This window comes from Callorhinus ursinus, unplaced genomic scaffold (assembly GCF_003265705.2).
Source record: "Callorhinus ursinus isolate GAN/ISIS: 27379988/994484 unplaced genomic scaffold, GSC_fseal_2.0 scaffold69, whole genome shotgun sequence".
In the NCBI taxonomy this organism is placed as follows: domain Eukaryota; kingdom Metazoa; phylum Chordata; class Mammalia; order Carnivora; family Otariidae; genus Callorhinus; species Callorhinus ursinus.
In genome coordinates this window covers 5,696,760-5,768,848 of record NW_027397131.1, presented here as the reverse complement: position 1 = coordinate 5,768,848, position 72,089 = coordinate 5,696,760, and positions in this window count along the sequence as shown.

The window sequence follows — 72,089 nt, the reverse complement described above, 5'->3', positions numbered from 1 at the left end:
ACATTGTTAGTGTATAGAAAAGCAACTGATTTCTGTGCATTGATTTTTATCCTGACACATTGCTGAACTATTGTATGAGTTTTAGTAATTTGGGGATGGAGTCTTATGGGTTTTCCACATATAGTATGTCATGTGTGAAGAGAGAGAGTTTGACTTCTTTGCCAGTTTGGATATCTCTTATTTCTTTTTGTTGTCTGATTGCTGACGCTAGGACTTCTAGCACTATGTTGAACAATAGTAGTGAGACCGGGCATAACAGTCATGTTTCTGACCTTAAGGGAAAAGCTAAAAGCTTTTTCCTGACAAATCAGGAAAAAATATCCAATGGAAAAAAAGACAGTCTCTTCAATAAGTGGTGCTGGGAAAATTGGACAGTCACAAGCAGAAGAATGAAACTGGACCATTCTCTTACACCATACACAAAGATAAACTGAAAATGGATAAAAGACTTAAATGTGAGACAGGAATCCACCACAATCCTAGAAGAGAACACAGGCAGTAACCTCTTTGACCTCAGCCACAGCAACTTCTTGTGAGACATCTTGAAAGGCAAGGGAAAGAAAAACAAAAATGAACTATTGGGAGTACATCAAGATAAAAAGCTTCTGCACAGCAAAGGAAACAGTCAACAAAACTAAGAGGCAACCCACAGAATGGGAGAAGATATTTGCAAATGACATTACAGATAAAGGGCTGATATCAAAAACCTATGAAGAACTTCTCAAACTCAACACTCAAAAAACAAATAACCCAGTTAAAAAATGGGCAAAAGACATGAACAGACACTTCTTCAAAGAAGACATACAAATGGCTAACAGACACATGAAAAAATGCTCCACATCACTAGTCATCAGGGAAATACAAATCAAAACCACAATGAGATACCATCTCACACCAGTTAGAATGGCAAAAATTAACAAAACAGGAAACAATAAATGTTGGTGAGGATGTGGATAAAGGGGAACCCTCTTACACTGTTGGTGGGAATGCAACTTGGTACAGCCACTCTGGAAAACAGTATGGAGGTTCCTCAAGAAGTTAAAAGTAGAGCTACCTTATGACCCAGCAATTGCACTCCTGGGTATTTACCCCAAAGATACAGATGTGGTGAAAAGAAGGGGCACATGCCCCCAATGTTCATAGCAGCAATGTCCACAATAGCCAAACTGTGGAAGGAGCCGAGATACCCTTCAACAGATGAATGGATAAAGATGATGTGGTTCATACATACAACGGAATATTACTCAGCCATCAGAAAGGATGAATACCCACCATTTGCATTGACATGGATGGAGTTGGAAGGGATTATGCTAAGTGAAAGAAGTCAAGCAGAGAAAAACAATTATCATATGGTTTCATTCATATGTGGAACATAAGGAATAGCACGGAGGACATTAGGGGAAGGAAGGGAAAACTGAGGGGGGGGCGAAAATCAGAGGGGGAGATGAGCCATGAGAGACTATGGACTCCAGGAGACAATCTGAGCGTTTCAGAGGGGAGGAGGGTGGGGGGATGGGAAGATGGGGTAGCCCAGGGATGGGTATTAAGGAGGGCACATGTTGTAATGAGCACTGGGTGTTATACACAAATAACGAATCATGGAACACTACATCAAAAACTAATGATGTACTGTATGGTGACTAATATAACACAAAAAAAGAAAAAAAAACCTGGGAATTTGTGCTTTTAACAATAACCCAGATGATGTTGACCAAAGCTTGAGAAACACTGTTCAAGGGTATAAAGCTAAATGTGAAATTGCTAGATCACAGTGTATGTGAATTATCTATTTTAGCGAAATTATTCTTTAAAGTGACCATATCAATTTAACCTACACCAGCAGTATACAATTAATTTCCCCTTCAATCTGACCAAATACTTGATAGTTAAACTTTTCCATTTTTACTAATGGATAAAAATAAAATTTTTAAAGTAACATTTAACTGATTTCCAGTGAAGGTGAACATACTTTCATATATTTGTCATTCCAATATCCCTCCCTTTTTGAATTTATGTTCTTTGCTCATTTTTCTACTATATTATTTTTCTTGTCTTTATTAATGGGTCAGAATTTTTATATTCTTATATATATAACCCTATGTCTAATATATACTGCAAACACCTTTTCCTAGTCTGTGGCTTATTTTTTTCATTCTCTTTGTCTTTTGCCATACAGGATTTGAATATTTTTATGTAATAAAATGCTTAATCTTTCTAAAAACTTATATCCTTTAGAACTTGCTATGACTTCTATCTACAGTTCATTCATGTGTTCCACTACTTTATTATACTAATTTCATAGTTTTGTTTTTCATGCTTAATATATCTGGTATTTGGAATTTTTTCCAAACATAAGAACATACTAAAATTCATATAAAATTATGCTGAATTACACTATAGATAAAATAGCATTCCTTGGATTTAAGATTTATTTAAAGGATTTAACATTTTTCTCAGGGTCAGCATGAACAAATTATTAGACAGTAGATGTTTGAAAATACCAATTAAGAGAATTTTGAAAGAAAGGAGATATTCAGCTTTGGCAGTCTTTAGTTAAAATAAAGAGTATTGCACTAAAATCAAAGAAAGTAAAAGCAAATTAATCTTGTTACTACTAATGGAAAAATATTTCTCAGTGTAATATTATCATGTATTATAAGAACAATCTAATACTTAAGACGTTCAGTCATTTGACTAATAGCTTGTTATTTCTGTTAAAATTATGGAAAGGGGGAAGGGGATACTTTTGAGAGATGGAAAATGATAGTAAGATGATTTTGGAATCTTGCCAAAATGGTGGCCAGAACACATACATCTACCTCAGACACCCCCAAATTTCTACTGAAATAGGAGAATAAATTAATTGAAAATACATATAACAAGAGGGTTATGTATACATAACCTGGAAGACAAAAAAACAGCAGTAGTCCAGAGCATTTTGAGGAAATCCTGGAAAATATAAAGTAGATGAAATTAGATTCACGGAGGAAAAGGAAAAAGATCAGTGATGCCACAGTTTCCCCCAAACAGAGGCATAAATACTCTTTCTCTGGGGAACACCGTTATAGCTCCAAGCTCAAAGTCAGGAAAACGCTGGGTAATTATTTAAAGACCCACTGTCTTAGTCCATTTGGTCTGCTACAACACAAATACTACAGACTGGGTGACTCAAACAATACTTATTTTACACAGTTCTAGAGGCCGAGGAGTCTAAGATCAAGGCACCAGCAGATTCTGTGTCTGGTGAGAGCCCACTTTCCTGTTAATGGCGGAAGGGATGAGAGAGCTGAGGCCTTCATTAATCCCATTCATGAGTTCCACCCTCAAGACCTAATCAGTTCCCAAAGACCCCACCTCCAAATCCCAGAACAGTGGAGATTAGGTCTCAGCATATGAATTCTGACTAGACACAAATGTTCAGTCTATAGGACTCCACCCACCCTGAAAAGCCATGCCAGAGAAGCCTTTCACTTACCACTAGCACAGGCCTTTGGGACAAGGCCTCATTGATTTAGTAAGCAAAAAGTTAAAGCCGAAGGATTATTCTCTTAAAAAATTTTGATTAATCAGCTGGAAGAGAATTTCTAGATTAGATGCCTTGGCCTGAGAGAAAAACAGCAAAACCTGAGGTAATTCAGGACCTATGTATCCGAAACTATCTTTTATAAAGTCAGTTCTTTGAAGAGTGAGATACTTTTGGAGCACCTGGGTAACTCAATCAGTTGAGTGTCCTGCTCTTGGTTTTGGCCCAGGTCATGATCTCAGTGTCTTGGGATTGAGCCCCGTGTCAGGCTGAGTAAAATGAAAACGGTAATTCATTAATATATATGCACCTCTATGTTTATTGCAAAATTATTTATAGTAGTCAAGATATGGGAGCAACCTAAGTGTCCATCAATAGATGAGTGGATAAAGAAGATGTGATATATGTATACAATGGAATATTACTTAACAATAAAGAAGAATGAAATCTTGTTATTTCCTGCAACATGAATGGACCTAGAGTTCTGTCACTTATGCTAAATGAAATAAGCCAGACAGAGAAAGACTAATACCATATGATTTCTCTTATATGTGGAATATAAAAAACAAAACAAATAAACAAAAAGCGATAAAAAAGAAAGAAACAGACTCATAAATATAGAGGACAAACTGCTGGTTGCCAAAGGGAAGGGGTGGGGAAATGGGTGAAATGGGTGAAGGGAATTTAAGAGGTACAAACTTACAGTTATAAAATAAATATTTCATGCAGATTAAAGCACAGCATAAGAAATATAGTCGGTAATATTGTAATACACTTGTGAGCATTTCATAATGTGTACATTTCATAATGTATACAATCATTGAATTACTGTGATAATTTAATATTATATATTAACTATACTTCAATTAAAAATAGAACATAGACATGTTGGAATTGTGCAAGTGATAAGAACAATTCTACTAACCTTGACCAGTCTCTTACATTTTAGAGTAAGTATACCACTTTTGGAGATCGCTGCTCTTTTACATAAATCTGTGAGAGCTTGTGAAATTGTTTATTTTCTGAGCCCCTGTTTCTTAATGTGTGAAATAGTAGCTACTTCACAGAGTAGTCATTTGAATAAGAATAATATCTGTATAGCTCTGGGTATACAGTTGATCCTCATGATGGTTGATTTTTCCCTTTTCATTTTTCACAATTAAATGGCTGATTGTTGAAGTGACAATTTCTCTCTATTGGAAATGTTCCTACCTGAGAGGCTGGAATGAGTAGTAATTGACAGAGATGACATAGAGACAAATCATTGATCAAGAAAGGCTAGAACACAGCTGAACTGTTTTCCAATTCTGAGATTCTATAAAAGCTTTGATTAGATGTTGTCATGGCATTGTGGTTTCTTCTTCCTTAATAAGCAAGTCTGGACACTCAATCTACTTTAGGTTTAGATAGGCCCAGTTGCTTATCAAGCATCTGATGTGGGTGTCACATTTCCAGGTGTTTTTAATACATGGCATTCAATCCTTCCAATACCTTGGTGGGAAAGGGATTTTAAAGATGTGACAAAAAAGGCTCAGCAAGATAAAAATTCAATGTACTTTCTTTTTCTTTTTTTTTAAATTTTATTATGTTATGTTAGTCACCATACAATACATCATAATTGTTTGATGTGGTGATCCACGATCCATTGTTTTTGTATAACATGCTGTGCTCCATGCAGTACATGCCCTCCTTAATACCCATCACCGGGCTAACCCATCCCCTCACCCCCGTCCCCTCTAAAACCCTGTTTGTTTCTCAGAGTCTGTAGTGTCTCATGGTTCATCTCTCCCTCCGATTCCCCCGCTTCATTTTTCTCTTCCTTCTCCTAATGTTCTCCATTCAATGTACTTTCAACACAATAATATTTAAAAATTCAGCATAAACTCAATAAGTGAAAGAGTGAGGGTTTGAATTCAAGACTATTAATGCACATCCACATTTTTCCTAACTCACATCCTAACTCAGGTTAGGATGCAGTTAAGTTGGAACTTGATTTATTTGGCAGAAGGGACCATAGGTAGTGGGTACTTTTTAACTTTTGGCCCCTGGTAACCAATCTCTGCATATATATCCTCTGCTAATTTCATGTTAACAAGGGTCACCTATGTTTCTCCTTATTGCTGAAGCTACTTGGACAGCATTTTACCATGAGGGTTCTGGGAGCACAGGTGTGGGAACTAGAGTGAAAGCCAAAAATCTAATGCTTTTGAACTCCCAAAGCATGGGGCTCTGGGTTCCCAAGCCCTCAACTGAAGACACAATGGATAAAATGAAAAGCAGCTGCATTATTTTCATCTTTTTTAGATTTTAGAAGGGTGCAGGGCAAATGAGGTCATTGTAAGTCATGTTTTTGTAAGTCACTGGTGTATTAGAAATGGCTTTTAAATATTTTGTCATGTCATGGTTGAATATGGAATGTGAATTGCATTTAAAATTTCTCATCAAGCCTGCAGAAAACTATTTTACCCAGAGGCATCAATTTGCAAGTTTAGCAAACCAGGCACCAGTTATATTTCATAACAGGCTGAAGAGATACTCCAAAAAACAAGGGTGCTCTGGAAGAAGTGCTAATTCTCATTAGGTCAGTTGTGGATGGTAAGAATTCTTCTTTGAGGCTTTGCAGCCCATTTATGCATGAAGGAAGCTCGGCCTAAAGTTCTCCTTTCCTAAGTGACAAACAGAGTCTGAGAGAGTTGAAAACAGAGGAAACCAGCTTTCTCTTCAAAGGTCTGCTGGGCTCTGGTAGTTATACCACAACATCTAGCAGATTATTTAGACACTATTTTGCATAGTGAACTCAAACTTTGCATTAAATATTTGCAACATGGAAGGCATTATACATAGAAGATAAAACCCCCAAACAAAAAATTTACTGCCATCTGTCTAAGAAGTAAACAAATTCTACTCTAGTATTTGCTATAATCTGTGTGTTGTTGGGATCTTGTGCAGTTACTATGGAAACACCAGGTCTGGAGAAAAAAAGTGCTATAATTTCTCTTAGAACCACAAAAATGACCCCACTTAGCACTGTGAATTGATTGAACCCTGCCCTGTAATTTGGTAAAAGTCACAAAGGCCTCAAATGTCTTTCACTGCTCTTCTTATGAAAAGCAGTTGGCTCAAATAGCTTGTGTTAGAGAGTATTCAAGAAATGCAGTGGTTTAGCTAAAAGCATATATTTAAGGCAGCATATTTCTTTAGAATTATATCAAATAATGATTCATTTATATTGGAAGTTTAGGAATGTGAAATGGTTAGTCAGCCTCAACTGCTAGTGTGCCATTTAATTTTATTTCTCAATGAAAAATTATCATTTGTTATCCACAGCAAAGTTATTCTTAGGCTCCAAGGCAAGGAGAGGAAAAAAAAAATGTTTAGCAGCTGGGTCACATATGAATTGGCTAGGAAATTACAGAAGCAAAATAGATGAGTCATCAGATTTGATATTTTCATCATTTGAAATGTATCTAAACTTGTTATTTTCTTACTGCATTTTTCATCAAAGGAATTGACATGTAAATTATACAACACATTGATCTGAATATTAGGGTTGAGATCCACTCTTCCCTATTTGCTGATGGGCAGTGTGCCATCAGGGAGGCAAAGAACCTTGCTAGGGAATAAGGCAGGGTAATATTTTGTTTTGAGTTGTTTGTTTGCTTCTATACCTGGGCTCTCTGATGTCTTGGGCAGTTTCCCTAATTACTTTAAAAATGTGATATTTCTGGGGCGCCTGGGTGGTGCAGTTGGTTAAGTGTCTGACTCTTGGTTTAGGCTCAGGTCATGATCTCATGGATCATGAGATCAAGCCCCACATCAGGCTCTGCACTCAGCAGAGGAGTCTGCTTGTAGATTCTCTCCCTCCGCCCTCCCCCCATTCACTCCCTCTCTCTCAAAAACAAATAAATCTTAAAAAAAAATGTGATCTTTCGTGACCTGTCATTTCATCACAATCCCTCATCCCCACCCACCTAACACACACCTATTCAAATTCTACCCTTTCTATAAATCCCAAATCCAATTGCAAATTCTTTTTGATGCTATCTCAACTAGTCCAGGCAGCATCATTGAAACTTCTACAAATAAAACTTTTTTTCCAAACTACTAAGCCACTAAGTACTCTATGGAATTCATCTGGTTTTCCCCAATGAATCCAATAGACTCTTTTTAGCATTCAGTCTCATCAGTATCTCTGCATCATTTAACATTGTTCCCCAGAACTTTCTGCCCATGTCTGCTGTGATTCTGTCCTCTCTTAGGTTGCCTCTTAATCTGTCTTAATGCTCCTTCTCAGGCCCCTTGCTGTCTTCCCTTCCTTTACACACACCATTTGTTCATTCACTCATTAAACATTTATGGGGCACTTATCCTGTGCTAAGCTAGGTGCTGAGGATGTGCAAATACAGTGATGAATAAGGTGGGTTTCTCTACATTAAGATGTTTACAACCTCAGGGAGAAGAAAAGTCAGAAACCAGCAATTGTAGTTTGATGATTCCTTTTTGTAGACATGTGTAAAGTCCACTGTTTATGAGAATATAGAAGAAGAACTTCTAAAATCCAGGTAGGAGAAGGAATTAATGATGGCTTCCTGGGGGAGGTGACACTTGAGCTGAGTCTTGATGAAGAGGTAAAACTTATTCAGGTGAAGGAGAGGATGAGTTTTTCAGGCAGAAGGAAGAGCATTTCTGGAGAAAAAAGAAGCTTGCAGTTTGGGAGGCAGTGTGGTACAGTGGGGGAAGACTATATATATATAGTCCCTGGAACTGGATATGGGATTGCATCCTGCCATGTGACCATGGACAAATTGCTTAATCTCTGAGAGCTTCAGTTCTGTCATCTATACCATGCGAATAATACCTACCTTGTGGCATTTTGGGGAGTAGTTTAATAATAAATAACATAGGGTATCTGCATCATAACTGGGTAGTAGACATCCAGTAAATTGTAACTATGGTTGTAATGGTGATGATGCTGTGATGATTAATTTTATGTGTCAGCTTGGCTGGGCCACAGTGCCCAGATATTTGATCAATATTATTCTGGGTGTTTTCTGTGAAAGTATTTTTGGATGAGATTAACATTTAAATTGGCAGAGAAAGGAAGATTACCCTTTATAATGTGGGTGGGCTTCATCCAATCAGTTGAAGACTGTAAGAGAAAAAGACTGATTTCCTCTGAGCAAGAAGGAGTTCTGGCAGTAGACTACCTTTGGACTTGAACAAAGGTTCAAGGATACTTCCTTGAGTATCTAGCCTTCTGGCTTACTCCAGCAGATTTTGGACTCAAGTCTCCACAATTGTATGAACCAATTCCTAAAAATAAGTATCTCCCCACCCTTCTCTACACACACACACACACACACACACACACACACACACACACCACACATATACACAGAGTTGGTTCTGTTTCTCTGGAGAACCTTAATACAGATGGCTTACTGGAACCCATATCAAACTGCCTACTCAAAATCTCCACTTGGATATCAAGTAGGTGTTTTTAATTTAATATGTCCTAAACTGAGCTTCAGATTTACCCTCCCCCCTCAAAACCTACTCTACCTGCAATCTTCCCTATCTCAGTAAATATCACCTCCATTCTTATAGTTGTTTGGGCCTCAAACCTTGATGTCATTCTGAACTCTTCTTTGTCTCATACTCTACGTCTGATTAATTGCAAAATCCTGTTAGCTCTATATTTAAAACACATCCAGAATTCAACCACTTTTTACCACCTCCACCACTATCCCCATGGTCCAAACCACCTGGATTATTGGAATACCTCCTGAAATGGTCTTTGTGCACCTCCTCTCGGAAGCCAGAGTGATCCTGCCATTCTTGGCTCCAAACCTTCCAGGGTCTCCCTGAGATTAAAAAAGCTGAAGTCTTTACCTGGCCCACAAGACCATATGCAGTCTGATGCCCTCCCCTCTGGCCTCATCTCCTCTTGCTCATTGTTCTCCTCCATGTTGTTCCTCAAACTCACCACATTGTAAATGTCTGAGGGCCCTTCCATTTGCTATTCTCTCTGCCTGGAAGGCCTTCCCCCAGATTTCCACATGGCTGTCCCCTTGTTTCCTTCAGGTCTTGGCTTAAGGCAGTGAGGCCTTCTCTGAAAAAATTTTATCTAAAATTGCAACTCCCTTCTCTTAATACCCTCACCACACACAATTCCTTTCCTCCCTCTTTGCTTTATTCTTCTCACTATCTAACCTGCTAGATTTTACTTATTACCTCTTTTACTCTCTGTCTCTCCCCATTGGAATTAGGCTATATGAAAGCAGGGGTTTTAGTGTCTTTCATTCAACACTGCATCCTCAGTCCTAGAACAAAACCTGGCATATAATAGGAGCTCAATAAATATTGGCTAAATGATCAAGATAATGATGATGATGAGGAGGAGGAATACCTAAAATAGAGGCTAGAGAGCTCATCAGTGTCCTAATGTGTTATTTGTGCTATGGAAGCATGTCCATTTCTTAGATCTCCCAGTCTCAGAAGATCCAATACCTCAATGTTGGGCCATGCTCCCCTTCCACTTCCACCATGAACGTTTACTTAAAAGTACTGATCACTAGGTCTTAATTCTAGAGGTTTGGATTTAGTAGGTTTGGGATAGGTATGTAAATCTCCAGTTTAAAAAATGACACTGATGTTGGTGGTCCTTGGACCATACCTTGGGAAACATTGACTAGGACTGAGTCCCAAATTATATAAACCACATCTAGCTCACAGATGTATTTGATTTGGTCCAGAAATTGCTGGCTTGTGAAGTGTTTAAGAAAAAGTACATTACTTAACAACACTTAAAAATTAAAATACTGCCTACATCATCCTCTCTTCCAGATTTCTATTTTAATTTGATGACCTGGCAACATTGGACCTATATTGCTAAATGACAATAATTGGCTAAAGCTGGGTGGCATCTGCATATTTCTTTTATTTCTTTTTATTTTTTTAAAAGATTTTTTATTTTATTTATTTGTCAAAGGGAGAGAGAGTACACAAGCAGGGGGAGCAGCAGGCAGAGGGAGAAACAGGCTTCCTGCTGAGCAAGGAGCCCAATGCAGGACTCAAACCCAGGATACTGGGATCATGACCTGAACCAAAGGCAGATGCTTAACTGATCCACCCAGGTGCCCCTGAATATTTCTTTTAAAAAGGACATGTGAAATCCAAGTTACCACAGATGACACTCCTCCTTAATATGCCTTATACACTGCATTCATCCAAATTACTCACAAAACCTTAGAAGGCATTTGAGTCTGGGACCCCTCACCTAACCAAACCAAGCCCAGGATAGGAGTAGTCTCATGTTGGCACAATTCTATATATATCCTGAAACTCAAAAAGGCTGCTGGTCACTGCCTGAAACCAGGAATCCCAGAACAGGAAACACAAAGACTATTTCTGTGAGGGGCATGAAGAAAATTATCTTTTTATTATTTTGCTCATGATTCCATTCTAGAGGAAAAATAAACTACTGTGCAGTTTCTATATCAATCACTTAATACATTAGTCAGTAGTTTTATCGGTAAAAAGCAATTAGTTTTACCTAAATGTGTAAAAGATGTACCTAAAGATGTAAATTGAGTTTTTCATTTTTTATCCATAAAAAAATGAATGATCAGTTCTGGATCCTCAGAAGGACCCTGCTCAGGTAACCAGAACAATGCCAGATACACTTTGAGAATCATACTCCAGAAGGAATATTCTGATTGAATCAGGCACCTGCTTTGAAGTACCAGAGTTCTCTCCCAGGACACTCTCTTATGGTCAGGTTGTTAGTACAGTTTTGGTTGTCATCTGAGCTGTGCCACTCGAATATAATCTAACCCAACCCAGTCCTAAATAAACTTGTCCCAAATGCCTCAAGAGTGAATTAAAATATACAGGCAACCGTCCTTTGAAGAGTCCTGGGAGTCCTAGCCTTCAAGGGAGTAGCAGTCCTATGACAGTAGGAGCCACACCTGTGACACTGAAGGACCATTATTGGTACAACTGGTGGCTTAAAAATCAGGCTGACAGGCACCTTGGTGAGATGTAACTTTGAAGTTGACAGTAAACAAAGGTAATGGGCTGTGAAGGGGCATATTGAGGCATTTGGGACCATGCTAAAGGATGAGTGGATTCTCCAGCTTCTAGTGACTATAACTGGTGGAGACTTAGTCAAAGATGTTTTCCATTGTCATTGTCATCCCTCATCTTGACTACCTCCCCTGGCTTCCAAGGCCTAGGATACAGCAGCTAAATAGACAGTAGAGTCAATCTTAAATAGAGGTTCAAGTATCACTCTTTCCCTATTCAAAAGCACTGAAGATCTTTGTTCCTTCATTTTCATAGGAGTTTTTGAAAAGTTATCAGTCCATGCCAAACCCACTGTATTAAAATGGATACTTACTTTTTTCACCATCCAAGTGTCCATTGTAGGATTCTCTAAGACTACTTAGTGAATTAGATGAGTGTCCAGCCTCATGTGATCCTTGGCCATAGCTGGCAGCCCCACTCCAGTCAACTGATTTGCAGATGAGTACCATTTTTACATTATTATTGGTCACAAAAGGAATTCAACAAATGGATTTAGATCAATGAGAGGACAGACACTCAACTCCTGGAAAACCATCTGAGGATGAATGATTCATTTTCTGTTTCCACACAGAAAAGCAGCATATTGGAAAGAGTGTAGGCTTTGAGGTTTGAAGGACTCAGATTAGGATTCAACTTCTGCCACCTCTTAGAAGTAGAGCCTCTAGCACTTTATTTGCTCTCCTGAGCTTTAGTTTTCTCATCTGTAAAATAAAGATAATAGGGCACATTCCATAGGGTTTGGGCTGAAATAAAAAATAACACGTATAAAGAATCTAGTCTATTGCTCACCTCACCAACACTCCATAAAGGATCACTAATTTGGTTGTTGTGGTTGCTCCTACACAGAGTGTCACAGGGAATCCAAGAGCCATAGAATTGAAAGGGATGTTTTCTAATCCTACTCCCTTTAAGAGGCACAAAGCATTTCAGACAAGGGATTATCCAGCCTTTGTTTCACATTGTCATTTCCATTAACTAACATCCATAGTAATATGGTACGTTTGAGTACTGACTTTGTGTTAAGTTGTGGTATTTAATGCTGACTCTGAACATATGACATGAGTATTATTATCTCCCTGCTTTATAACTGAGGACTTGGAGATTTAGGAAAATTGCATCACTTGCCCAAGGTCACACTGCTTGCCTTTCCATTCTGTCTCCTGTATTCCCCCAAGGTCAGTCTTGCTGCCCATACAAGCCCTTCTCTTGTCTTTCTAAACAAAAAACCAGGCAAATAGAACACACACACCTTCCAGGCATATAAAGCCCCTGCTGGTACTAGAGTCACTAAAAAGTAAACACATCTGATTCAACAGCCTTCTACTTTTGTGACCTCTTTTCATCCTAGTTCTTTCCCACCTAATTCAGAAGCTAGAACAATTTTTTCCTTTAAATTTTTTTATTGTTATTTTAATCACCATACATTATGTCATTAGTTTTTGATGTAGTGTTCCATGATTCATTGTTTATGGATAACACCCAGTGCTCTACACAGAACGTGCCCTCTTTAATACCCATCACCAGGCTAACCCATCTCTCCACCCTCCTCCCCTCTAGAACCCTCAGTTTGTTTTTCAGAGTCCATCGTCTCTCATGGCTCGTCTCCCCCTCTGATTTACCCCCCTTCATTCTTCCCCTCCTGCTATCTTCTTCTTTTTTTTTTCTTAACATATATTGCATTATTTGTTTCAGAGGTACAGATCTGTGATTCAACAGCCTTGCACAGTTCACAGCACTCACTATAGCACATACCCTCCCCAATGTCTATCACCCAGCCACCCCATCCCTCCCACCCCCCACCACTCCAGCAACCCTCAGTTTGTTTCCTGAGATTAAGAATTCCTCATATCAGTGAGGTCATATGATACATGTCTTTCTCTGATTGACTTATTTCACTCAGCATAACACCCTCCAATTCCATCCACGTCGTTGCAAATGGCAAGATCTCATTCCTTTTGATGGCTGCATAATATTCCATTGTGTATATATACCACCTCTTCTTTATCCATTCATCTGTCGATGGACATCTTGGCTCTTTCCACAGTTTGGCTATTGTGGACATTGCTGCTATAAACATCAGGGTGCACGTACCCCTTCGGATCCTTACATTTTTATCTTTGGGGTAAATACCCAGTAGTGCAATTGCTGGATCATACGGTAGCTCTATTTTCAACTTTTGAAGAACCTCCATACTGTTTTCCAGAGTGGCTGCACCAGCTTGCATTCACACCAACAGTGTAGGAGGGTTCCCCTTTCTCCGCATCCCAACCAACATCTGTCGTTTCCTGACTTGTTAATTTTAGCCATTCTGACTGGCATGAGATGGTATCTCATTGAGGTTTTGATTTGGATTTCCCTGATGCCGAGCGATTTTGAGCACTTTTTCATGTGTCTGTTGGGCATTTGGGTGTCTTCTTTGGAAAAATGTTTGTTCATGTCTTCTGCCCATTTCTTGATTGGATTATTTGTTCTTTGGGTGTTGAGTTTGATAAGTTCTTTATAGATTTTGGATACTAGCCCTTTATCTAATATGTCATTTGCAAATATCTTCTCCCATTCTGTTGGTTGTCTTTTGGTTTTGTGGACTATTTCTTTTGCTGTGCAAAAGCTTTTTATCTTGATGAAATCCCAATAGTTCATTTTTGCCTTTCCTTCCCTTGCCTTTGGCGATGTTTCTAGGAAGAAGTTGCTGCAGCTGAGGTTGAAGAGGTTGCTGCCTGTGTTCTCCTTTAGGATTTTGATGGACTCCTGTCTCATATTTAGGTCTTTCAACAATTTGGAGTCTATTTCTGTGTGTGGTGTAAGGAAATGGTCCAGTTTCATTCTTCTGCATGTGGCTGTCCAATTTTCCCAACACCATTTGTTGAAGAGACTGTCTTTTTTCCATTGGACATTGTTTCCTGCTTTGTCAAAGATTAGTTGACCATAGAGTTGAGGGTCCATTTCTGGGCTCAATCGGCAAAGAGGAAGTTAAACTCTCACTCTTTGCAGATGATATGATACTTTATGTGGAAAACCCAAAAGACTCCACCCCAAAACTGCTAGAACTCATACAGGAATTCAGTAAAGTGGCAGGATATAAAATCAATGCACAGAAATCAGTGGCATTCCTATACACCAACAACAAGACAGAAGAGAGACAAATGAAGGAGTCGATCCCATTTACAATTGCACCCAAAACCATAAGATACCTAGGAATAAATCTAACCAAAGAGGCAAAGGATCTGTACTCAGATAAATATAAAATACTCATGAAAAAATTTGAGGAAGACACAAAGAAATGGAAAAAAGTTCTATGCTCATGGATTGGAAGAACAAACATTGTGAAGATGTCAATGCTACCTAGAGCAATCTACACATTCAATGCAATCCTCATCAAAATACCATCCACTTTTTTCAAAGAAATGGAACAAATAATCCTAAAATTTGTATGGGCCTAGAAAAGACCCCAAATAGCCAGAGGAATGTTGAAATAGAAAAGCAAAGCTGGCGGTATCACAATTCTGGACTTCTGGCTCTATTACAAAGCTGTCATCATCAAGACAGTATGGTACTGGCATAGAAGCTAGAACAATTTTAAATGCCCTTGACTTTTTCTGTGATGATGTACACCCTTTCTGAAATCTCTTAGACATTCTGGTCTGAGTCCACTTTATAATTTTACATGTTGAGGGGCTATCTGACTATACTCAATTGGGTTATTCCAGTCTCGGTCTAGTGGTGACACTGTTATAGGTATAGCTATGAAAAGGTGACTAGGGAATTTGAGGGACAAAGTAAAACTGGCAAAGCACTTGGGGATGGTGTCTGGTTATAGAGATGCTAGGGGTCATTTCAGTCTGTAAGGAGGTAGTGTGGTGTTTGAGGATCTCTTGCTGGTGCACAGGCAGAGTATGGGCGGTGGATGGCAGGTAGCTCTTTGGTAGGGACCTTCTGTGCCTGCACATTCAGGGGTTCAGATTATCAACAGGGGTAGTGGTCTGGCTCTTTTGAGTGAGGAGTGTCTGTCTTATACTAGCAATATGTACTCTATAACTATTTGTGAGATCATTGAATAAGAGTAGCCAAAGAAAGGAGGGAAATGTGAAGACAAGAACGGTCTTACCATCAGAGACAGCAAAAAAGGGGCGCTTTTGGGGAGCAGAGAAGGAAGTGACTTTTTAGGTCAGGTGATCAGTCATAAATTTGGTTTGAGACACCGGGTGGCTCATTCGGTTAAGCATCTGCCTTTGGCTCAGGTCATGATCCCAGGGTCCTGGGATCGAGCCCCGTATCAGGCTCCCTGCTCTTCAGGGAGCCTGCTTCTCCCTCTCCCTCTGCCTGCTGCACCCCCTGCTTGTGCTCTCTCTCTGGCCAATAAATAAATAAAATCTTAAAAAAAATAAATAAATGACAGGTTTACTACCAAAATATGACATAAATCTCCACAGTGAGTTGTGAATGGATAAATGGATGATGCATCTATACAAAGTTTATAGTGTTTATAACTGTGGGGTGGGGATTATGGACAGTTTATTTGCTTCTTTTTGTTTATCATTGTTTTATTCTTTCATTTTCTTATTCATGTTTGTTAAAGTTTACCTAAACATTTTGCTTGGGTCTATTGCATCTTGCAATTAACTCTGACAAAGGCTTTGTCCTTTTCCTTTATGGGGAACTGACTGAAATCTGTAGGTCAGTGAGCCTTAATGAGGCTTTTTCCTAAGTTAAAGTTTGCTTAACTCCATCTGCTTATCCACCTCAGCCAGCAGTTGATAAATGTGTCATTTTTAAATGAATTTTCTGTCAGTTCTTCACAGCCCTTGTTTCAGGTGATTTTCTTGGCTTTCCCAGATATCAGTTAGGAAAGGGAGATTCACACTATGTCTTTGCATGGACAATGCCCTATTTTCTTATATGCAACCGCATGGATAATAAAATCCTATTAAATTTTGGTAGCTAAAACAGATACAACAATAATTATAAGAAAAGCTGTTTCCCAGCCCAGTCACTGAAATGACTGGAGAATACTATTGGCTTTGCCAGTGGAATGTATCTAGCATGAACCTTGACTTGGGTATTTTCTTCCTTCTTTGTCTCGTCTTCCTGCTTTTAGCCTTAGAAATGGTGTCACCTGGGGTTTGGTGCCAATCTCCTGGCGCTCAGCAGTATAAAGAGGACTGGGAAGAATGTTTGACATTCAAGAATGTTTAAAGTTTATTATTTTTCAATATGCTGTTGTGCACAAAGCAATTATGCTACACCCTACCGACTCCCTTTTTGCTTGGATTATGTTGCAGCTCTGTCTTGCCTGGTGTTTATTGACATTAAAGTTCTCTCTTTCTCTCTCCCACTCTCATTGCTTCTTTTGTAAATAAAATATCTGAAGAAAACAGAGGTGAAGAATAGAGATGGGTAGGAATGTGTCCGGAGATTTTTCTGTAGTATTATAATACTTTGAAAAATAAATGTAGGAGAAGATTCCTTTGCTTTGTGTTGAATGTAAAATTCAGGCTTGTGTTAAACTTTGGAACTCATGCAATTTCTATTTTTAAAGAATAAAGTCCTGGTGTGGTAATCAGCCACAGCTTATAGTGAACTCTCTGTAATCTAGGTCAGGGGTGACCAGACACGAAAGGATGAAGTAATAGGTTTGGCATTTGCTTCCTCTTGCTTTTCCCTTGCTAAGGTGGGGATCTTTCTTTTTCCAAAGTACTCCTGCCTTCATCAAGGCCTGTCCCTTGGAAAGAATGGGTATTAGGCATTTATACTTTAATGTGAACAGAAGTTTCTGTGTTAGCATTTGTGAATCTCATCTCTCATTTCATATCTAAAGATGGTACTCTGAGAAAGCATTTAGGAAAAGATAAGAGGCACTAGTCAAGTCTGATGAAAGTTGATTGACTCCTCCAAAACCCTGTGCCTTCCTTCCTTCCTTCCTTCCTTCCTTCTTCTCCTCCCTCTTCCTTCCTTCTTCCCTCTTTCTTTCTTTCTCTTTTCTTTCTTTTTTCTTTTCTTTTTCTCTTCTCTTCTCTTCTTTTTTCTTTTCTTTTCTTTCTTTTAGAGGTCAGTGATTTATCAGTCTAAACCCTATGTCTTTTAAAGTAGCACACATCAAAGTTACCAAGGGAGGAACAAGCAGGTTCTGTTCAGGTGCAGATAAGTGAGAGCACCAAGTCTATAATATACTCTCATGTGTTTTTATATAAAATAAGAATTACATATTTAAGAAAACAATATCTGTTTATTTTTAAATTTTTATTATTTTAAAACATTTTTTATTTTATTAAATTTTCTATTTTAATTTCAGTATAGTTAATACAGTATTATATTAGTTTCAAGTGTACAGTATAGTGATTCAACAATTCTATACATTACTCAGTGCTCATCAGGACAAGTGTACTCCTCACTCCCCATCACCTATTTAACCCATCCCCCACCCACCTCCCCTCTGGTAACCATCAGTTTGTTCTCTACAGTTTAGAGTCTGTTTCTTGTTTTGTCTCTCTCTCTTTTTTTCTTTGTTTATTTCTTAAATTCCACTTATAAGTGAAATCATGTGGTATTTGTTTTTCTCTGACTGACTTATTTTGCTTAGCATTATACTCTTTAGCTCCATCCATGTCATCACAAATGTCAAGATTTCATTCTTTTTTCACAGCTGAATAATATTCATATTATTCATATATTCATAATATATATATGGATAAAGAAAACCTGGTATGTATATGTGTATATGTGTATATATGTATATACACACCACATCTTCTTTATCCTTTCATCTATTGATGGACACTGGACTTCCATATATTGTGTAAATAATGCTGCTATAAACATGGGGTGCGTGTGCATGTATCCCTTTGAATTAGTGTTTTTGTATTTTGGGGATAAATACCCAGTAGTGTGATTACTGGATCATAGGGTAGTTCCACTTTTAGCTTTTTGAGGAATCCCTATACTGTTTTCCACAGTGACTGCACCAGTTAGCATTCCCACCAATAGTGCATGACTGTTTTTTATTCTCCACATCCTCGCCAACACCTGTTGTTTCTTGTGTTTTTGATTTTAGCCATTCTGACTGGTATGAGGTGATATCTCATTCTAGTTTTGATTTGTATTTCCCTAATGGTAAGTGATGATGAGCATTTTTTCATGTATCTGTTGGCCATATGGATATCTTCTTTGGAGAAATGTCTGTTCATTTCTTCTGCCCAGTTTTTAACTGTATTATTTGGGTTTTTTGGTGTTGAGTTGTACAAGTTCTTTATATAGTTTGGATACTAACCCTTTATTAGATAATGTCATTTGCAAATATCTTCTCCCATTTTGTAGGTTGCCTTTTAGTTTTGTTGATTGTTTCCTTTTTGTGCAGAAGCTTTTGATTTTGATGTAGTTCCAATAGTTTATTTTGGCTTTTATTTTCCTTCCCTCAGGAGACATATCTAGAAAATGGCCAATGTCAGAGCTCTGTGCTCTCTTCTAGAATTTTTATGGTTTCAGGTCTCACATTTAGGTCTTTAATCCATTTTGAGTTTATTTTTGTGTGTGGTGTAAGAAAGTGGTCCAGTTTTCTTCTCTTGCATTTAGCTGATCAGTTTTCCCAACACCATTTATTGAAGAGACTATCTTTTTCCCATTGGCGATTCTTTCCTGCTTTGTCAAAGTTTCATTGACTTTATAGTCATGGGTTCATTTTTGGGTTTTCTATTCTGTTCTATTGATCTATGTGTCTATTTTTGTTCCAGTACCATACTGTCTTGATTACTACAGCTTTGTAATATAACTTGAAGTCTGGAATTGGGATACCTCCAGCTTTGCTTTTCTTTTTAAAAATTACTTAGGCTATTTAGGGTAGGATACATGTTTATTAACTTATACTTCCTGATCACAGGCCAAATGCAAGAACAAGAATTAAAGGAAATGTAAGCATAAACTGGAGTTTATTTTTGTTGTTTTGTTTTATTTTTACTACTTCCAAGTGATAAGCTCCATAAACCTAAATACTTTTTTTATTTAAATTCAATTAGCCAACATACAGTTCATCATTAGTTTTTGATGTAGTGTTCAATGATTCATTAGTTGCATATAATATTGTGCTCATCACATCATGTGCCCTCCTTAATGCCTATCACCCAATTACCCCATCCACCCGCCCACCCCACTGCTCCCGCCACCCTCAGTTTGTTTCTTGTAGTTAAGAGTCTCTCCTGGTTTTTCACCCTCTTGATGACTTCCCATTCCATTTTCCTTCCCTTCCCCATCCTCCTCTGTGCTGTTTCTTATTTTCCACATATGAGAGAAACCATATGATAGTTGTCTTTCTCTCACTGACTTATTTCGCACAACACAGTACCTTCCAGTTCCAAACATGTAGATGTAAATAGTAACTATTCATCCTTTCTGATGGCTGAAAAATATTCAATTGTATATATGAACCACATCTTCTTTATCCATTCAACTGTCAACGGACATCTTGGCTTTTTCCACAGTTTGGCTATTGTGGATATTGCTGCTATAAACACTGGGGTGCAGGTGCCCCTTCGATCATTACATTTGTATCTTTGAGGCAAATATTTAGTAGTGCAATTGCTGGGTCATAGGGTAGCTCTACTTTTAACTTCTTGAGGAGTCTCCGTACTGTTTTCCAGAGTGGCTGTACCAACTTATATTCCCACCAACAGTGTAAGAGGGTTCCCCTTTCTCCACATTCTCGCCAACACCTGTTGTTTCCTGTCTTGTTAATTTTAGCCATTCTGACTGGTGTGACGTGGTATCTCATTGTGGTTTTGATTTGTATTTCCTTGATGGCAAGTGATGTGGAGCATTTTTTCATGTGTCTGTTGGCCATTTGGATGTCTTCTTTAGAGAAATGTCTGTTCATGTCTTCTGCCCATTTCTTAAATGGATTATTTGTTTTTTGGGTGTTGAGTTTGAGAAGTTCTTTATAGATCTTGGATACCAGCCCTTTATCTGTATGTTATTTGCAAATATCTTCTACCATTCCATAGGTTGCCTTTTCATTTTTTGACTGTTTCCTTTGCTGTGCAGAAGCTTTTTATCTTGATGAAGTCCCAATAGTTCATTTTTGTTTTTCTTTCCCTTGCCTTTCAAGGTGTGTCTCACAAGAAGTTGCTGTGGCCAAGGTCAAAGAGGTTACTGCCCGTGTTCTCTTCTAGGATTTTGATGGATTCCTGTCTCACATTTAAGCCTTTTATTCATTTTGAGTTTACCTTTGTGTATGGTGTAAGAAAGTGGTCCAGTTTCATTCTCCTACGTGTGGCTGTCCAATTCTCCCAGCACCATGTATTGAAGACACTGTCCTTTTCCCACTGGATATTCTTTCCTGCTTTCTCAAAGATTAGTTGACCATAGAGTTGAGGGTCCATTTCTGGGTTCTCTGTTCTGTTCCATTGATCTATGTGTCTGTTTTTGTGCCAGTACCGTACTGTCTTGATGATTACAGCTTTGTAATATAGCTTAAAGTCTGGCATTGGGATGCCTCCAGCTTTGGTTTTCTTTTCACCATTCCTCTGGCTATTTGGGGTCTTTTGCTGATTCCATACAATTTTTAGGATTGTTTGTTCCAGCCCTGTGAAAAATATTGTTGGTGTTTTGATAGGGATTGTGCTGATTGTGTAGATTGCTCTGGGTAGCATAGACATTTTAACAATGTTTATTCTCCCAATCCATGAGCATGGAATGTTCTTCTATTTCTTTGTGTATTCCTCAATTTCTCATAAGTGTTTTGTAGTTTTTAGAGTACAAATCCTTTACTCTTTGGTTAGGTTTATTCCTCAGTATCTTATGGTTTTTGGTGCACTAGTAAATGGGATCGATTCCCTAATTTCTCTTTCTTCTGTCTCATTGTTAGTGTATAGAAATGTAACTGATTTCTGTGTATTGATTTCATATCCTGCCATGTTGCTGAATTCCTGTATGAGTTCTAGCAATTTTGGGGTGGAGTCTTTTGGTTTTCCATATAAAGTATCATGTCATCTGTGAAGAGTGAGGTTGACTCTTTCCCAATTTGAATACCTTTTATGTCTTTTTGTTGTCTGATTGCTGAGGCTAGGACTTCTAGTACTACTTTGAACAGCAGAAGTGAGAGTGGGCATCCTTGTCGTGTTCCCGACCTTAAGGGAAAAGCTCTCAGTTTTTCCCCATTAAGAATGATATTTGCTGTGGGCTTTTCATAGATAGCTTTTATGATAGTGAGGTATGTTCCCTCTACCCCTACACTGTGGAGAGTTTTAATCAAGAAAGAATGCTGTATTTTTTCAAATGCTTTTTCTACATCAATTGAGAGGATCTTGTCCTTTCTTTTATTTTGTGATGTGACACGTTGATTGATTTGTGAATGTTGAACCACCCTTGCAGCCCAGGAAAAAATCCCAAATGGTCATGGTGAATAATCCTTTTAATGTACTGTTGGATCCTATTGGCTAGGATCTTGGTGAAGTTTTCCTTCCATTTCTATTTTTTGAAGAGCTTCAGAAAAATAGATATTAGTTCTTCTTTAGAAGTTTGGTAGAATTCCCCCTGGGAAAACATCTGGCCCTGGACTATTGTTTGTTGGGAGATTTTTAATGACTGCTTCAATTTCCTTGCTGGTTATGTGTCTGTTCACGTTTTCTGTTTCTTTGTGTTTCAGTCTTAGTAGTTTATAAGTTTCCAGGAATGCATCCATTTCTTCCAGATTGCCTAATTTATTAGCATATAGTTGCTCACAATATGTTCTTTAAATTGTCTGTATTTCCTTTGTGTTGGTCGTGACCTCTCCGTTTTCACTCATGATTTTATTAATTTGGGTACTTTCTCTTTTCTTTTGGATAAGTCTGGCCAGAGCTTTAGTGATCTTATCAATTCTTTCAAAGAACCAACTTCTAGTTTCATTGGTCTGTTCTACTCTTCTTCTGGTTTCTATTTTATTGATTTCTGCTCTAATCTTTATTATTTCTCTTCTCCTGCTTGGTTTAAGATTTATTTGCTCTTCTTTCTCCAGCTCCTTTAAGTGTAAGGTTATCTTGCATATTGGGATTTTCTAATTTTTTGAGAGAGGCTTGTATTGCTATGTATTACCCTCTTAGGACCACCATTGCTGTATCCCAGAGGTTTTGAACCAATGTATTTTCATTCTCATTAGTTTCCATGAATTTTTTAAGTTCTTCTTTAATTTCCTGGTTGACCCATTCAGTCTTTAGTACGATGCTCTTTAATCTCCAAGTGTTTGAGTTCCTTTCAAATTTCTTCTTGTGATTGAGTTCCAGTTTCAAAGCATTGTGGTCTGAGAATATGCAGGGAATAATCCCAATCTTTTGGTACTGGTTGAGACCTGATTTATGACCGAATATGTGATCTATTCTGGAGAATGTTCCATATGCACTCGAGAAGAATAAGTATTCTGTTGCTTTAGAACAGAATGCTTTGTATATATCTGTGAAGTCCATCTGATCCAGTGTGTCATTCAAAGCCCTTGTTTCTTTGCTGATCATCTGCTTAGGTGGTCTGCCCATTGCTGTGAATGGGGTGTTGAAGTCCCCTACTATTATTGTTTTATTATCAGTGTGTTTCTTTATTTTGGTTATTAATTGGTTTCTATAATTGGCTGTTCCCATATTGGGGGCATAAATGTTTATAATTGTAGATCTTCTTGTTGGATAGACCCTTTAAGTGTGATATAGTGTCCCTCTGCATCGCTTACTATGGTCTTTGGTTTAAAATCTAATTTGTCTCATATGAAGATTGGTACCTCAGTTTTCTTTTGTAGTCCATTAACATGGTAAATTGTTCTCCACCCCTTCATTTTCAGCCCGGAGGTGTCTTTAGGTCTAAAATGAGTCTTTTATAGATAGCATAGGGATGGGTCTTGCTTTTTTATCCAATTTGATACCCTATGTCTTTTGGTTGGAGCATTTAGCCCGTTTACATTCAGAGTAACTATTGAAAAATATGAATTTAGTGCCATTGTATTGCCTGTAAAGTGCCTGTTTCTGTAGATTTTCTCTGTTTCTTTCTGGTCTATGTGATTCTTGGGGGTGTCTCTTCACTTGCAGTATCCCCCTTAATATTTCTTTCAGTGCTGACTTGGTGGTGACAAATTATTTCAGTTTCTGTTTGTCTTGGAAGCTCTTTATCTCTCCTTCCATTCTGAATGATGACAGCCTTGCTGGATAATGTATTCCTGGCTGAATGTCCTTCTCATTTAGTACCTTGAATATATCTTGCCAGCCCTTTCTGGCTTGCCAGGTTTCTGTGAATAGGTCTGATGTTATTCTGATGTTCCTCCCTCTGTACATAAGGAAGCTCCTCTCCCTAGCTGCTATCAGGATGGCTTCTTTTTCTCTAAGATTTGCAAGCTTCACTATTATATGTCGGGGTGTTGATGTGTTTTTATTGATTTTGGGAGGGGTCCTCTCTGTCTCTTGGACATGAATGCTTGTTTCCTTCCCCCAATTAGGGAAGTTTTCAGCTATGATTTGCTCAAATATACCTTCTGGCCCCCTCTCTCTCTCCACCCCCTTAGGCACCCTAATAATTCTGACATTGGTTCATTTCAGGACATCATTAATTTCTCAAAGCCTTTCTTCATGGGCTAGTAGTTGTCTTTCTGTCTTTTCCTCAGCTTCCTTCCTTTCCATCAGCCTGTCCCCTAGATCATTTATTCTCTCTTCTGCCTCATTACCCTAGCTGTTAGAGCATTCAATTTAGACTGCATCTCATTCATAGCATTTTTAAGTTCAGCCTAATTAGATCTCATTTCCACCTTTAGAGATCCTGTACTGTCATTTATGCTTTTTTCAAGCCCAGCTTTTAACTTCATAACTGCTATCCTGAATTCCATCTCTGACATCTTACTTACATCCATATCGATTAGCTCTATGACAGAGAACATTGTCTCTGGTTCTTTCTTTTGTTGTGAATTCCTCTTTCTAGTCATTTTGCCCAGAGAAGGATGAGTAAGTGAATGAGCAGAGTCCAAAATATCAACCATGACCCAAGCAAAATACCCCCTAGACAAATCCAATGTAGTTGGAAGGTGCAACAGAAAAGCAAAGAAAAACAAAACAAAATAAAAGGTGGGGAGGGGAAGAGAGACTATAATCTCACAGTGTGGACCAAGTAGGGTGATCCACTTGTTCTTGATTGAATTTTGGTCTCTGTGTTAGAAGACACTACATCCCAAAATTGACAAGAAAACAACTATAATACACACACACATATATGTATATATATGATTGAATAGAGTGAAAAAAGAACTAAAATGAAGCATATGTATATATAAAAAGTAGATGTAAAAAATAAAAGTTAAAAATGACTTAAAAACATGAGTTGGTAAAATAAGAATCTAGTTGAAATGGGAAAAAGGTAAAAAAAAAAACATGGAAAATTTTAGACTGAAAGATAAGCAAGTTGTGAGAAAACACCTGGAGCTCAATATACTATTTCCCCCTGGTGTTGGAGTTTTACAGTCTTGTGGGAACCATAAAGTTGTAATCCACCTGTTCTTCCAGTCTCTCTCCTGGGTGAGGGGCCTGCTGTGCTGCTTCTCAGGTGTCTTTGCCTTGGTGGAGTTGCCCCACCCCTGGTCAGGGGCTGGGCTCAGTGTAAGCTGGTCATCTGTGACCAGCTTTTGTTCCCTGGAGGCTTTCCGAGCCTCTTCAGAGGATCAGAGCAAAGATGGTGCTCAGATCTCCAGCCCAGAGCTGAAAGATCTCGGTCCCCTCTCTTCAATAAACCATCTGGCAGTTTTGTGTGTGCCAAACTCTGCCTTGCAGTACATGCCCACTGCAATCTTCCCCAGGGGGAGTCCCAGGGACCCACAAGCATCACTGCACTTTGTGCCCTTGTGACTGCCAGCGGTTGCGGGCTCACGTGTGTGCACCCTGCTCTGCTGCTCCTGGGTGATGGCTGGGTGCTGCCCTACTGTCCTTTCCGGGGCCACTACCACCCTGAGAGTTGCTGCCCAGTTTGGGCACAGATGTTTTGCCCCTCCCAGGTGATGGTAAAAAGCCTACACATTCCAGTCCTTTTCAGGGTGCTCAGGCTAAGAGCAGTCACTCAACCAGCCCAGCTCACTGTTTATGGCAACTGGAGCGGAGAGTCCCTCCTGGGCTCACTGACCATAAGCAGTTTTGCCACTCCACTCCTTGGGCACTCTACTGGTTCATGCACCCCTGTTCATTCTGTGTCTCCTGAGATACTGACACCACAGTGAACCACTTAAAATTCTGCCCTTTTCATCCCCTGAGCCCCTTTCAGAAAGGGATGTCTCACTAGAGCAGATTTCTAAAGGTTCTGATTTTGTATTCTGGTGGTATATCACTTTCCAATAACTAGCTTATGGAGGCTCCCTACTCCCTCCGTTTATCTTCTGATATCTCCCTGCAGATTCACGACTCCACACCTCCTACCTTGCAAAAAGCAATGACTTTTCTACTAGTAGAGTTCCAGAAATATTTTCTTATAACTCAGGCTGAATTTGTGGGTGTTCATAATGGTTTGATAGATATACAGCTAAATTCAAGGGACCAGATGAAATGAGGTCACCTACCACCTTCCCTTAGTGAACTGTCCAATGTAATAGAGAAACTTGATCAGGAAAAGTCTTTTATGTTTCCTATGGCAGGATTTTGAATTTGACTCAAGCTCTGTTTGCCTGAGGATATAGATGAATCTGAGTCAGAAGTGTAGCTTGGGAGGAAGGAGGATAGTGATTGCATTTCTGGAATAAAGATTTGGATTAGTTTCAATTGCTGGTGTTTTCCTTTGAATACAACATTGTAATAAGAGAGAGCCATGATAAATTTTCCTAAATATAATTCACAAATGCATGCATATATATTCTTTACTTCATATAGTCTGAAGTTCATGTAACTATCTAATCTGTGATTATTAAATTTAACAGGCACCATTATTGCATACATATTTCTCTTTCTTTAAGAAAGAGAAAAACAGGGGCTCCTGGGTGTCTAGGTTGGTTAAGCATCTGCTTTTGGCTCAGGTCATGATCCCAGGGTACTGGGAGGGAGTCCCGCATCTGGCTCCCTGCTCAGCAGGGAGTCTGCTTCTCCCTCTCCCTCTGCTCGTGCACTCTCTCTCTAAATAAATAAAAATATTTTTTTAAAAAAAGAGAAAAATACTTTGAATTATTATTTTTACCGATCATCAATTATAAGATGCATTTGTTTCAGAGATGTCAAAAATGTCAAAAAATGTTTATCAACAATAGAACATGCAAAATACTACAATAAAATACAGAGAAACATTAATAAATACACTAGATTTTGGAGTTGCAGGCTATTTTTGTTTTTTGTTTTGTTTTGTTTTTTATACTTTTATGTATTTTGCAAGTGTTTTATTCTGATCATGAGTTTCTTTTCTAATCAGAACCAAGAACATGGTTCAGGTGTAGTTTTGCCAGAGATTCACAAAGGATGAAGCCCTTCACTTTTAGGAACTTCTGTTCTCATTGGCAAAATCCTACAACAGCTACCATCATCAGATAATTCTGTTCCAAGGTCTAGCAAAAGAGTCTTTAAAATTATCACAGTTTGTTCTCTGGATTTCCCTGGACCTAGTGAGTGTCCCTGCCAATAAAAAACATAACTTTATTTAGGATAAATTATTTGTGCATCTATAAATGTAGACATATCCAAATTGACTCATGTAATAGTGGGTCAGTTTCTAAATGGTGCACTGTACAATTTCTTTTAAATGGCCAGTAACATGCTAAAGTTCACCAATGTTCCTCAAAACTCTCTGCTTCTTATGTTTTCTTTAGTTGATCTGGATTCAGTTTTGAAGACTCTGCCATGTAACCTAAGGGTTTAGCTCCAGCTCCCATCTACACTGATATATTCTCTGGAACACTGAGGTCAGGGGGTTAAAGGGTACATGTGTCACCTACCACCTTCCCTTAGTGAACTATCCAATGTAATAGAGAAACTTGATCAGGAAAAGTCTTTTATGTTCCCTATGGCAGGATTTTGAATTTGAACCAAGTTCTGTTCACCTGAGAATACAGATGAATGTGCGTCAGAAGGGTAGCTTGAGAGGAAGGAGGATATAGAGATTGCATTTCTGGAAAACTTTTCCCCAAAGCATCATCTTCTAATGATTTTTTAAGATTCTCATCAAAGAGGCTAGAAAAAAGTATGTGATATATGCAATAAAATAAATTAATGGTCAGACATGAGACATGAAATCAGAGTGGTGGCTGTTTTACATGTTTTGCTCCCAACCCAAAGTGCTCTCACTCCTGGCACCATTAGAACTTCACTTTGCTTAGAGTCTGGGCATGTCTAGAGGGCTTGGAAGGCTGATCTCCAGAGCTCCCAAAAGGAAAGACTCATCCAGCTGAAAGAGGGCATCGGGTTTACAAGTTCAAGCCAAGAAAAATAGGTTGGAGTCAGAGGGCAGAGGTAATTTTGGAGTACAGTGTAGTGTCTGCCTCTCAGTATGTCCTCTGGATCATCTCTTGCAGAATCATGGATGGTTTCTGGAAAGAGACTACCTCAGAAAAGAGGAAGTTTAAAGAAAGAAACCAACAGCTCTAATAAAACCTAAGCAAGACCAGGAGGGAAGAAAACAATGCTATGTAGCACTGTATGGAATTGGAGAATGAAAGGAATCTTCTTGACTTGAGGAGGCCTTTGAAACATGGAACAAACAGGCTTATATCTGGACTGGAGACCAAAAGCCTGGGAGTTGAGCATGGGGCAGCTGCCACATAAGAAGGCAAAGGAAGGAGAATTTACCTCAATGGCATGATAAGGAGCAGAAAGATGACAGAACTTAAATGGTAGCCTCAAGTTTAGGCTAATAAGCATGTGATGCTTTCTGTAAGGAAGTTTGAAGAAGCAGTCAGAGGTGGTTGGGGCAGGCTAGATTGCAGAAATACCAGTGGGACAGAACCAGAGAAATACTGTTTTGCTACTGTTTAAATGATGCCATTGTGACTAATAGAATTTGGGTTGCACACTTAAATAGCATCCCTAAACCTGGTGCAAAGTGACCATGGTATCTGTCTGGTGATCTTGTCCCTGAGGTGGTGTTCTGTGTCAGAGATGAGACTCATTGCTGAGCACTGCCCCTCTTCTAATACACAGACAGAGACTGCAGGACTTCAGAACTCTAAACTTGCACACTTCACATAATTCCATGAGTTCTCCAGCTTTCAGAAGGAATCCTTACCCAAACCAGTATTCTAAGTTCCTATCTGGTGAACCTTGGGAAATCCATTTTTTTCCTAATGGAATCTGTACTTTCCAAACTATTTCCTGGGAATTTCCAAGGAACATTTAAATAATCAAAAACCTGGCTCTGATTGTTACCTGAGAAGTGAACTATAATGCAGGGGGAAAAAAAGCTTAGAACTGGATATAGACATCACTCTTTCTAGAGTCATTATAAATGCCCACCCACAGGGTTTTTTTTTTTTTTACCTGACATTGGCTTGCCATCAGGGTCCAGAGCTAAGCCTAAGTCCTCTCAGAAACAATGTCTTTGATCAGAAATTCCTAATATTCGGGCTCAACATCTCATGGCCTTAGGGAGGAGAATGCCATTTCCTCTTCCAGGCTAAGGCCTACCTTATTTTCTTTCAAGTGATTTGACAGACATAGATTTTCTTTAGATGAATGTCCCACTCTGTTTTTTGGATGTGGTCTGGCCCTCAAGTCATGGGATAAAACACGTAAAATATTTGACAACAAGAGTTATTACGGTCAGAAGTATGACACTTTTGGGGGGTTTCAGAAGGTTAGCAGAGAGTGGGTGCTGGCAAATCCCATCCAGGCTGTTTTATGATCCAGCCACCAGCATGAGGTAAAGACATGCCAGATCTGCTGCCTCATCTTTCCTGCCATCAACCAGCCTCAACTTCCAATTTCTTGTGGATTGTCCTTAGACATAATACACACATTCTCTCTCTTAAACACAAGCACTCCTCACAAGAACAGTACAATACATTTTTGTGGATATGAATGTGTAGATAAAAACAAAAACATCTTAAACTATGGAGGTACAATTATACATCCAGTTTATATTACTTAACTAATTTTTAGTCAGAAGCAGTATTCTCCAAGAGAAATGGGTGGGTACTTGTGTTAAATCTAGATAACTAAAAGCACCTGCCCAAAAGGCCATTCCCAAAGACAAATTCTGATTTTCACTACAGAATAAATAATCTGCACTCAAAATAGCAGTTTTAGCTTTGATAATTTAAATTTTCGTCCTCCACTGGCACTTTCCTTATAAAATAAATTAATAAACACAATTAAATAAGACCTTGAGAGACTGTAGTTTCAAATAATTTTAAGGCATATTTCAATGGTCCTGGTTATGGATACTCTACTAAGATAAATATTTGGATAAAAGTGGTGTTCTTCTGGCCTGATTCATTTCCAGAGTATTCTGAGTTAGAATCTATGAGGAGGAAGAGAATAAGCACTTGGATTTCATTCTGGAAAACTTTCTTCTAAGCCAACAGAACTCTGTGAACTAATAAATATTTCTATGGCCACTACTTTTACATTTAGAAAAGGGCTTTCTTGTCTTTCAAATGTTTCTTTGGAAAAAATATTTTAAACCCTCCTGAGTCTTTCTTCTTAATATTCCAATTCTTAGGCTAACCTTTGAATCACTGCTTTCTGGCTTATCTTTGGGATCATGTTTTTCTGTTTGATTGTCCGTAGTTTCAACCTAATAAAAGGTTGTGTAGTTAAAACTATGAAAATGGCTCCTAGGTGGTTATTCAATTTAATGCTCATCAAGACAGGAAAGGAACTACTGAGGTTATGTCATGGGGACCCTTCATGGATTTGGAGATAAAGTCTCTGCATTCTATTTTAATTCATTCTCTTAGAGTTCACTCCAGTTTTTCCTCTGAGCCTCTTTTGTTTCATTGGTTTTTGTCTATCATCTAGACAATGATATATCTCCTATACAATAATATAGCTGCTTTATTTATTGTGTTAAATAAACATACAATGTTTTGCTCACTTCCTCCTTCTTACATGAGTTTTCTCTCCGTTCTCCTTTATCTAGTAAAGACATAAAAAGACAAGGGAACCAGCCATATGGATGGATATCTGGTGAGAAAACTCCCCAAAAGAGGAAACAGCAAGTTGAAATCCCAGAAGAGGAGTGTAGTGTGGCTGGAATGGATTGAGCAAGAACAAAAGAGTAGAAAAGATGAATTCAAAGATCAACTAGACCTTTCCAAGCCATGAAGGGCTTTGGCTTTTCCTCAGAGTGAGGTGGAAAGCCACTGGAAGATGCTAGTCAGGTTTACCCTTCAGTTTTCAAGGCTCACACATACTAGTCAAAATGCTGAGAACACACTATGGCTGACAAAGATGGAAAGGTACAAGGGCAGGAGCCAGTGAAAATAATCCAGAAAAGGGATAATGGTGACTTGGACCAGGTTAGTAGCAGTTAAAGAGATTAAAGAATTGTTTGGATTCTGGATATATTTTGAAAGTAGAGCCCTCAGGATTTGATGACCAATTAGATGTGTGGTGATGAAAGAAAGAGAGATATAAAGGATGAATCCAAGATTTTGGCATGAGAAACTGGGAGAAAGGAGTTGCCACTAACTGAAATGGAAAAGGTTGAGGGTAGAACAAACATAAGTTTGTTAACATAAAATTTCCATGGATTTATTCACATTATGATTCCTAATAGATCTCCAGGTATAGATGTCAAGCAAGCAGGTGAATTTATGGGTTTGGAATCCAGGGGAGTGTTCCAGATTGCATATACAAATATAAAATCCTTATTATACACATAGTTTTAAAAGATGGGAGAATGAATAAAATTATCAAAAGAGTAAGGGTATAGATAAAAAGGAGAGGAGGTCCAGGAATAGTAGCCTAATTTCTCCAAGTTTTTTATTTTGGATTATTTCCCATTACTGCAAATGTCTCACCGGCATAGCAATCTGTCCTTTCTTTAAGGGAAAATGCCCAGAGAATAAACATTCCATCAAGGGATTTTTCTTCCTTCTACAGAGCACACACATTCATTGGCAGTGGTCCAAGAACAGGTGTGTGTTTGCCTGTGAGTCTGTATGTTTGTACATATTTTTCTTCTGATTTTGAAATATGTTGAATGCACCAGATTGATTGGAAGGGTAATCTTTTGGATGAGGAAATGATATCAAGATTTTTTAGAAGAAAAAAGTTAATTGATAAATCTAGAGAAAACAGAACAGTTCCTGAGTCATTGTGGAGAAACTGACATAAGATGACATAAGGAGAATGGAGAAGATGCTGCTGAACTTGGTGCCACAAGAGTGAGGTGAGCGAGAATCCTGTTGCAGCCTGACCAGATGGAGGCAACACTTGGCTGAAGGCACAAGCACCACTCCCAACTGCCTTGGTTATGGGTAACTTGTAATATGCAAAGGAAGTAAATGATAATTAGCAACGGAGCAACTGGTGACTCAGCTAGCACTAACTTGGGGGAAGGTCATATGGCGGGAAGAAGGTGAGGAAAAGACAAGTAACTTATGGTCCATAACAAGGGCAATATTTAGGAAACTCCGTGTAGCAGACCTTTTTACATCTTCCACTAACTGGTCAGCCTCAGTGTAGATAACCTGCAGTGCCACTGCACGGGTCCTGTGTCGTGCCGTTGCTGACTAGAAGGGCATGAGCGGAAGAAAAGGATGGGTAGGTAAACAAAATAGTGTTTATAAATCTTCTTCTCAGAGAAGGGAAGAGGACATTATGAAATGCACCCAAACATTTTGGCATTAATTTCTTTCTAAATCTCTGTGGGTACATACCTCTAGATACTAGCTGTGCATTATTCCAAGTTAAAATGAAATGGAAAATACATCATTTGATAGGATCCATGCACGTGGTTTTGATTGCTTAAAACTTCATAATAAATCCAAATCTCAAAAGTAAGAAATTAAGAAATAAGACTGTTACTCCCATTAAAGGGGTTTGGTAGATTGATCTGAAACAACTCAGAATTTCTTTGAAAGTCTAGGCTTAAGATTAATTCTCTTCCTCGCCTGGCAGGCCTCACTGGGTTAATGAAACCTCAGGAAGAAGTCTGCATGCTTGTTGTGAGGGTCATGGCACAGTTTTCCAATTTGGAGCTATCAGAAGCCACAATAACAGTATTACAGCTGAGGTTCCTTCTTGAAGCATTCAGAGCCAATTTGACTTTTATTATGCTTCCTGGCAAAAAGGTAGTTTGGAAGTTATAATTTGGACATTCAGTATTGGATTTACAGGAATCTTTGCTAAAATGCTTTGAGGGTTGGATGAAGATATAAAGGAAGCAAGGAAACAAGGCACTATATTTCTCTTTCTAATGTTGATCTTCTGCCACCTGGATAGAGCATTTGTGAGAGAGAAATGATGCATAGTGTAGATTTGGGCCAGTAAAATTGAGAGGTTGATTATTTGATCTGTATAGTTCCATCAGGGGAGGAAGAAGTTGAGCTACTTAAGGAGTCAGGAGAGAGTGCCAGTTCTGAAACATGCATCCACAAGTGACAGTCACATTGGTCTCATCGTTTGAACAAGGGCAGAAGCTCCAGACATAAGCACAAGCAGATAGTATTCCAAGTTTTATTATTGGCAAAATAATAAACTCAACACTTCAAAGCTTTAAAAGCTTTTCAAATTATTCAACATCTTCAGGTCCCCACTCAAACACCAATTCTTCCTGTTTCTGTTTATGCTGATAAGAAGAATTACCTCATGGCTAAATAAAGCCCACAGATAAATTATCACAGTACATTAGGGATGCTCTGTTTAAGGGAATTCTTTAAATAACTGGTGTCTCTTTGCCATGATACAATATATGTTTTCCCCTTGTACAATCTGAACAAGAATACCAACACCTGCTTTCTCAGAAATAGTATTGATAACGGCTTAAGAAAGAAATCCTTAGGTGTGGAAGCTAACTGCTTTGGGAAGACTCATTCTTACTCAAAGCAAAGGCAGAATCCTGTTTTCTTTAAATGAGGTGGAAGGAAGAAGAGAGTATTTATTTAAGTCTTGACTTGGTTGCAGATATACTTTGAAAGAAAAAACGTTGAAAGATGCCATTTCTTTGTCAGGGAGTTTTAAAATAGAAATGGTACACATTTGTGTAACCCACACATTCTTTTTATGTAGCAAGTATTGATTGATTGTTCATTATTATTCTCTTTATAAAGGGTCTATGCCATCCACTTTACAATATGGTTTACCCCATCCTTGATTCTTAGATATGTCTTAGTTAGGCATCAGCTTTCACAGTGATTGCCTTCTCTCACCTTTTTGCTGTCTGAGAGAACTTACCACTGTTAGCTTTCTGACTAAAGTCAAGGAAAAGTTTACAAACTTTTCTTACTTAGAAATTACTGTAGTTAACTACTGAGAAATTATAACTTTGTTATTTAGATCTTGTTGTTTAGATCCATATGTAGATCTTTTTATATAGCATATTAATAAACATATCACTATATCATGAATTTGACTTTTTAGATATTTAGAATGTGACTAACATATGCTTCCTTTATGATTCTACAAATTTTATTTTATGTATTTAAGGACCTTATTCTGAGCAAGCATTCATAAGTCTCACCAGAGTGTCAAAGGGGCCAAGGAACAAGAAAAAATTACAACTCTTTTTTTTTTTTTTTGTAGTTTTTGCTTGTCTGAAAATGTTTTCCTCTTGCCTTTATTTTTGGAGGATATTTTTTTCTGGATATTAAATTCTAGGTTGCCAATGTTTTCATTTAGCATATTGAATGTATCTATCCACCGTTTTTTGCTTTATTATTGCTATTGAAAAGTCATTGCTAATTTAATTGTCACTACTTTGAAGATACTCTCCTTTTCCTACCTACTTTTAAGATATCATTTTTCATTTTCAGTGTAATGGCTTTAGATGTGTTTTTTTGTTGTTGTTGTTGCTGTTTTTAATTTGTTTGGCTTTTGAAGCTATGGCTTGATGTCTTTCAATAGTTCTGGAAAAATTCCCTGAAAATTATCTTTAAATTTTGCCTGTGCTCCATTATATTATTTCTTTCAGCATAAACCTTCTCTATACTCTATGTTTTTCACTCTTCTGTATTTTACATCTTTTTGTCTACTCTGAGTTACTTTGTTATTTTCTTGGGGTCTGTCTCCTAGGTGTCTGATTATCTCTTCAGATGTGACTAATCTGCTATCACAGAGAATTCTTCATTTGAGTTATTGTCTTTTATAGTTCTAGCAGTTCTGTTTGGTTTATTTTCAAATCTGTTATGTCCTATTCCAGAGTCCTGGGACTATAGCTTTTTTATCCTTCCACTTTCTTTTTCCAATCCTGTTTCCTTCCCCTAGGTTATTGATCAGAGTCACATGGAGATGCTATGGTGAGTGCTATGAATTGTGCAAGACTGTTGAATCACAGATCTGTACTTCTGAAACAAATAATACATTATATGTTTAAAAAAAAAAGAGACGATAGCAGGAGGGGAAGAATGAAGGGGAGTAAATCGGAGGAGGACACGAACTATGAGAGACTATGGACTCTGAGAAACAAACTGAGGGTTCTAGAGGGGAGGGGGGTGGGGGGATGGGTTAGCCTGGTGATGGGTATTGGGGAAAGCACGTTCTGCATAGAGCACTGGGTGTTATGCACAAACAATGAATCATGGAACACTACATCAAAAACTAACGATGTAATGTATGGTGATTAACATAACATAATAATAAAAAAAGGCACAATTAAACTTTACTTTGTTAGAAACAATAGGTAATTAAAAAATATGTTTCAAAGCATTCAGGCATTATAGTAAGGAGAACCTGGGTTAGAGCAACTTCTCTCTGAGCCTCAAGTGCCTCATCGGTAAAATGAGACTATTGGGAAAAATTAGTGGTTCCCAGCAATTCTGGGTTTTATAAGCCAGTATGACCTCTAACAATAACTTATTATGCATTAAAGGGTAGTCAAATTTTTATGTTTCTAAATAAAAATATTAGTAAAACAACCATCACCTTATTTCAGAAAAGAAAGAGCATTTAACAGAAAGAAATTTTAAAATAATGACCAATCCTTCCAAAAGAAAATCTACTTTGCATCTGCTATGTTGTTCTTATTTCTCTCTCTCTCTCTCTTTTTTTTTTTTTTTTTGCAGGTTAATCCTGAAAAGAACAAGTCCTCAGACCCAAGTTTTGGAACCAGAGGAATTAAGGATATAAAGTTCCTTCCAGAATTTATATCCTCTGATTTCTAGAATAAAGACTAATTATGTAGAATTGTTAATGAACACAACAAGAGATCTGGAAGGGAGATCAGATGGCCTAAATTCCTTGAGGAAAGATTCAAAGCAAAGTCAGGCCTTTCACTGGAGCTGGTCTAGTTCAGCATAAGAATGACCTGCTGAATTTAAAAAAAAGTCCTGCAAGGCTCAAGCCAATGCCATTCTGATTTGGTCTTGGGTGGAGCTCTGTTATGGATAGATTTTTACAGTTCAAATGAGCAGCCAGTGTCAAGAACCATGGTGGAAAACTCATGAGCTTTGAAATCAGAAGGTTTGAAATTTAGGCCTAACCTCATTACTTACTATGTGACTTCAGCAAGTTATTGAAACTTTCTGGCCTTCAGTTTCCTCATCTGCAAAGTAGGGATTATAAAACCTATTTCACTGGATCAAATAAGATAAAATGAGATATTATAATCCCTTTGTAAACTATAAAATAAATGATGTGATAATGTTCTTATCATTCGTTGTTCCAATGAAGGCAGTGAGGCCATAAGGGCCTTGTCTCTGTGGAATAGAAAAACACAGGTCTGACTGTAATGGGAAATAGTAAAAATAAAGATTGATTGGGCTTTGAGCATTTGGCAAAGAAGTTTAACTTAAAACAAAAATTCTGTATTACCCATCATAGTGCTGAAAATAATCATGTGCAATAGCTGACTGGGTAGGTTTTTTTTTTTTTATTGAGTACCTACTATATTGGTGCAAGGTGCTTTACCTGTGTTCTTTAGAATCCTCAAAATAGCCCTACAAAATAGATCTTATTATCATCATTTTAAAAATAAGGACATACCTCAGGAAGCAAAATTAACCTATCATTCTACCCAGCATATAAAGAGCAGAACCAGGATTTGAACTCTGGTCTGTCTGGCTCTGACTCCTGCATTTTTAGTATATGTCAGGACACCAGTGTGGCAACCCAGTTTTGGTTTGGTCAACAATCACTTTTACACCTTATTTTTTGTAAAGATTTTGTTTATTTATTAGAGAGAGAGAGCACAAGCAAGGGGAGAGGCAGGCAGAGGGAGAGGGAGAAGCAGATTCCCCGAGGCCGGGCTTGATCCCAAGACCCTGGGATCATGACCTGAGCTGAAGGTAGACGCTTAACCAACTGAGCCACCCAGGTGCCCCAACACCTGATTTTGTAAGTGAAGTTGTCAACTCTTAGAAGAGGAAATGTATTTTAAGTCAAATAATGCAGGCTAGGTAGAAATAAGACCAGCCCTGGTGTTTGGTGAGGCCAAAGTTCATAGGATGAATGTGATCTAGCAGGGCTCCCGCCGTCCTCCTGCAGCCATCAGGTAAACCTTTCAATTTCTCCATCTGGTTCTTATGAGTATGACTAGCAAAGAAAACAAAATAAAAGGTTGTTTGGCAACAATTCGAAATGTTCTCCATCCAGGTGTTCTTGCATTTCCCCAGGGGATTCACCAAACTTGAAATACCTTCAGGACCCAAACAAATGAATGACCTGTCATGGGGTTTCAGAAACTATGGTCAGCAGCTGGGGAAGATCTTTTAGGATAAAACACTTATTGAGAGCCCCTGGGATTATACCCTTCAAATGCATCCTATTTCTATTAATAGTGATTTGTTAGAGGGGAAAAGAAAAGAGAAATGAGAAATGCTTCAGTATTGAATAGTCAGGTTTCAATGAAAGCAAGGGTGTCAGCATCCCAATTTAAGATTCAGTAGCCACAGGAGTCTGAAACCAGTGCTGTGATCTAAACACAACCTTGATTTCGAGGTTGTGACTCAAACCATGTTTGATGCTCTAGAGTTAACTGTCTCCACTCTCCATGGGCTGCTTTCTTCCACTCTGCTACCAACTGCTTCTTGACTCTTTTTTTCTACTTCTCTCTACCTCTACCTCCTCTCTCTGAGATTTCCTACTTGTTTGCTCTCTGCTTACTCTCAGCTGTAAATCCCATCAAAATGCTCCCAAAGATGATTAGACTGATGTGAACTATTACCATCTGGTATGAAATGCCCTTGCTGGACAGACCACCTCAAACACCACAGACCATAGATAACTGTCAAGCCCTGGTCAAACTAGGTATAACCAGGTTAACTGGAACCCATGGAACAAAGTGAGTGACTTTTGGGTGAAGAACCACTAAAAAAGTGATCATAAGAACGATAGGCACTTAGTGTGAACTGTTAAATACACATTCCACGTGGTCACAAGCCTGCTCCACCTACTTCATATCTGATTCTGGTTCAGATATACTACTGAGCAGAGCTGGGAATAGGGTGAGGCAAGAAAGGCCTGGATGCAGAATTTCAGGAAGCACTCATTCTCAGGGTTATGCAAGGGCAGAATCGGAGCCTAAGAATGAATGCCTCCTTAAATTTTGGACCCAAAGCACTTCATTTGCCTGTTGCCAGTTCTGGCCCTGCTGCTGAGAGGCAGTTTCCTTTGTTTTGACTTCCTTTTACCTTCTGCTACTTGAATTTTAATGGTGGGTCTACCACTAACATTATAATTTCCAATACAAAAATTTATAAGAGTTCAAAAACCCTGTCCATAGGGCTGCATTTTCTGTGGAGAGGTAGCATTTAGTAAGTCTTCCTGAAGGAATCCTAAAAACAAAACAAGCAAACAAAAAAGATCAACTACAGGTTTTACTTTACCTTGATAAGGGTTAAGGTTTAATTAATGATAATAGAGGGTTTGGGAATTTTACCATCAATTTTGTTTCCTCCTGTATTGAGAAAGATATAACAAACAACCCACACAGTTATTTTCTGAGCTGAGCTCCAGTGGACTGCACAAATTTGAACTCTGTTTCAGAGGTGAAGAATGAAATAATGTGGGTGGAGGTCAACTATTCTTCACAGAACAGAAAAACAAAGATAACTTTTTTCCAATGGATTGCTTAAAATATTTGAATCATGTAGTCTGCAACAAGAATTATTTTCATGCAAGCTATAAGCTGTTGGAAATAACTGTTGTATTCCTACAGAGATGAACCATTACATGATAGCTTAAGGGGCACATCTCAAACATATTGAACTTGAAAGTAAACAAAATGCCAATTATAGGGCCAGCAATAAAGGTAAATGGCAATTTTCTTTCCTAGTAAATTAAATGTGCATCACAAAAGCTTTCTTTGGTAAAATATAATAAGACCTGTAGGGAATGTTCCAACCAGATCCCCCTTTAGCCATTTGTTTCTCTAGCTGGCAGGAGTGCTAGGTGCTAAAGGCTCAGGATTATGGCCCTATTTGGGGAATTGACCTCAGACTGCTGACACTATTTTGGCCAAGGGTATAGCTCCTCCAAGGGAGCAGCCTGAATTCAATAACTGGCTGATGCAGAGATACATTAGCCTGAACCTCTTGCCTCTATTACAGGCATCTCTAAAGAACCATCCTGCCTGCCAAGCATCCTGTGGGCTCACTGAGGACATTGTAATTGCATCACAGTTTGACTCTCCCTCTGCCCAATTCTTCTTACCTTATACCTTCACAGGTGTTTTCCCTGAAAGTAGTCCTCAAAAAATCTCTCACAAGACAATCTCAGAATTTCAGGGTCTGTTTCCTGGGAACCCTGATCTATGACAATTGGAAGTGGAAGTTATCCTAAGAAACAGATTCTAAAATGAGATTTTGGAGTTAGATAACCCCCCAAGATGAAGAGCAATGATAACTATTATTTTACATGCCTCCCACGAATAAGTAGGAAGTCTACTAATTCAAGTCTACTATCCTTGAATTTGAATGAACTTGTGACTGCTTTGACCAGTAGATTACGGTGAAAGTGATCCTACGTAATTTTTAAGAATATGTCAAAGAAGGCCATGCAGCTTTTTCTTGTCTTGTTTACTTTAAAAAAATGGGTTTTTTAAAGAAGATTTTATTTATTTACTTGAGAGAGCAAATGAGAGAGAAACAGCATAAGCAAGAGAGAGGCAGAGGGACAAGCAGACTCCCCGCGGAGCAGGGAGCCCGACGCGGGGCTTAATCCCAGGACCCTGGGACCATGACCTGAGCCGAAGGTAGATGCTTAACTGACTGAGTCACCCACACACCCCTAAACAATAGATTTTTATTGTAGTTTATATTTTTTAAATCAGTTTAACTATTTAAAGTGTACAGTTCAGTGACAGCCTTGTTTATCTTGGAACTTTCTGCCACCATGTAAAAAAGCCAACTACCCTGAGACTGTCATGCTACGAGGAAGCCTGTCATATGGAGAGGTCCCAGATGAACCAAGCTTTTGAGTTATCTTAGCTCAAGTGCCTAATATATAATGCAAGAAGCCTCCAGACCAGGATATCTCAACCTCAGTACTATTTGCATTTGAAGCCAGATAATTCTTTCTTGTGGGGGACTGTCCTGTACATTGTAGAATGTTTAGCAGTATCTCTAACTTCTACCTACTAGATACCAGTAGTGTTCCCCTTCCCCTGGTTGTGACAAACAAATATGTCTCTATCATTTCTGTGTTCCTGGGGACAAAAATCACTCCCAGTTAGGAACAACTCCTTCAAATAAACTTAGCTTTCAGCCTTTTGAGCAACTCCAAGATATTTGAGGCTTCCCAGCTTATATATCAAACTTCATGAAGCAGAGAAAACAATTCCTCCCTACGGTACCATGTCTAAATTCCTGCCTTGTAAATATACCAAAACTATTGTTGTTTTACAGCAGTAATTTTGGGGGTGTTTTTTTAATGCAATATTAGATAAACAGAACAAGGGAGTGATAGTAATTATAATGACTATGGAATTGGATGACTATAGCTGGAGGCAATCAATACATTGGAGAAGATAATGAACACTGAGAATGTTTAATCACCAATTAAAAAGTGAGTGTAGAAGCCAGAGGTTCTCCTTTGTAGCATATAAAAATACTCTCATCTCCAGAAAGCTGAAGATCAGGTTAATTATAAAAGTAGCAGAACTATAGAAGGGACTGAGTTCTCAAATTTGACAAGTTTCCAATGTCAGAGACAAGGATATATTTGGAGAAATGGGATGCTGAGACATGGCAAGAGGAAATCTGTGTTGATAATCTCAAAGGTCTTGAATCCACAAATTGTTTAACAATCTGGGCCTGAAAAAAGTGTCCCAATCCTCTCTTGTTAAGTTCAGTTCTCTCTGTTTGCTTGAAGAAGCTGTAGAATCCTTTGCATTGACTTCACTTCCCTCATTGGCCACCAGGTCAGTAACTATGGCCCAGCTATGGAAGTGTTGGGTCTGATAAGAGAGGAAAGGGGCTATGGTTGTGAGGAGCTGCAAGTCCTGGCCAACACATGACAGCAGGAACTGGGAGAACGTCTATGCAACTGGATCCTGAAGCTGCTGGATCAATCAGGAAAGAACATAAAGGCAGAAAAGGGAGAGTTTATCTGGGGGCACTTTTGAGTAACACAGGATTTAACACCCTGGAAAGTACCTTAGGAAATTGTGTTAATGTTATCTTTGAGGATGGCTCCTAGGATCTTGGAGGAAGACAACACTAGTCAAAAATGTCATACCTACCATGGCAATGGATAAAGTGTCAAAAACCTAAGGGAACTGGACATGCTAGAGTGGATATGCCATGTAATTCAGGAGAATGCATTAGCCCACTATGTTCTGTGGGAGAGTCCAGAAGACTCTTTATTTATCAATGACACCAGGAATATGCTGATGAAAAGGGAACAGTGGTAACAAGAAACTTAGTTATGACCTCCTCCGCAGGTCATGGCTGAAGGTATGAGATGCTGTGTAGAACTAGGTCCCCTAATAACAATGGAGTTGACAGGAGATTGGTTTCTGGAGACTGATTAGTATACCACTAGCTTCCATTCAGTGTCAGAGATAAGGAATTACTGTGGGTTTTAAATTATAATAAAATACATTAAATTGTTTCATAAGCTATAAACTGCTATTCATATAAAAGTCCAGGATTGTTATCTATTAAGTTATGAGACTGAGTCATGTTAACGCTGTATCTCAAACAGCATAGTGCCTGGAACGTAGAATAGACTCAATAAAGGTTTGTTCATTAGATGACTGTGAAAATTGACCATTAATATGCCAAAATATCTCAGATATGTTGATGACATGAAAAAGGTAAAATAATTTATTATTAAAGTTATCTGGCAACAATCAATCCACATGATTATCATTGTACAGTCTACTCAATTCAGTCAAAAATAAACATGTAATTTTTAATCTCTACTTTGAAGACAAACACTGTAGTTGGAAGCTATATTTGGTGAGACTAAACTCAGCAGAAAGAGCAAGAGAACAAGATGAGAGCATAGTAAGTGTTCTGTAGTTCAGAGACTATGGGAAACAATGTAGGTTGAAATGGCCATGAAGGTTTCCAGGAGGAAGTGGGATTTGGGTTGGATTTAAATGGGGGGAGAGAACACTGGGCAGAATGGGTGGAGAGGTGGGGTGGTGATAGGGAAGAGGTAGAGTGTGAGAGATCAACTAGATTGGAGGCCTAGAGGCTATTTTGAGGCTGGAGAGCTTATGGCCAGAGAGGAAACAGATTCCACCAGAAACTCTGGTGGCATGTATGTTGAAGAGCAGTGGAAGATGTGCTAAGGTGAAAAATGAGGAGTCATTGAAAAGTTTTAAAATTAGAGGTAGTCATGTGCTGTTTCTAACTCAGTCATTTACACAATTTTTTTTCAGGCACCTCTAGTCACCAAGATAAATCATTCAGTGTATTTTAAGATTTCTCTATATTTTTCCTCTATATGTGTGGCTTTTACGATGATGCTTAGTCTATATCATTTGAAGATAAAATTATGTATTTTCTCTATTTCTTTGGTATCTTGCAGCTCATGTATAAAAATGTGAAGGAAATGGCACTTAGCATCCATCTTTGACCTGCTTCACCAGATCCTTCTCTGGTTGGGTACATTCCTATTTATAATGATCATCACTCTGCAATTGCAGTGAGCTCTTTTTGATGTAGTTCTTCTTCTTTCTTTCTATGTATTTTTACTAAAGTTTTCTGGGGTAAAGCAGTAAAGGGCTTATTGAAATTTAGAATGGCCAATGTCTAAAACAATATTTAGAAATTTTTCATCAACCAAATTGATTCCTTGTCATATATTAAAAACATGTGCCCTATTAAATCAATTCCCTAACTTGCATATTTTGTAGAATATATAATTTGTGAATAAAAATATTCCCTTAAAAAATGTCCTGAAATTTAATAGCAGCTTTTGCTTAAAGGACAAAAGTAAAGGGAGAAAAGATGAAAGGAAAGTAAGAAGGAAGGCAGGGAGGGAGGGAAGGAGGGATGGAGAGAGGGAGGGAGGGAGGAAAGAGGTAGAGTCATGTCTGACATGGGATCTGTCAAGTCCCTGATATCTTTCCTCATGTGTATCTGTGTTTTTGTCATTATGTGTTAAGGTTATATTTAGGAGGGTTATCCTTTAGTGGCTAGTTTTGTTCAGGCAATATTCATGGAGTTTGGCTAAGAGATATCTGGTGGAAGATTCTGTCTTTGTAGGGTAGAATAGATTTCTTTTTTCACATTTTTCCAGGCCTTGAGGGTAACTGACAGACACCAGAGTATACACTTCTGTGCTCAAGCATATCTTAAAAAAACTAAAATGTAACCCCTTACTGTTTGAATACTGACTGAACTGAGAAAAGATGGAACATGATTTAAAGAAATTTAATTAGTAGGCATAAATTGGCATATTCTCTAATCTCAACCATTTAAAATTATTGATCATCTAAAACCAGTAGTCTCTGTGATCTAAGGTATAACTGCTTTTTTTAATGGTTGTTACTCTCTGGAATGGATTTTCTTCAATGGATGGGTAACAGTGTTCTTTCCAGCATCTTGGTCACTTGCATTTTATTTGTTTACTTAAATCTCCTGTCTATCTATGTCACATTAATGTGGGATCCTAGTGGTCTTTTGAAGGGAAATGCATTTTCATGGATGGACTATTTCTGTAATCTCTGACTAAAATTTGCCATTTTGTAGTTTGCTACCTCAAATAATATGGCAGTCCACAGAGGCAGAGAATAAGGAAACACTGCAGTGATAAAGACCTTTAGACATCTATATATAGTTCATGTCTTTTATTTATAATGATAAATTAGAGACTAAGATCTGAGATTCATTCACAGAGATGGGAGAACTCAGAGTTCTTAACTCCTGGGTTAATGGATTTTTCCTGTCTTTATCTTCTCCCTTACTTCCTGAATGTTTCTCTCTTCAATGCACTCAGTTGCTTCCCCCTCACACATTGACATCACCACTGGGATGATTCTGTTAAAACATTCATCTTCGCACACCCTAATGTGGCCTTGGCAAATATCAGTGGGTCATATAAATTTCCATTCAAACATTTTCTGAAAAAGGCCTCCCTGGCCACCATAATTTGAATATATAATATTCATAAACAATATACAACAATATATGTGGCCCTTTTTAATAATAGTCTAGTCACAAAAAACTTTTTGTAAATTTATTTATTTTATTATTATTTTTTTAAAGATTTTATTTATTTATTTGACACAGAGAGACAGCAAGAGAGGGAACACAAGCAGGAGGAGTGGGAAAGGGAGAAGCAGGCTTCTCACCGAGCAGGGAGCCCGATGCGGGGCTCGATCCCAGGACCCTGAGATCATGACCTGAGCCGAAGGCAGTCGCTTAATCAACTAAGCCACCCAGGCACCCCAAACTTTTTGCAAATTTAAATTCAATTAGCCAACATATAGTATATCATTAGTTTCAGACGTAGTGTTCAATAATTAATGAGTTGACAAAAACTCTTAATAGGCTTTCTGATTCTGATGCTCTCACATAGTTAAAGAAGTTCTTTTTTTATAGCCCTCTATTAACTAATCTTCAGAAGTTAAATATTTTTTTAGTTTACCAAAACTAAAGTTTACCAAAACTAAAGTGCTCTTTTATCTAAACACTTGCCTACCCTTCACCACCCTTCCTAACCAAGCATAATGTTTGGATCATTGATTTTGGGCTGTCCATCTCCTTTTGTAAAACTTTCTTCTATCTCAACTTTGACCATTATTTAGGATTGGTTAAATATACAGATCTTTAGAATTTCGGTGTTACTGACAGAAGACAGATAGCTTTTCATTAACTCCACTGTTCTGGAATAGCTCTTCTATGATTGCCTTTCTTGTATACCGAAGAACTTCTTTTTCATTTTGACTTTTAGTCCTGTTAACCTTGAATCACACTTGGCCCAGGTCAATGACATCAACGATTCAATGAATTCCAAATTATACCTAGCAGCCACATTGAAGGACCATTAACTGAAATAAACTGCCCTGAAGGTGTGGGTAGTATAGGGGAAACAAAAGAAAAAGCTACAATTCTCTACCAGGTACAGGTCCAAAGAGACTCCTTGATTGAAATTCTGTCAGGTTTTGCTGCCCATACTGAAGACCATTTTGTTAGAGGAATAAAAAAGCTAAAGTACATATAAAGCCATATTTTTGAATGCCTCTCTATTGTCTAATAGTTTAACACCATTTCGGGGTTTCTCTGAGTTACATTTTTATTAACCAGTTTCACAGGCCTTTCTATGATTGCAAAAGTAAATTATTTTCCTTGTAAAATGCCCATAGTTTACTGAAAAGCATAAAATAAATCGCTTGTAATTCTATCATTCAGTGATAACAACTGGTAATATTTTGATGTATAGCCTTCCGACTTTTTCCATGCACATGCACACATACATGCTTATTACAAAGTGAATCATACTGTGATAATGCTATCTTCACTTGATCGTGTTTCTGTATCAAAACTATAAACTTTATGAATGGTCTCATTGAATTCTTTTATGGATATGGCCCAATATGATTAACTTGCACTCATATTTAAGTAGCTTCTAATTTGAAGCTGTTGTAAGTAACACTGCAGTGACCATTCTGTTTATTCATCTTTGCTCATTTGTCTGATGCTTCCTTAGGATCAATTTCTGTATGTTGAATTTCTGGATCAAAGGGAATATATATTTTAAGATTTGGGATGTATAATGCCAAATTGCCTTCCAGAAAAATCTGTGCCAATTTAGGTTCCTGGCAAAAGTAGAAGAGGACTCTTTTCCTCACAGTGCATCCCATGTCTACAATGAGATTTAGTGTTCCTTTTACATTTACTAATATGAAAGGTGAAAAGAGAGTTTTGCAACTTCGGTTTGCTCAAATATTGGTAAGGTTGAGCATCTTTTCATGTATGTTTTGGGTTAAGTCTAACTAGAAAGCAAATAGGAACTTAAGTGCAAATTGAGTCTAAAATTGATTTTACTGAACTGAAACAGGCATGATAGAATGTACTGTTTGAGACTATTAAGTTAACTGAAATTAGGTGAAATTTTTCATTGCTAAGCCTCGTAGTAATAGGTGATGTTTACTGAGAAATTGTTTTATGCCAGAAATTTTCCACTTTGTTGAATTTAGTCTTCAGAACAATGTTATGCAGCAGGTATGCTATTTTATTCATTTCATCAATGAGGAGACTGAGGCACAAAGATGATAAGCAACTTACCCAAATTAGTTAAGTGGTAGAGCCAAATTTAGAACTCAGGTCCTGCCTCTAAAGCTCATGCTCTTAAACTCTGTCAGTCCGGCATTTACATGCATATATGCCCAAGATCCCTTGGTGAAAGAATGCTAATAATATACCATATAAGTTATTAATAAATGTTTTATTATTAAAATAAAGTTAACAAAATACATTTCTTCTTAGAAAATTTTTTTCAGAAAATGTTTTAAATTAACTTACTTTAATTTTAAATCTGATATATATATTTATATATAAAAAGCTAAAATTACATATATAACTAAAATCTGTGGTCTGCATTTGGGGCTGAATATCAAAAGCTTCAGAAATACAGACTTAAACTTTCATAAATTTACGTACTTTAGGCTAAGTGTTGAAGCCTTCCCTGGAAAACAAAGCTCTTTATTTTTTTGCTGACTTCTATTCTGCCCACTAATGAACTAGTTTACTCTTTCCATAAATGCCTGAATTTTCAAGCTGAACTGCTGTTTCTTGAGGTTTGGACTGCATACTCAGGGCTACAAGATTGGATGTGAATATATAAGACAAATTTATGCTTAAAAATATTTAAATGCATAAGCAAATGTGTGTCTGATTGGTGATACATAAGTAATGAAAAGGCTGCTTCCATGAATGACAAGAAAAGTCAGGATGAAAAATTACTTGATATTGGCTTATGGTAATGAGGATTGAAAAATGAAAAACACAGTTTTGATTTAGAAGACCAATCATCCAACAAATGCCGGAAAATACTAATTATTTACCCTAAACCAGTACAAAGTAAGAGGCCTGAGTTCCAATGGGCAAAGACCTCCTTATCTTTGATAAAGCTGTACTGTTCATGTCACACAGGCCTCACTGAATGTATTAAGTGCTTCCTACACTCAGAGAAATTGATCTTTGCTTTGGATTTAGCACACTTTGATCCCACCTCTTGCCTGAACTTGCTGGGATTACAATTCACTCTAAGTATAAGGAGGCTCTAGTTTTTTTGTGCCAGTGATGCTTCATTTTCTAAGTTTGATTTAGAGATCTGAGGAAGGCAGCAAGTGATTATCTTTTGAGTACCAAACACTGCGATATGTAACCTACACTGCATGTAATAATACCCTCATTTACATATTCAGACATTCAGGTTGAAGACATGAGATCCTTGCATTCAAGGAATAGAAAAATTGCTTGGGAGACTGGCAGGCACTTCCTCTGTGATTCTCCTCTCTCTTCATCCAATTCCTGCTCACTTCTTAAATACTTAATGCTAAAAATCTTGGCCATAAGAATATGATAAAACTAACTACAGCAAAAAAAAAAAAGAAAAAAAGACAACTCTATTGATACCCTTAGAGATATCCTACTTATTGTACTGACCCCAGAGGAGATGAATAAGATAAAAGCACTGTCATTTTATTTTATTTACTTATTTTTAAAGCTTTTATTTATTTATTTGAGACAGAGAGAGAAACAGCACAGGCAGGGGGAGGGTCAGAGGGAGAGGGAGAAGTAGACTCTCCGCTGAGCAGGGAGCCTGATGTGGGGCTCGATCCCAGGACCCTGAGATCATGACCTGAGCTGAAGGTGGACATTTAACAGACTGAGCCACCCAAGCACCCAGCACTATCATTTTAAAAATTCATTTTTTACAAGATGAAAATCAAAGATCTCAGTTAAGATACGAGCTTTATACAAATTCTCTTCCTAATTCCAATTACTTCTCCCTTCACCTCATATAGCTAGTTAAAATGTGAAAATTTATGTGGTTATCTTTTGCTCTCTCTTTTTATAGCTCCAGAATCCCCTTTTCAGTATTAGTATTACAAAATAGTTAATTTGGTTGTTTTTCTTTTATTGTTGCAATGAGGTGGGCATGTAGAAGTTGTGAGCATTAGCCTCAACATGGTCTCTTTTTCCCAGAGGACTAATACCAACAATAATAACCGACCGTTATATAATAATGCTACTCTGGGTCCCAAGTGCTTTATTTATACTTCAGACTTCCTCTTCAGTGCAGTTAGTGATTCAGCATGCCAGAGAAGCATTATTGAAAACTTATTATTAGTTGGCTAGGAATTCCGTGGTACAATTATAGTCCACCCTTGTTCTGGCTATGGATTGATGCCATCTGGGAGCAATGATTCGGGTCCTGAAATCCTGGCTGAGATTTCCAGAACAGCATGAGTGATTCTAGGAATCAACTAATTAGGTGACACCTATTTCTTCATTCCAGTCCTGGGATATATGGCCAGTAGAATTCTGGGCACAGGGGCCAGGCAAAGGCTGGAAGTGAATAAGGTTATGTGTGAATCTGCATTATCACGAGGAGAGTCATTCCAGGAACTGTTTTCTCTTTTCTCACTAAAATCCCAAGGCAAATACAATTATTATCATCCCCATTTTTCAGATAAGGAAACTGAGGCATTGAAGGTTGAGCAATTTCCCTACATAACTAGTAAGTGATGGAGGTAGGATTCTAGGGGGGCAGTCCAGCTCCACTCCACTACTCCTTTTATCTTTGTTTACCCTAGTATTCTGAAGGTCAGACCACGTATTTACCTAATGAATTATTATCCAGGACCCACCCACCAGCGTCTTTCAAGTGTTTTGCTAATGGCAGAGGGATTTACTATTGACATAGGCAGCAGAAGAAGATGATGCATCTCTGAGGGAAAAAGAGAGAGAAACGGCCACCTCTCTAATATTAATACCAGAATGGAGCTTTGGGAAGGCTGGGGGCTGGTGAGGGCTGACTCAGGAAGCCTGTAAAAGCCAATCTGCAGTTTGTGAAGAGTCATGATCCTGTCATTGGTTAGACCAAAGTCCCCAGAATCAGACCCATCAATATTCCTGCAGCATGACAAACCCAGCAGGATTCCAGAATGCTAACCAATAATTATTACTGTGCTAGGGTTAGTCTTGTTTTCTTTCTTTGCCTGAAGAACATAAATGGAATCACGTTGCCAATTCTTTTATTCTTTATGTCTTCTTGCTGTTAGATTCTTTCTTTCTGCTCTTTCCCTGCTGTTAACAAGATGAAAAAGGCTGCGTATTCCAAGGCTTTCTGTTGACCTTTGAGACTTCAGAGTCTCCCACAAGGGAAAGAAAGCATCCCTGAAATAAATGAGAATTCATGAAATATCTCAGGCTTGTGGAGGAAACAAACGACTTGGGGTTCTTTTCAACTCAGAGCACACAGCAGGCAGAAAAGCAGCAATTTGAGATTTCAGTGAGGCTGGGAGTCTCACAAGATAATGCTGAGGGTTGGCAGCCAAAAATACTAGTGAAGTATTAGTACTGCAAGTTTAAAATGTTCATACTTCCCGGAATTTGAAAAAAATAAGGCAGCCATAAACTTATTAAATTCAGGTTGTCAATAGAATTTCTTTTTAATTTATCAGTTTGGGGGGATTTCCCTTGTTTTGGTTTGGCAAAAAGACATCACCAATTGCACACATTCATAAAGAGTTCTAGAGAAATAAAATACTATGCTAAAAAGGAGAGGCACCATAACATAGTTCATCAGCTTTGAAGGAAGACAAATTTGAATTGCAGATTGAAAAATTAATTCTATTTTCTTGGAAGAGTCATTTAATAACATCATTGTTCCTGAATTACCTAACTTGTTTTCCCTGGTCTACTTTTACCTGTCACACTTAGGTTTAAATCTAATGTTAAACATGTAGTTCTCACGATGGCCCATGAGGATCTACTTAACTCACCTTATTCCTTTTTTTTTTTTTTTGACGAATCTCCCTTCCCCTTCACTCTGCTCTAGCCACACTTGCTTCCTTGTTCTTTACACACAGCAAGCACAGATCCACCTTGAGGGCTGTGGACTTACTGTGTCCTCCGCTTGGAATAATTTACTCACTGGCTCCTTCACTGCATTCATTTTTCTTTTTAATTTTATCTCTTAAGAGCAGGCTTCCCTAAACTACTTGTCTAAAAAAGTACCCCTGTCATTCTCAATTCCCTTACTTTTCTTTATTTTCCTTCTCAGCTCTTATCCATATCTGAAGCTGTATTGGTTTATATGGTTACCATTCTCCTCCACTACAATATAAACTGCACATGCGTGTATTTCTAGTCTCTTTTGTTCGCCACTCTATGCTGTGTCTAGAACAGTGCCTGGTACATAAAAGGCATGCAATTTATCAGATGTGTCTTGGTCTCTCTCTTTTTAAAGTGAAGACTCATTGCACTGTTTGTGAAGATTATGAATAACATATTAAATGGAATCTCAAAGTCCCCTAGCACGTTGAAACAGAATCCCTGTGCCTCATTCTTGCCCTTCAGACTCACCAGCTGTGTGTGCTCTGGTGGACTTTAGCTGCTAATGAATGTCACTCTTTGCCTGAGGTCTCTTTCTGAAGCCTTGAAAGGACAGAAGTAACACTCCCACCCAAATCCCTCAAATTGTGACTCTCAGGTGTCGGTGCATAAATATTCCAATTTCCTCACCTCTCGGTGAGCTCTGAGGCTTGCATTTTGCACCCTTCCCAGTTTCCCCATGGGATCAAGCTCCAGCCAATCACAGTGGTAGCTAGCTTGATAATGCATGATTTATTGGCTGTCTTCTCTTTCCTTTATCATTTTTCTACTCCCCTAATGTGGTTTCCAAATAAAATAATTACACTGAGTCATTGTGTAGGATCTGCTTCTGGGGGAACTCAGATATTTAAAAAATGGTAGTAATTAATATATAATGACTTCTAGTCTGCCAGGTAGAAATCAGGCCTCTTGACATAAAATATCTGTGTCTGCATAAATGTGTGCCATTCTACAAACTTGATAATTATTAAAAATAATAGTGTATATCTCTGATATTTAGCTCATGGCCAAATATCTTACAGTTTTTACCTCTGTATTGTATACTTATTTTCTTATGTTCTTTCAATGATGATTAAACATGTTTGATCATTTATTTCCAGAATATTCATTTGATTGTTATGTGATTCTCAAACCTGGCCCTACTTCAAAATAATGCATAATTCATTCATAATAATATGAATTATATGATCATAGAGTTTATTTTTATCTTAAAAGCCTTTTTTTCTCTGTTTTGTTAGCATTTAAATCTTTGGGATGGGGATCAGGTATTGATACTTTAAAAAATTTCCCCACTGGTCTCCTGTGCAACTAATAAGGCCCATTCTGGTAAGTCATCATAATTACCCCCATTTTCACAATTTCAGTAACTTTCTTTCTTTCTTCAGAGTTCTCTGCAGTTTTATAAGATCATAGAGTTTATTTTTATCTTAAAAGCCTCTTTTCTCTGTTTGTTAGCATTTGTTTATGGATTATCAGAGTGTTAAATGATTTTTAAGATGTTACTTTAGTCATTTAAATCGTTAAGCATTAAGATATTGTAACTCAATAAACTATTGATTTCAAAGTATGTGAAGTACATTTAAAGTTAATTTATAGACATTTTAACCTTTATTTCAAACATATTAAGCATTAATACAATGTTGTATTGACATTGACATTGGAAAGAAATATAGATCAATAGAAAAGAATAGAGTCCAGAAAGAAATAATTATGATACTCAACAGGGGAGTTCTAGTTCAAGATGGTGACATAGGAAGATCCTGAACTCACCTCCTCACACAGACACACTCAATCTACAACTATATATGAAATAATTTCTTCTTAAAAAAAGCTAAGGGCTGGCTAAGTAACGACTATACATTGGGTAAACAAGAAAAACCACATGAAAGCAGATAGGAGAGGTTGGGACACAATCTCACCATAAACTTGACAAAGGTGCCAAGGCAATGCAGTGAAGAAAGGAGAGTCTTTTCAACAAATAGGGTAGGCATACTGAATATGCATATGCAAATATATATATTTAGTCCAAGTCCTTTATATATATATATATAAATAATCTTTGACTTTATATATAAACTATATTTATATATAAAAACTTTGACTCATATCTTATTACTAAACACAAAAATTAACAAAAATGAAACATAACCCTAAATGTAAGAACTTGAGCTATAAAACTTCTATGAGAAAACACTGGAGCAAATTTTGTGACCTTGGGTTAGGCAAAAATTTCACAGATACACATTGAAAGTATGATCCATTAGAAAAAAATCAGTAAATTATATCAAAATTCAAACCTTCTACTTCTCAAAAGACATCACTAAAACAATGAAAAGATGAGCCACATACTTGGAAAGGATATTTGCAAAACACAGAAGGTAAAGAACTTATCTAGAATATAAATAATTTTTGTAATTGAATAATAAGAAGACAAATAACCCAGGAAAAGAGGTGAGCAAAAAACGTTCAGACACCAGTTCTCATAAGTGGGCACTGCTTACCTTCATCTGTTAGTATCAGTATCATCATTTCTAAATTAACCTTTGTAGTTTTCACATGGTCATTGGATGCTTTTATGTTCATTTGGTTAACATGATCACATAAAAATCATATCCATCTTAATATTGGGCAAAGAGAGTTAAGCAGTTTGTGAGTAAAGATATTTGTTGAAAGGTAAGAAAATAAATGTATAGATGAAGGTGAATTTTATGGTGATTCTCATTTACCACTGCTTTTCTAAGGGGCCAATCACAATTATGTTCTAGGAATGGGTAAGTTGTCTTCTACTTCCAAACAGGATGTAGTAAGTAGTTCATGGTTGGTCATGACAGAATGTAGTAGGTTATGCTCCTGTGGACTGAAATCTGAAGTTGCATGGGGTTAGGAGCTAAGAAAAACAAACAAACAAATAAACAACAAAAAAACCCTGACAGACAGAATGGCATTTCTTGCAATGCTTAAGAGACAAAGATCAACCAAGGCAGGCTTGAAATTAAAATAGGCTAGAGATGAAATCCTTAGAGAAAGTAGTGGATTGACACTGAAGATCTATATCTTCTTTTTACCTGTAGACACCTCTGAGGGGATGGAGAGGGAGGACACAGTAGAGGCTAAAAGCCCAGGTTTGGCCCTGGCATAGACTGCTGTTGGGGGAGACTGGTGGAGATTTTGGCGTTCATATGCAGGAATAGTGAGTTGATATGCCTCAAATACCCTACTAGTTTTCTCCTTAAGCATTTGACAAATCTGAAGCCGTGTCAGGAGGCTAAAGAGCTACACTGAAAAACTCTGAATAGGAGAACTACTGAAGTCTTATAGAGTCAAGAAGACAAAAACCTCATCAGGTTCTTATAAAATAAAAATCCTAGGGGACCACATCCTACAAATATTGGCAAATCAGGAGTAGACTGATTTTTAGGAAAACAGGTCTAAAGAAGACCCATTTCAATTCCTAAGTGGATTCAGGTGAGTAGTCTTTTACCTATCTAACATAGAAAAGGAAAAGCCCTCTATGGTAGGCTAACATCTAGGAATACTATGGTTCTTTCATACACAGTTTGTGGGATACAAGAAAAAGTATGGGATATGTGAAGAGGTAATACCATATATTACCTCTAGATGAAGATAACCTAAAACAAAACTAACAAAACAAAAAACTCCAGACAATATAAGAAGATCAGATATTGGAGTTAGCAGATGAGAATATAAATTAACTATGATTAGTATGTTTAAGAGAAAAGAAAGAAAAAATAGATAAAATAGATGACAGGTGGATCATTTTCATCAGAGTATTGTAATTTTTAAAAGGAAATCTAGTGGATATTCTGGAACTATAAAATATAATAACAAACATTAAGAACTGAATGGATTAATTTAATAGCTGATTAGACAGAGAAGAACCCCACATCAATAAATAAAACATGTAATTGGAGTACCAGAACAGAGAAAAGAGAGAGTGTAATAGTAGCAATATTCTTAGATGTTTTACCCAAAAATCTCCCTAAACTAATAAAAATCATCTGGTCACAGATTTAAAAAGCTTAGCATTGATGGAGGGATGTGGGTGGGGGATGGGCTAAATGGGTGATGGGTATTAAGCAGGGCTCTTGTTATGATGAGCACTTGTTGTTATATGCAAGTGATAAATCACTAAATTCTACTCCTGAAACCAATAGTGCACTATATGTTAACTAACTAGAATTTTAAGAAAATTTGAAACAAAAAATAAAAAATAAAAAAATAAAATAAAAAGCTTAGCAAATATCCAGGAGGATTAAAAAAAAATAAACCTAGACACATCATCGTCAAATTCCTGAAAAAAAAAACTTAGAAATTTTTAAAATTTACCAGAGCTTAAAAGACAAATTAACTTCAAGGACTGACAAGCTGAATAGCCAATTTCTGAACAGAAACAACAAAAAACAGAAGAAAATGGGAAAAAGATCTCTAAAGTGCTTCTGACATTTAACTGCCAACCTGAAATTACATACCTAGCAAAAATATCCTTCAAAATGGAAGTGAAGACATTTTCAGACAAATGCATATTGTTAGTATGACTGTATTTGAAAAAAAAAAAAGAAAGTGGATTTCCAAAAGAAGGAATATGAACACAGACAAAAACATGGAAATGCAAGAGAAAATGGAAAATACCAAAAAGAGTAAACATTCAGGAAATAGAAATAAATATTGGCTATGTAAATTAATTGTAATGTTGATATAGTGCCAAGTAAAATTAAAACTAAATGCATGAGAACAACAATGAAAAATTTGGTAATGAGAAATTAAAGTAGTAAAAATGTTCCAAAGTTGAATTAGAAAGGTAATAATTCTTTGGGCAGCTATAATAAATCAAGAATGCATAGTATAATATCTAAGGTAGTCATAACAAATAACAAAATAATGTTTTAGTACATATCTACTATTTATTTACTTATTTAATTTTAAAAAAGATTTTATTAATTTATTGGAGAGACAGAGAGAGAGAGAGAGAGCTGGAGAGCACAAATGGGGGAGAAGGAGAAGCAGGCTCCCTGCAGAACAAGGGGCCTGATGTGGGGCTCCATCCCAGAACCCTGGGATAATGACCTGAGCTGAAGGCAGACACTTAACTGACTGAGCCACCTAGGCGCCCCCATATCTACTATTTAAAAGGGAAAAACTGGGGTGCCTGGGTAGCTCAGTTGGTTAGTGGCTGCCTTGGGCTCAGGTCATGATCTCAGGGTCTTGGGATCAAGCCCCACATCAGGCTCCCGGCTCTGCAGGGAGTCTGCTTCTCCCTCTCCCTCTGCCCCTTACTCTGCTCATGCTCTCCATCTCTGTACCTCTCTCTCAAATAAATAAACAAAATCTTAAAAAAAAATAAAATAAAAGGGGAAAACTACAATAATAAAAAAGTGACTGATCCAAAAGGACAGAATGAAGAACAAAGGAAATACGAAACATGTTAGAAACAGAAACACATGGAAAAATTACAGCCATAAAATCAGTTATACCAGTAAGTAATTGGATTAATATTTCATGTAAATAATGAAGAATAATTAGATTAAATACACAAAACCCAACTATATGCTTCTTATGAGTGAAACAGTTTAAATAACATTACAGAAAAGTCAAAAGTGAAATGATGGGCTTGGGGGTCTATACTCTAGAGATTATAAAGAGTATTATTACTTCTACACTTACAGTAAGAACAAGAAAAGCTGGACAATTTGTAAGTTCAGAACTTCCTTGAACACATCTGAGTGTTAAGTTGCAGGGTTGACAACTAACCTGAAATATGGACCAAGATGGAACTTAAGAGCTTGCTTACTGGGGGTAGATGTAGCCAGACACCTATAAGAAGTATTCAGCTAGAAGAGTTGATGAATTGGCAAAATGAGTGGCCAGAAGGACAGTTGGAAGACCCTGAAATCCACAGATATGGGAGAAGGGAGGAGTTCATATTCTCTATGAATCTCTACAAATCACAGGCACTCACTGGGAAGACTAGGGAAAGTCCTGAGATGAGTCCTTCATGGTGTAGACCAGGGGAAGAAGAGCAGCTGCTGTGGAAGGGGCACAAACTACCCAGATGTTTCTCTCTATGGAAAAAAGCCTTACAATGCAGGGCTGTGAGGGTCCCTAGGGTAATGGTAAAAACTCCTTGAAGCTGGGGGAGGGAAACAAAAAAACTACCTTCTACCCCTGAGGGAGGAGCAAGAATATATGCTTGGCCCAGAACTATAGCTGGAAGATAAGCAAGAGGTTTTTAAAGGTTGAACTCCCCAAATCCAAGGAAACAGAATATATTCAAGACTGAAGTTTATGTATTTATGTATTTATGTATTTATTTATTTTATTATGTTATGTTAATCACCATACATTACATCATTAGCTTTTGATGTAGTGTTCCGTGATTAATTGTTTGTGCATAACACCCAGTGCTCCATGCAGAATGTGCCCTCTTTAATACCCATCACCAGGCTAACCCATCCCCCCACCCCCCTCCCCTCTAGAACCCTCTGTTTCTCAGAGTCCATCGTCTCTCATGGTTCATCTCCCCCTCCAATTTCCCCCCTTCATTTTTCCCTTCCTACTATCTTCTTTTTTTTTTTTTTTTAACATATAATGTATCATTTGTTTCAGAGGTACAGGTCTGTGATTCATCAGTCTTACACAATTCACAGCGCTTACCATAGCACTGAGGTTTATTTTTAAAAAATATTTTATTTATTTATTTGACAGAGAGAGAGAGAGAAAGGGAGAGAGAAAGGGAGAGGGATAGAGAGCACAAGCAGGGGGAGCTGCAGAGGGAGAGGGAGAAGCAGGCTCCCCACTGAGCAGGGAGCCTGAGGTGGGGCTTGATCCCAGGACCCTGGGATCATGACCTGAGCCAGAGGCAGACGCTTAACCCACTGAGCCACCCAGGCGCCCCGAGACTGAAGTTTACACAGAACGTCAGAGAATGCCACCCCTGCCCCACTTCCTCCACAAAGCTAACAAGCATTGAGAAAAGACAACGGAGTATTGCAAAGAGAGCAGACCCTCTATGTAGTACAGTATAAAGGGAAGACCTAAAGCTGAGGGTGGAGTAGACAATGAGAAACAACCACTGGCCAACCAGCCACCAGTCTAAACATGTTATCACTAGAGGAATTTGAGCCTAGCATGCACTCAAAGTAAAAAAGCAACAAGAAACCTCAAACCCAAGATGATGGTTTGATTAATATGAGCTCCCATACCAAAGGCTTAGTGGTAGGAAAGGTATGCCCTTTTCTAAGCTCAAAACCTATTTACCCCCAATGTTCTACATAAATCAAACACACACACACACACACACACACACACACACACACACACACACACACAAACTCCCAAGAGGCAAAACAATCAACAGAATTAGATGTGGCTATTGTAGAGATGTTGGAATTGTCTAACTGGAGAATTTAAAATAACTGTGGTTTCTATAAGAAAGGCTCAATGGAAAATGTGTAATGTTACATGGGTAGTAATTTCATAAAGCATAGAAACTATAAGAAAGAATCAAAATGGGAATGATAGAAGTGAAAAATGAAAAACACAATAATAGAGATGAAGACTACCTTCTATGGACTCATTAGTAGTCTCCACACAGCCAGGGAAAGAATTAGTAAACTTGAAGAGAGGTCAATAAAAATGACCCAAACTGAAACAAGAATAATAAGTGCAGGAAGAAAAAAAACAAATTAACAAACTAGAGCATCCAAAAACTGTGGGATAATATCAAATTGTTTATATGCATTACTGGAATGCCAGAAGGAGAAAGGAGAAAAATGTACAGAAGAAATATTTGAAGAAATAATATTTGACAATTTTTCAAAATTAATGACAGACACCAAACCACAGATTCAAGAAGTTCAGAGAATATCAAGCCAGATAAACACCAGTCAAACAAACAGACCACACACCTAAGCATATCATAATCAGTTGAAAACAAAAGACAAGAGAAAATTTGAAGTTAAAAGACATGTTATATACAACTTTACACCCATAGGCAAAACAGAAAAAAACTCAAAACCATATCTCATATCTTACACAAAAACTAACTCAAAATGTTTTACAGACGAAAATGTAAAACATAAAACTAAAACTTCTAGAAGAAACCTTAGGTGAAAATATCTGTGACTTCAGGTTAGGCAAAGAATTTTGAAATATTAGGTCAAAAACAAGATCCATTAAAGAAAACATTCATAAGTTGGAAATGATCCAATCTGAAAACTTTTGGCCTGTGAAAGGCACTGTTAAACACATGAAAAGATAAGCTTGAAAAAAAAAACTTAAAAAAGAAAAAAAAAAGAAAAGATAAGCTTGAGATTGGAAAAAAAATATTTGAAAATCACATTTTTGACAAAGGTCTTGTATTGAGAAAATAAAAATAATTCACAAAACTCAACAATAAGACAACAAACAACTGACTTGTTTTTTTCTTTTTTTTTTAGCTTTCCAGGTGATTTAAACTTATAGCCAAGTTTGGAATCTTCTCTGCTATGGCATCCTCTTTCACTTTTCTGAGAAACATAACTCTCCTTCTGTCTTAGATTAGAGTTGGCTCTGAAACATGAATCTAAACCCCAGACACCCTCATTCATATTCCCTTGAATTTGTCTGGGGTGGCTTTCTGGTGTGTATATTGGCAGCCTACAGGCAGCTGGGCTGATATTTCACTTTTGGTCCTTCTGTCACTTCTGTTTATTCTATTCTTTCTTGGCACCTGTAGATTTCAGGCAGGCACATCTTTTGAAAAGCAAAATTTGGAATCTAAAACATCTGACATTTACTTTGAAAGATTATTAACTGGAAATGCATCTGAATCTATCCATATGACTTATAAATTGGTGGAGTTAATATACCTTTAAGCACCTCCCCAGGAACAAATTGATCATGCTTCTTTTCATTCAGGATAGACCTTTAGGCAAATCCATTGATGGTGGATGAGTTGCAGTAAACTAATTAGTCTAGTATTGATTTTTATGATTCTCTCAGGACTTTGTTTCTAAGAACAATTTTCTATTAGAGTGGTGACATTCAAATTTTAATAGGCATGAAAATCACCTAGGGAAGGGGTTTTAAAAAAATGTAGATTCTTGATCTCCCATCCCTACAGATTGTGTGTAGTTAACATTGAGGTGAATTCCCCAAACCTGTATTTGTAAGTAAATACCTTTCCATGATTCTAATGCAGCTGGAGCCAGAGAAAACTGCTTCAAAGTCCTGAGGAAGAAGATTATCTCTGAGAATTTTATGCATTTATGTGTTTCCTGTAACTGAGAACTAGCACAGCCTTTGAACTTCACCAATGCAGACATTCTGAAGCAAAATAGAGCTTGGTAAAATATTAGGGGAGAAAATCTAGCTTTGAAAATGAGTCTCCCTTTTACTGACTTTTTTAGTAAATGACAGCTTTTGTGAAATGACTCACTGGAGAGTTATTATGGGCCAAGTATGATAACAATCATTAATATTCTGGCCACAAATGCAATTCATTTGGTAAACTCCAGGGTCTTTGAAGCATGAAGTACCTTATGTAATTGCATTTTGCAGCAAGGATGTGGCAACAGACCCCTGGGTGGCCATGTGTATCTCTCCCTCCAAGCACTGGATGGAAACTTTGATGTGTGGTCCTGAAGTGGAGCTGTTTCAGTTTCCATCCTTTCTCCCATTCCATTTTCTGAATTATCAGAATCAAAAAGGGAAGAATACTTTTTCTGTTTTTGTGTCTTATGGTCTTGACTAAATGTGAAAATATTCTGGCTCTTTAGAAAGGTGGCATTAAAAAACAGTTTAGTTCTTCATATGTATGTAACAATTATTATGAAAACATCAAGGGGAAATGTGAAGGCATTTTGGTTAACACCCTAGTGCTGTGTTGCCTTTTGCTTTTTCCCTAGATTTTAGCCTTTTCTGTAGTAAGGAATCTTTTTTTAAAAAGATTTTATTCATTTATTTGACAGAGAGAGACACAGCGAGAGAGGGAACACAAGCAGGGGGAGTGGGAGAGGGAGAAGCAGGCTTCCCACGGAGCAGGGAGCCCAATGCGGGTCTGGATCCCAGGACCCTGGGATCATGACCTGAGCCGAAGGCAGATGTTTAACAACTGAGCCACCCAGGCACCCTGTAGTAAGGATTCTTATATCTACCCCCCCAAATATTTTCCCCATCAAATGCATTTTCTTTTTTACTTCATTTGCCATTAGCTTTTACTAAGTACAACTGGGAATGGCATTATGGTCTCGGATAATAGAAGAAAAATTAGATGTGTTAAAAGCTGTCTGATGCCTTTTCTGGGAGGGTGAGGCTCACTGTCATGGATGAACCTATTGGCTGATTTCTAATGGAGGACACAGGAGTGTGATTCTAGAAAATCCTATTGTGAGTTTTGGGAGCTCAAGCGAGCCGCACTATTGCCACTGCTCAAGCATCCCATCCTTTGCATTTGTTAAATTGTATTTCTCATTAGAGATAACACATGTAACAAGCCAAAGGAAAGTAGGTCTTGCTGCAGCTTAATTTGAGAAAATTGATTAAGATAAATTAAAGATTGTGCCCATCTTAGAGAAAAATGAAAAAACTCATTATGAAAAGAATGGGCTGCTTGCTGTTATTCTGATAGGGAGCAACTTAATGAGCAAATTTATGAACTGTTGAAGCCAAATTTTTGGCATTTGCATTTTGCTCGGTGGTTCCCAAAGAAAAATATTAACCCATAGTAAGAAGAAGTTAGCAGATGTTGACATAGAAAAATTCGGAAAATATACATGTTCTAAAAGAAAGTTAATATTATTGTTAACATTTCGATGTGTGTGCTTTTGGCCTGTTATCTATGGGTGTGTGTTTATATTTTTGGCATCATATTTTATACACTGTTTTGTATACTGCTTTTTTTTCACCTGTTCTTAGATTTCCCAATGCTGTTAAATTTTTTTCAGAAACATAAATTTAATGTTTATACAATGCTACCTTTATGCACTAAAATTTAATTAGCCATAAGTTTATCTATAATACTCTAATAATCTTGATTTGTCATAGAAGGCCTAAAATATTTGTGGAAGACTCCATATTTCCAACAAGTAAATTAAATGGCAGATGGTGGATTCTGGATCTCCCTGTTTATAGTAATTAACTCACTTATTAAGAAAATTTTAAATGTTGACTAGGACTTTAGGCCTTAAGAACTGGTTATTTGGGGAATGTCTTTCTGTTACATTTGGGGTTGATTCATTGTTTCCTGAGCTGCTTCCATGTTTGAAGTCAGTGGATTAAAGAGTCCCAATCTTTTCTGTAGGAGGGAAGGGAGGAAAGGAGGCTTATAGCTTCAAATCTGCAAAGCTGTGGGATTTCAATGTGAAGTCTCTTGGCTGGGTATTGAGGAGATCTGGTCTCAGTAACTTCTCTGATTAGGTAGGAGTAGGTTGCTCCCTTTGTTTATGGTAAGAAACATGGAAGTCTGTGAAGTGACCAGAGCTTGACATAAGAGATATTTTGGGGAGGAGGTGATAAAGTTAACTTTTTACCAGATAAAAGTTTGAGATCTTCTGACCCTAAAGGTTTTTATCAGCCATCTTAGAAGCTAAGAGTGGGGAAGAGGACTCACCAGAGTCCCAAACTGAAGTCTGAGTAAAGGGCTGTTCATCATGAATAAATGAGTGAATGAATGAATGAATGTCTCTGATTATCCAGTTCTCTGACATAACTTGGATGTCTAATGTTTCTATTCAATTCTGACACTAACTCTTGGAGTTAGCATCAGACCCCATAGGTTAAGGGTTCAGTCTCACAAGTTTGCCTCCCACTTCAGATGCTATTTGCAACAAAGTGCCCATGCAATCTGCACTTCTGTCTGAGTTGGCTACAAATTTGAGGTTTCCCACAACTCCCTCTTTAGATTTGATAATTTGCTGGAATGAAAATTCTATACTTACTATTACCCACTTTATTATAAAGAATAAAAATAAACAGCCAGATGAGGAAATACATAAGGGGAGATCCAAAAAGGTCCCCAACACAGGAGCTTCTGTCCTTGTGCAGTTGGGGTGTACCACCTTGACACCTCAATATGTTCATCAATTTGGAAGTATTGCCAGGTGAACTGGGGAGAACCCAGGCTTCGACCAAGCCTGTCCCAAAAATGTTGCTGAAGGTTCTTGGTCTCATCACGAGAAAGAACTCAAGGACAGGCACAGCACAGCAAATGAGTGACACAAGCAGGAAAGTTTAGGAAAGCAGAAGTACAGTCTCACAAAGTGAGAGTGGGCTAGCTCAAGAGAGAGATAGCTGTGTGGGGTTTGTGTTCTATCTTTTATTGACAGTTGTTAACTCTGGAGTGGAATATTCATTACTTGGGGTGGGGATTTCTTGGAAGCAAGATTTCATGCCTTTTTTCTCTAATTTGGTCAGGGGTTTCCTGTCTGATTTGATCTGGTTTCTTGTGGAGTGCTGCCAGGACAGACCCGACTTTCCTGATAGCTGGCTTTGACTTCTTCTATGTCTCCGTCATGTAACCTATTAGAACCTAACTAACTGCTTACTCTAACAGAAGCTCTCCAGACTCCATCATTTGGGGGATTTTATGGAGGTTTCATTACATAGGAATGATTGATTAAATAATTGGTCATTGAGAATGGAACACATCTTCAGCCCCTCTCTCCTTTCAAAGGGATTTTATTGAGAAAGCAGCTTAAATTAGTTAAGCTTCACCCCTAAAAAGTCCTTGAGATTGCCCTACAACCAGGGAGGGGAATCTCTTTAGGCCTTGCCTGCTACCTTTTTTCCTAAACCTATTTGCTCTGCCTCAGAGGCATCAGCTCCTGCTTTGATGCATCTCAGGTAGGCCTCTTGATAGTCACACTTTGACTCCCGTCCTGATTCACTGCACAGGAGAGCTCCTGCATCTGCCTTGGTCCACACTTTGCAGTCACTGGCAAGCTCTGCTCCTCCCTCACCTCCATCCCAAGCAATTATAACCCCATCAAGCTCCAGTGTCTGGGGCTGATTGTCGAGGAGAAGGAAACATATAAAGTAACATACAGAACAAGTTACATTCAGAATTGCAAAGTGGCACTTTGCCATAATAATAACAATATTAATAACAAAAAATATTAAAAGCCAATGGTATTTATAGAGACATTACTTAGTGCCAGGTATTTGCACTTATGAAGCTGGGAGTGGGGGTGGGGAGAATACTGAACAAGATTGGGACCAGTAAGGGGAATCCCCTTATTTCTGTTTTGCATATGAAGAATGCTAGTGTAGCTAATTAAGAGCTCTAAGCACTTTATATGCATTATTTAATAAATTCTTACAACAGCCCTATAAATTGTTACCACCATTTTACAGATGGTGATAACATCTTTTTACTTTACTAAGTCACAAAGAGGTGAAAGTAGTAGGATTCAAACCCAGTGACTCTGACTCCAGTGTCAAGGCCACAGGAGGCTGCAGTGTTAGATCCAAGAAGGATAGGAATGAATTAAGAAAGGTTTCTTGGAAGAAGGTTTGTAATTTCTCTAAGCAAGAAAGACATAAGCCTGAGGACAGGATGGGAAAGGGAATTCCAACTCAAGAAAATACTGTGGTCCCCTTTTTCTAGAACCTGCTGTGATTTCTCTCAACTTAATGTCTTTGTACATGCTGGTTTCTGTACTTGGGATGCTTTCTACCTTCTATTCATTTCACCAACTTCTGTTTATCCTATAAAATTCAGTTAGACACCACCTTGTCTTGAAGTCTTCCTTGCATGAAATGCTCTTGATTTATTGTTCCCTACTCACCTTGTGCTGACTGCTAACATAACTCATGGTAGATTGACTGTAAAAATTATCCCCAATCTTATACCCTTCTCTAAATCCATGCACTTTGCCACATAACTTTGCAGCCAATCAGGAGGTGGTATCCATTTTCCCTGACTCCTTGAGCATGGTCTGGATTTGTGACTTCCTATGGCCAGTAGAAAGTGGTTTAAGTGATGGTATGCCCTGTTTCGATCTTGACTTTTGTGACTCCTGGTGTCTTGGAGCCCTGCCTCTTCCATGAGAAGAAGCTGGGATGCCCTGCTAATGGGTGAGGAAGCACATCAGCTGAGGCAACCCCCAAGAAATAGAGCCCCTGGCCAAACCACCAGCTGTTTATAGATGCACAAGGGAGCCCAGAAGAGAACTGTCAAGTCCAGCCCAGATCAGTAAAACTGCCTAGTCAACCTGGAGACTCATGAGAAATAACATTATTGTTCTAAGCTGCTAAGTTTGGGGATGATATATTGCATAGCAATTACCAGCAGATACAGAAATTGATGCCCATAACAAAATGCTGAAGTATGTATCATTGGCTTTCTGTCCAAGTGGTAAGTGGAGGCTAGGAAAATGATGGACAAACTATAAACTCAGGCTAGAAAAATGGTGAGGAAATTTTTAGAGGAGGCTGGTAGAATAGCAACCTAAGGAAATGACTAGCAAATTGCCTGTAGTACCCTGGAGAATGGAACATATTCCTAACAAACTTTTGGATTTGGCTGAGAATATCTCTAGATGCAGTGTTGGAAATATCAATTAACTGTTGCCTGATGAAAATGAAAGAAGAGGATGAGCTTAAAAAAAAAAGCTGATCAGGTTGTAAAATGTGAAGTCTGGAAAATTAAAATATTTCTCATCTCCAGTCTCTCAGGCCAGTAAAAGATCAAATAAAAATTATGTCAGAAACATATGGCTTTGGGGTAAAAATGGACATGAAAACAAGGATGCATAGAACCTAGACAAACACATTTTAATCAACTAAATGAAAAACATAATTGGTTAGCAGTGAGAAATTAATATGTAAGGAATCTAGAAAGCTATGAGATATTTTTAAAAATGTGAACATGTACTTACTTTTAACCCTCCAACTTCTTTTCTCTCTTTTAGTCCTGTAATTGTCATCCTTCTCTCCTCTTTCATTTGTTCTCTATATTTCTTTGTGCTTATTCCTTACCTATCTCTCAAAGTTGGGAGCAACATAGCAATTTAAATATAATGACCCTTGTAACATTTTCCAAACCATCCATTTTATGTAATGGACACTGCATAATGAGTTTTAAACATACTTAGGATAATTGAATACATGGTAATTGTATTGCTGAGTAAATTTGTGAGTTTTATAGAAGAAAGCATAACTTAATACCTTATTGTGGTGGGAAAACATCTTTGAAATTGGAAACAGAAGGCAAAGCAATTTATCAGGTAGGTGTGAGGTGTCAACTGAAAGTCTCTGAATATAGAACATTCTGGATTTTTTTCTTTTTCTTTTTTTTTGGCAAGCAAGAGAGTTTCAGCATACTTCCCCCACCCTCTTTAACCACCTGTGGAATTGGGTATAGTTTGTTGCCTTGCCTTTTGAGCTTCTGCATTCTACAAGTCACAGGGTGGGGATATTTGTGTTTGCCAAAATTGAAAAGGATAGAATAAAAAAAATAATATGTTGTAATAGTCTCTTCTCATTGCCAGAGTAGGCTCAGGTCCTTCCTGGTCAGATGAGGTCAAATGGAGACCTCCTTCTGTGTCACTTCTAGAAAAATCTATTTGCAGTATCCACATATTTTCAGTGAGCAGATGATGATGATGATGATGATAATTTAAGGCTTTTCTGAATAATTCTTGGAACACAGTTTCTTGCGGCACAAGATGGATGAAAGATATATTTGGATTCAGAGCAGTTCATCAGTGTGTTGTGGTGGCTATCAAGCAAGAAATCATCATAGGATGCATCAGCAAAAGAAGGAACAGTGAAATGTGATAAGCAAGTGTCTCCTTCCACCCCCGTCATGGCTGAAAGTTCACCAGAATTAGCAGCCAGGCTTGTGTCTCTGTGGTCTGGAAGTTGTGAATATGTTGGAGGGGTGTAGAAATAAGCAGGTAGAGTCAGAAGTTGAGGCTATAAAGGATTTGAAGAAAAGATCAAAGAGCATCTAAGCCTCCTAAGAGTGAGTGTATGCTGGTCACCAGCACTGCATCAGGAAGGTTGCCTGAACTTTAGGACTTCTGTTTCTGGCATGATGGAATGACTTGTATCAAACTAATTCTCCTGCCAAGACAAACTGTAAAAGCTGGATAAAACAATAGTTTGAAGGCACCCAGGAGTAGCCAAGTCAGCCAAGACTTGAAGGGCCAAGAACTCTGAGAAAAATGAGGTGCGCTGGGAGAACCCATATTTATTTCCACATCTTTTCTTGGGAAATTTGCCAATTTACAGATTGGAGAATAGAAGCCTTAGAAGCATGCTGGGATTTTAATATTCTCAGTAGGCTGAGGAAACAGATGTTGGAGCTTGGGGCTGCCAAAGTAGCAAGGAATTGAAGAACCAAAGTCCTAGAAAGAAGAGAATCTTAAAGAAATGAGTCTGAAATTCTGTGTGAAATTTCCTGAGGCATCCACCAACTCCGAGTTGTGCTCACATGAGACAAAGTAAGCCAACTCTCTGAAGAAAATAGTGGGATGTAGAAGCTGAGCACAGATTTTTTGAGTCATCTAACACTGAGTTAACAGAAGTTGGGGTTCAGGGCTCAACAAGATAGAGAAGCCCTGGGAAATTCATCTGATGCATTTAGATAAGACTCCAGAAGGAAAACACACTAAGGGTTATGGCTAAGCCATAGCATTAAAGGCATTCCTGAAATACACAGTGTTCCCATTATTTATTCTGTTTTTACACACCATCCCAAAACTTAGAGGTTTAAGACAATAATTTATTGTTATCTCTCACAGTTTTAGAGGTTGACAGATTCACCTGGTTGGCTCTTGCCTGGTGTCCTTCATGTGCAGCCAGATAGTGTTTGAGGTTGGATTCATTTGAAAGCTGCTTCACTAAAGTCTCTGTAGCCTGGGCTGGAGATCTGGAATAACTGGGAAGTGGTTGAACATTTATTCCCATAAAAGTCCTCTCCATATGACTAATTTGAGCTTTCTCACACATGAAAATCTTAGGGTAACTGGATTTCTTATATGGTGAATGGCTTCCTCTAGAATGGGCATTTTAAGATATAGGAAGTAGAGCTAGCAGTCTTTTAAGACCTGGGCCCCCAAATGGTACAGAATAACTTCTGCATATTCTCAGTCAAAGCAGTCCCAGAAACAGCCCAGTTGTAAGAGAAGAAAAACTAAACCCCTCAACTCAATGGGAGGAGTGTCAAAGAATTTGAAGCTATCTTTATTATGTCACAAACTAGCTGTAATAAAGCTTTAAGCCTAGCCTTGACTGGATGAAATTGATCTTCACATACTCTACCTGCCTGTCAGAAAAAATGGAATCCTTCAAGAAGAAGGATTACTTCATCCAGAGATCCTACAAGTTGTTCATGTACAATGTTTGACATTCAATGAAAAATTCCTAGGAATGCCAAGAAATATGACCAGATCAATAAGCAAAAGAAAAAGCAAATAATAGGAATAGTCTAGAAGTTGGAGTTACAATACAGAGAATTTTAAAATAACTGTGATTAATATGATCAAAATTTTTTGAAAGATGGGGAGTTAAAAAAAAAGATGGACAGTTTTGCCAGAAAACCAGTATCTATGAAAAAGAATAGAGTCAAATGGAAATTCTAAACTTGAAAACACAGTATCAGATATTATGAATTCAGCAGGTCAAGCAGAGAATAAGAATGAATCATTAAACAGAAATACAGAGTAACAGAAAAAATCCAGGTCTAAACACAAAAAGAAAAAAAGGACTGAAAATATAGAATGAGTGTAAGAAATGTATGATAGATGGTTAAAATGACTACCATATGTAATTGGAGTTCTAGGAAAAGAAGAGATAAAAGGAAATAGAAACAATTCATTTGAGAGAACACTGGCCAGGAATTTTTCATAAGTTGGAAAACATCAAGCTCACAGAGTCAAGAAGTACTATAAACCCCAAGCAAGATTAATACAAAGAAGACCAATCTAGACACATTATTCAAACTGATAAAAGTGAAGTACAAAAAGAAAAATCTTTATAGTAACAACAAGAAGACATCCTCCTTAAAAATAAGAATGAAAGTTGACTTTTCAACAGAAATGTTGAATGCCAGAATCCAATAGAATGATTGATATCTTTAAAGTGTTGGAAGGAAATAACTGTCAATTTAAACTTCTATATATAGTAAAGCAATCCTTATAAAATAAAGCAATGTAAAGGCAGATCTAGACAAAAAAAAATGAGAGAATATATTTCTAAAAGATCTGTACTAAAAGAACTACTGGAAAGGAAAATTTTAAGGAAAATATGATCTCAAATGGAAAAAAAAATAATTCAGGAAGGAATGAAGATAATTGTGGGTGGGAGATAGTGAGGAAATCTAAATAAATATTGATGACTGAGAAAAATAATTACAAAATCTTTTATGGTTTAAAATATAGAGAGAGTTATAATACATGAGAACAATGACATAGAAGGCAACTCTCTCTTCAAGGGAGTTGAAGCGTTTAAGGTTGCACTGTCTAGAAAGCAGTAAAAGAACTAATGAAGACCGTCATAAATGAAATATGCATCTTGAGATGTCTATGATAACCACCAAAATCAGGGTTGAGGGAGAAAATAGAAAAATAGTTTTAAAAATACCTGACTGAGTCAGGGACACCTGGGTGGCTCAGTCAGTTAAGCATCTACCTACAGCTCAGCTCATGATCGCAGGGTCCTGGGATTGAGTCCTGCAATGGGCTCCTTGCCCAGCGGGGAGCTTGCTTCTCCCTCAGTCTTCCACTCACCCTGCTCGTGCTCTCTCTCTCAGACAAATAAATAAATAAATTCTTGAAGAAAAAAAAGAATTGAGTCAAAAGAAGGCAAGAAAGTATAAAAATAACAAAAATAGATGTAAAAACAGAAAATAATCAGATAGTAGATTTAACCCCAAATTTATTAGTAATTATGGCAAATGTAAGTGAGCTAACCCCTCTAACAGAAAAAGGTTGATAGAATATATATATAAAAACAAAATCCAGTTATATGCTCTTTACAAGGTGCAAACTTTAAAGTAAGAGTTTAAATAGAGTAAAAATATGGAAAAAGTATGTCATGCAGCAATACCCAAAAGAAAGCTGATATAAATATTCCAATACAAGGCAAAGTAAATTTTAAGGAAATACCATTAGTAGAGATTAAAAGATATTTTATCATAAGATACATTACATAAAGCAAAAATCAACAGAAAAAGAAATTGACAAATCCAAAATCACAGTTGGAGAATTTAACTCAATAGTCTCAGTGATAAATAGAACAAACAGACAAAAAAATTTAAAAGAAAAGAAAAGGGGAAATAAAACCAACCAATAAGGAAATAGACAATCTGAACAACATATTAGTAAACTTGAATTAATTGGCCTACATAGAATAATATATCATAAAACTACAAAAAAAGAATTCTTTTTAAGCACATACATGATATTTGCCAAAACAGATATATCTTCAGCCATAAGGAAAATCTTAAATTTTAAAAGGAATGAAAATTTAATACTATGTACTCTGACAAAATGGAATTAAGCTTGAGATTAAAAACAGAAAAATAGCAAAAAGTTCCCCAAATTTAAGAGATTAAGTAATATACCTCTAAAGACTCATGTGCCGAAGAAGAAATTACAATCTAAAATAGAAAATATTTTTAGATGAATAACAATGAAAATATGAAGTATAAAATGTGAAGATGTAGCTGACCAGTGCAAAAAAAAAAAAAAGTGCAGCTTTAAACATTAATCTTAGAGAAGACATGCTGAAAATCAGTCACCTAAGCAGATATTTCAGGAAGAAACACAAGAATAAACAAAACTTAAAGAAAGGAAAAAGAAGTAAATGAGAAGGAAAAAATAATATTCAATTAAATAATAAACACATATACAATTGAAAGAACCAACAGAGTTAAAAATTCATTCTTTGGAAAGATTAATAAAATTGATAAATCCCTAGCAAGACTGATCAAGAAAAAACACAAGTTATCAATAACCGAAATATAAAGGGGTTACCAATACAGACTCTAAAGACATTTAAAAATAATAAAAAATATTATGACAACTTTGTGCTGATAAATTTCACAATTTGGATAAAATATTCAAATTTCTTGAAAAAAAGAAATAGAAAATCTGGACATTCCCATAACTAAAAAACGAAATTCCAGAGCCAGATGGTTTCACAGGCAACATCAAGGTCCCCAAATTAGAGCTGAGTATCAGCACTTTATCCTGAAGTCACACAGGTATAATTGGATGTACTGGGGAGATCAGACCAAAAACCATTAGAGGACAAAATGAGGTAGCATATAATTAAGCTATTACATTGTTGATATAAGCTTCTAGTCATGTGAAGCAAAATCACAAAGGAGAACAATGAAGCCTTCTGAAGTCAGAGAAGTCCTCAAATGGGTGATGTTTTTCATCATGACTACCCAGGAAGGAACAGATTATAAACATTTTTGTTTTCATAAAGAAACAAAGTTAGAAAACCCTGAGGAAAATACTGAGAGGGGAAAATGGCCATTTATGTCACTTAAGCTATATTGACAGGAAATCAAAACAACCAATCAGTGTAGTTGATGCAATGTTAAAAGAAAACCAAGTTTGTTGTTTAATCAATCTTGTTATTTCAATTTAACAAAGCATTGAAGAATCTCTCGTCTTCAGAAAATTGGGGTAGATTCAACAGCCATTCAAAGAGTTTAGTTTCAAATAGTTTGTAAGTCCCAGAAGTAAGGCTAGAAGTAGGGCCAAAGACCTTGAATGCTCTCTGTGATTTTTCCCTTGATTAATTGGCCTTGGCCAGACTTTTGTTGTGTTTTTGTCTGGGGTTATTTTGGATTGCATTCCACTTGTCACATATCAAGACTTTCTAGTGGGATGCTGCTGGGTTCCTACTAGTATCTCCATAAATGCCTTCTGTTTGACATCATTTTCTCTTCCTCCCAAAGATGAATTCAACAAGCCAACTGAAAATGTCAAGAATATTGTGTGTAATTGACATTAGGAAATGGTTGGCCTCTTTTTGACTGGCTGACACTAAGCTCTGCACCAAAGTAGTCTAACTGCCTGCAAACATTTTGTAGACCTGAGAAAAATAGGTTCATGGAACCCATTTGCATTTTCTGATAGAGAAATGCTGTGCTAAAAGATTTTGTTTGGTCATTTTGGTAATTTTGGCTTCTTGTTCACCAGTTGGGGTTCACAGGTTGGGCAGTGCATTAGTTTTCTAATCCTGCCATAATACAGTCCCACAAATATAGTGGCTTAAAACAACACAAATTTATTATCTTACAGTTCTGAGGGTCAGAATTCTGACAGGGGTCTCACTGGGCTGAAATCAGGGTGTGGCAGGGCTGCATTTCTTTCTGGAGCCTCTGGGGAAAACTGTTTTCCTTGTGTTGTCCAACTTCTAGAGGCCGCTCACATTCCTTGGCTAGTGGCTCCCTTCTTTGATCTTGAAAGCCAGCAATGTAGCTAGCATCTTGTGACCCTGTTTTTGTCCCACATCTCTTTCTCTGACCAAAGCCAGGAAGGTTCCTCACTTTCAGTGATTTGTGTAATTGAAACGGGCCTACGTGGATAATCCAGGATAATATTCTTACTTCATTGTCTGTAATCTTATTCAGATCTGCAAAATCCCTTTTGCCATACAAGGTAACATTTTCACAGGTGGTAAGTATTAGGGTGTGGGAATTTTTGGGGGGGGGTTGGGGGTCATTACTCTGCCACTACAGACACCTACTCTGACAAGATAGGCAAGGACCATATCATGGATGGAAAACCTTATGTTCCAGCCATGCATTGGAAGGAAGTTCTGATTTTTCTTTTCCTTTTTTGGATTGACTCCTTGGCCAGTACTCTGCTATTTGGGGGCTGAAGCTGGTTTCTAGTGTCTGTGGCTCATTGACAAAGAGTGATTGAAGACTGATTGGTATTCATT